This window comes from Petromyzon marinus, unplaced genomic scaffold (assembly GCF_048934315.1).
Source record: "Petromyzon marinus isolate PM22_M1 ecotype Great Lakes invasive population unplaced genomic scaffold, UKy_Petmar_22M1.pri1.0 PM_G_Scaffold_11, whole genome shotgun sequence".
Lineage (NCBI taxonomy): Eukaryota > Metazoa > Chordata > Hyperoartia > Petromyzontiformes > Petromyzontidae > Petromyzon > Petromyzon marinus.
In genome coordinates, this window is record NW_027422662.1 from 4,632,659 (window position 1) to 4,704,747 (window position 72,089).

Below are 72,089 nucleotides of genomic sequence, written 5' to 3' on the forward strand. Positions count from 1 at the left end.
GGTCGATCCAACAGGCAAACGGTAGTGAATGGAACCCAGTGTTAAAATAGCAACGTAATAAACATTTCCTATGAGCATTGAACCAGGTCTTGTCGTTTTCAATATCAGTTAAGCATTTCTCCATACTCTACCTAATGACCGATTAATTATTGCCAAACCTTTCGTGTGTTAAACCACAGAACTGGCCAATCACGTCAACAAGTGGCTAGGGACTGCACGTATCACCTGTGCACTGACCCTTGTCATCGCTGCCAATACACGATCACTGACCCTTGTCATCGCTACCAATACACGATCTTAGCGTGTGCATTTTTTAAGCTACACGTGCTTTTGTCTGAAATGTCATGGCACGTGTAGCATGATTCCAATGGGCAGCAGCAGAGATGAATGACCATTGCAGGTAAGTGACAAGTCTACGTGCATACAAATACATCTGTAGTGTTCTTCACTGAGGCACCCACTTGACTTGGAAGCAACACGTTTACTTCACAGCCCCGACAGGGCTAATTACACCAACGTACACATGCTCACTAGACCCCAACAGGGTAACTACATAACCGGGTCAGCCAGTAACGTCCTGACTGACCCACGATGCCGAGCGGAGACCGAAGATGACTTCGCGAACAAATCTCTGAAGGTAGCCGGTGGGTTTGCAGAGTATTTCCGTCTTGGAAAAATCTATTCGGTGTGCCAATAGATTGTTCTATGGCAAGGATTGCGTCAAATGCAATCTTTGCAAAGAAGAGGGGTGGGTTTGCAGAGTATTTCCATCTTGGAAAAATCTATTTGGTGTGCCCATAGATTGTTCTATGGCAAGGATTGCGTCAAATGCAATCTTTGCAAAGAAGAGGGGCACTTCCGAAGGGATTGCCCCAAACCGACGACAGCAAGGGTCGGAGAACAGAGTGGGGATGAGGGAGGCAGCAAGAGCCTCCGTTGCAACGAGGCCCCCAACAGCCCACACCGGACCCGACAGGCATTGCATTCTCCCACACCTGAGGTCGTGGGCCCCAACATCGCCGCCTCGCGTGGCAAATCACAAGAGGAAAAATACAGACGGACCCAGATCGCGAGGGTCAAATTCAGAGGAGGAACACCTCCTAGACCTGTCTACAGGAAGGTGATGGGCTCAGTGAACGAACCTCCAACCAGAATTCACAACCTTTAGAATGTGAGGGCCATCCGGCCAGTATTTGTTTGCTCCGCTAGCCTAGACCAGCGGCTCTGCTCCCGTGGCCTCACGGCGGGAAGGGGAGTAGAGTCAAGGGCGTTAACGCGTGGGGGAAAACGCGGAATGGTAAAGGGGAAGACAGGAAAAAATGGGAATTAGGAAAAGGATGGAAAAAGAACGGAACAGTAGAAGCCAAGGGTCGGGAGAGGTTAGGATATTGACGCAGAGGCTGCATCGATAGTGGAGGGATTCAGAGTCGGGGTGGCCACACAGAAGAAGGCATGAGATTCCCGGGAGCCTTGACCTGATTTAGATTTCGAGATGTTACAGCGAATCTTTTGCATATATATCGTATAAATGATACCTTCAGTGAGTCTTACACAAATCAGTGCGTTGCATTGTGAGTGTAATATATTTTTTGTAATCGATGCTTCGTTACCACGATCCGGTTTTTATTTTAATGCATCGACATTGCGAGAGCTGATGAGGTAATTACTGACCATATAACCTCGTATTTTCACTCTGTCTATGCTGGTATCTGCAATCCAAAGGTTGAACACGAAATTCAACACTCTTCTAAAATTCGTGGTCCGCCAGGAAGTGTCTAACTGTGTTGTTGGCCTAACTGGATGTGCTTCACAATGTTTTTTCAGGTTTGTTGAATTCTCGTCTCTCATCCTTTTGTCGTATTTACCTCCGTGATTTGTTCTTGACATCTGATGAAGATTGCTTGCGTTGTGATCGAAACGTCGTGATTGTTTTGTGTTTTAATATAATTTTATTGTATTTCTACATACGTGACTTTACCGAAAAAACCAATGAGTAATTTTATGCAGTCACGAAAGCTTTAATACTTTATTATCACACTTCTACGGGGAAGTTACCGTTGTAATTATGTGTAAGATGTGCCCTTTTTTGAGCTGCCATTTTGTATTTACAAGAGGTGGTAATTTTTTGAGCTGCCGTTTTGTGTTTACAAGAGATGGTCCTTTTTTGAGCTGCCGTTTTGTATGTGTAAGATGTGCGTGTTTGAGCTGCCGCTCTCGCTCTGGCCCCTCCCCCCCTCCAACCGCATTTCCTATTTAAGCTTCTGTTCATCCCTCCGCCCCCCACCCTCTCTCTCTGCCTCCCTGTCCGTCTTTCCTCCCTCCTTACCTCTTGGTGGACTTGTATATATATTTCTACTGACCGTGTACCTCGTATTTTTCATTCTATCTATGCTGGTGCGTGCAATCCAAAGGTTGAACACGAAATTTAACACTTCTGAAATTCGTGGTCCGCCAGGAAGTGTCTAACTGTGTTGTTGGCCTGACTGGATGTGCTTCACATAATGTTTTTTCAGGTTTGTTGAATTCTCGTCTCTCATCTTTTTGTTGTATTTACCTCCGTGATTTGTTCTTGACACCTGATGAAGATCGCTTGCGTTGTGATCGAAACGTCGTGATTGTTTTTTGTTTTAAGATAATTTTATTGTATTTCTACATACGTGACTTTACCGAAAAAAACAATACGTATTTTTATGCAGTCACGAAAGCTTTAATACTTTATTATCACACTTCAACGGGGAAGTTACCATTGTAATTATGTGTAAGATGTGCCCTTTTTTGAGCTGCCGTTTTGTATTTACAAGAGGTGGTCCTTTTTTGAGCTGCCATTTTGTATGTGTAAGATGTGCGTGTTTGAGCTGCCGCTCTCGCTCTGGCCCCTCCCCCCCTCCAGCCGTATTTCCTATTTAAGCTTCTTTTCATCCCTCCGCCCCCCCCCCCCTCTCTCTCTGCCTCCCTGTCCGTCTTTCCTCCCTCCTTACCTCTTGGTGGATTTGTATATGTATTTCTACTGACCGTGTACCTCGTATTTTTCATTCTATCTATGCTGGTATGTGCAATCCAAAGGTTTAACACGAAATTTAACACTTCTGAAATTCGTGGTCCGCCAGGAAGTGTCTAACTGTGTTGTTTGCCTGACTGGATGTGCTTCACATAATGTTTTTTCAGGTTTGTTGAATTCCCGTCTCTCATCTTTTTGTTGTATTTACCTCCGTGATTTGTTCTTGACACCTGATGAAGATCGCTTGCGTTGTGATCGAAACGTCGTGATTGTTTTTTGTTTTAACATAATTTTATTGTATTTCTACATACGTGACTTTACCGAAAAAACCAATGAGTAATTTTATGCAGTCACGAAAGCTTTAATACTTTATTATCAGAATCAGAATCAGAAAGGGTTTTATTCGCCATGTAAGTTCACACCGACACGGAATTTACTTTGGCAGGATGGTGCATACATTCAACATATAGGAATCTAAAATCTTAAATAAGTTTTAAACAAGTCTTACTATAATAAGGGTTAAAAGTCTAACACCAAGGGGCTGAAGTATATAAAATTAAATAAATATCGAATATAAAATAGCTTTAAGATATAATTTAAAAATAAAAAATACAAATAGGGTAACATAGTTAATATCGGCAAGGTGTCGTTATGTAGATCAAATGTTAAAAACAGTGTTAGCCCTTGGCCTTGTTCAGCTTCCCACCTATAGTCAGACTCATCCCCACCAGAGATCAGCCCAATGAGGGTGGTGTCATCCGCAAACTTCAATAGTTTGACGGACAGATGATTGGAGGTGCAGCTGTTGGTATACAGGGAGAAGAGCAGAGGGGAAAGGACGCAGCCCTGAGGAGTTCCGGTGCTGATGGACCTGGAGTCAGAGACTTGTGTTCCCAGCTTAACGCACTGCTTCCTGTCAGACAGGAAGTCTGTGATCCATTTACAGGTGGTGTATGGCACGTTCAGCTGGAAGAGCTTGTCCTGAAGCAGGGCAGGGATGATGGTGTTGAAGGCGAGCTGAAGTCCACAAACAGGATCCTGGCGTAGGATGCTGGGGCGTCCAGATGCTCTAGGGTGAAGTGGAGGGCCATGTTAACTGCATCGTCCACAGACCTGTTGGCTCTGTAGGCAAACTGAAGGGGGTCCAGGAGAGGGTCTGTGATGGCTTTGAGGTGTGCCAGGACCAGGCGCTCAAAAGACTTCATTACCACAGATGTAAGGGCGACCGGTCTGTAATAATTTAGTCCTGTTGGCCTTAGCTTTTTGGGCACAGGGATGATGGTGGAGGACTTGAGACAGGCTGGTACATGGCATGTCTCCAGGGAGGTGTTAAAGATGTTGGTGAACACCGGAGACAGCTGGTCAGCGCAGTGCCTGATGGTGGCTGGAGAGACAGAGTCCGGCCCGGCTGCTTTGCGTGGATTCTGCCTCTTGAAAAGTCTATTAACTTCTCCCTCCTGAAAGGAGATAGTCGTCTCTGTAGTATTGGTGGGGGATGGGGCCTCTTGGGTTGGAAGGGGTGGTTCAGGACAGTCCAATTGTCTTTCAAATCTACAGTAGAACTCGTTCAGGTCGTTGGCTAGGCGGGAGTCGTTAGTGGTGTGGGGGGCTCTGGGTTTGTAGTTGGTGATCTGCCTGAGCCCTCTTCAGACAGAAGCAGCGTCGTTTGTAGAGAACTGGTGTTTTAGTCTCTCTGAGTACAGTATCACACTTCTACGGGGAAGTTACCGTTGTAATTACGTGTAAGATGTGCCCTTTTTTGAGCTGCCGTTTTATATTTACAAGAGGTGGTCATTTTTTGAGTTGCCGTTTTGTATTTACAAGAGGTGGTCCTTTTTTGAGCTGCCGTTTTGTATGTGTAAGATGTTCGTGTTTGAGCTGCCACTCTCGCTCTGGCCCCTCCCCCCTTCCAACCGTATTTCCTATTTAAGCTTCTGTTCATCCCTCCGCCCCACCCCCCTCTCTCTCTGCCTCCCTGTCCATCTTTCCTCCCTCCTTACCTCTTGGTGGACTTGTATATGTATTTCTACTGACCGTGTACCTCGTATTTTTCATTCTATCTATGCTGGTATGTGCAATCCAAAGGTTGAACACGAAATTTAACACTTCTGAAATTCGTGGTCCGCCAGGAAGTGTCTAACTGTTTTGTTGGCCTGACTGGATATGCTTCACGTAATGTTTTTTCAGGTTTGTTGAATTCTCGTCTCTCATCTTTTTGTTGTATTAACCTCCGTGATTTGTTCTTGACACCTGATGAAGATCGCTTGCGTTGTGATCGAAACGTCGTGATTGTTTTTTTGTTTTAACATAATTTTATTGTATTTCTACCTACGTGACTTTACCGAAAAAAACAATGAGTAATTTTATGCAATCACGAAAGCTTAAATACTTTATTATCACACTACTATGGGAAAGTTACCGTTGCAATTATGTGTAAGATGTGCCCTTTTTTGAGCTGCCGTTTTGTATTTGCAAGAGGTGGTCATTTTTTGAGCTGCTGTTTTGTATTTTCAAGAGGTGGTCCTTTTTTGAGCTGCCGTTTTGTATGTGTAAGATGTGCGTGTTTGAGCTGCCGCTCTCGCTCTGGCCCCTCCCCCCTCCAACCGTATTTCCTATTTAAGCTTCTGTTCATCCCTCCGCCCCCCCCACCCTCTCTCTCTGCCTGCCTGTCCGTCTTTCCTCCCTCCTTACCTCTTGGTGGACTTGTATATATATTTCTACTGACCGTGTACCTCGTATTTTTCATTCTATCTATGCTGGTGCGTGCAATCCAAAGGTTTAACACGAAATTTAACACTATTCTGAAATTTGTGGTCCGCCAGGAAGTGTTTAACTGTGTTGTTGGCCTGACTCGATGTGCTTCACATAATGTTTTTTCAGGTTTGTTGAATTCTTGTCTCTCATCTTTTTGTTGTATTTACCTCCGTTATTTGTTCTTGACACCTGATGAAGATCGCTTGCGTTGTGATGGAAATGTCGTGATTGTTTTTTGTTTTAACATAATTTTATTGTATTTCTACATACGTGACTTTACCGAAAAAAACAATGATTAAGAATGCACCTGCTGTCGCGTTTCCGGAACTTCCTTCATCCATCGCCCCGGTGCCACACTGCCATGAGCTCCCCGTACCCACTCCTCCGGAGAGACAGCAGCCGTCTTTAGAAGAGAGCAGCAAGTCAGAAATCGAGGAAGACTTTGTAGATCCAGATAACAATTTCAGAGGTAGAGCTGAGGAGAGAAACCCATACTACCCCAACCAAAAAGACCTCAATGACTTGATCCGAGATCTTGGTCTCACCAAGTCCAATGCTGAGCTTTTGACGTCTAGGCTGAAGCAGTAGAACTTGTTGGATGAAAGTGTGCAAGTCGCAGATCAGAGGAAGCGTCACCAACCTTTTTGCAGCTTCTTCACCCGTCAAAATGGGCTCCGCTTCTGCCACAATGTGACCAGTCTTTTCGAGGCAATCGGAATCGCCTGTAACCGTCTCTTCCCCTGGCTCATTCGGTGTACCTCAAAGAGGATTACAAAAGCATCAAGACCTTGCTGGACACCTTGAAGTATGATGAGTACGGCTGGGAGGTCATCAGAGACTTAAAAATGGTGGCATTCCTGATGGGTCTCCAAGGCGGTTTTACCAAGTTTCCCTGCTATCTTTGTCTTTGGGATAGCAGGGACACCAAGGCGCACTACCACAGGGGGGACTGGCCACAGCGGAACGAGTTCTCTGTGGGGAGAAACAACGTCAAGTGGGAGCCACTGGTGGACCCCCAGAAGGTGCTGATGCCACCACTGCACATCAAATTGGGCCTTATTAAACAATTTGTCAGAGCTGTAGATAAGGAGTCGGCAGCCTTCAAGTACCTTCAAGACTTCTTCCCTAAGCTGTATGAGGCAAAGTTCAAAGCCCGTGTCTTCTTTGGACCACCGATAAAGAAAATCCTGGAGTGCAATGAATTCCCCAAGAAGCTCGCCAGTAAGGAGAAAGCGGCTTGGAACAGCTTTGTTGCAGTGGTTCGTGGCTTCCTGGGCAATCACAAGGTCAAAAACTATGTGGAGCTGTTTGAGACTCTGGTGAAGAACTACGACACAATGGGCTGTAGGACATCCCTCAAAGTTCATATCCTTGATGCTCATCTTGATAAATTCAAGGAGAACGTGGGAGTGTACTCGGAGGAGCAAGGCGAGCGCTTCCACCAGGATATACTGAACTTTGAACGCCGCTACCAAGGGCAGTATAACAAAAACATGATGGGAGACTACATTTAGGGGCTGATTCATGAAATTTATTTACAGTATAATTGTAAGTCTCGAAAAACGACTCGGTTCTATATCATGTTTGTATCACTTTAGTATAAATACATGTTACTTTTAATTCATATGTTGTTGTTTTTTTACTTTATGTGAACGAAAAGACACAAATTCGCCCGTTTTCTCATTGAAAATAGGTAAATTTCCAAATATCACTGTCCTGGTCACAAAAGCTTGTGGGGAATAATAGCAATTTTCTAGACTTTTTAGGCATAAGCAATTACAAAATAACACTTACTACCCAGGAACAAAATTTGTGTTACATCGTGTCATTGGAGCTGTAACAATTCACCACCCCCAAGTCCCCTCTGCTTCCCAGCGATTTCATGAATTATTGTGATGCAGTGTCACCCAATGTACATATTTTCATTGATAGCTTGAGTGTGTGTATTAATTTAAAAACTTTTTAGTAGTTTCGTTGCTGTGTCATGTTTATGGTTTATGTAATCCACAGCAAAATGTAAATTAGAATTCTGTCCAGAGTTTCTGTAATGAAATGTGTCTGCACCCAACAGAAGCTCACGTTTAAACAACTATTTAATACATATATGGATAACATAGACAGTCATAGTAACTACTGTGTAGGTTTTCATGGTTGTGCTGTATAACAATTAATAAGGTTAAATCTTGACTTAAAGCTTTCGTGACTTCAGGAATTCACACTCTTTGGGTCTTTCGGTAAAGTCACGTAGATAGAAAATAATAATAAATCACGACGTTTCGATTGCAACACAAGCAATCGTCTTCAGGTGAAAAAATACAGCAGGAGAACTGCTGAGGTGATATTTCTCCTGCCTCAGCAGTTCTCCTGCTGTATTTTTTCACCTGGAGACGATTGCTTTGCGTTGCGATCGAAACGTCGTGATTTTTTTTTCTATCTACGTGACTTCACCGAAAGATCCAAAGAGTAATGAATATGGTTGTTACATTAACCTAGCTGGCCAATCAACTAGAAACCAACTAGTAAATTCGACAACCAACTCCTCAATTAGGTCCACGTGCACGACTGTGCCATTGGCGTCTTGGCATCCACTCCAGGACCTGGATCAGGATGCGCTTTCACGCGAGATCCGAGTTCCTGTTGACAGCCCGATGGTGCTGGGTATCACCTCCAGCGAAACGCCGTCGTGAGACCGCTCTCCAACACCAACAGCGGTTGTGGTGCTGCTGAAGCAGCGATACATCTGGCTAACGTTTGAGTGACGTGATGCTTGTTATTCAGTGCCTGTGTTCGATTTTGCAACGCATTTTTACTCGACCTAACCCAGACGAAACCAATTTAGAATAATAACGTTGGTCGTGAAAGCCCTACGTATAAAATTACGAGGCAAATATTTTAAAGCCCACGGGCGAAATAATCATAATTGTTTTCTTTTGAACGGTTTCGTTTCCAGGCATTGAAGTTTGTCTTAATAAAATGTATCTTTGCATCCATTATTTTTTCTAGTTCACAAAAATGGCAATGATAATAGCTACTGCCAACTATTTCTCACAGTTCTTATGAAATTCATTGTTTGACTTTCGTCTGCATAATTGGGTGTTTTATGGTTTGCAATGCCACTCCACTCTACTCGTGTCTCATCTATCAGATAATAGAGGCAACATGTCAAAAGCTTTCATCCTCAAAGTGATTCATCTGTGAGACATTTAAAAAGCCACTTTTGTTGCCTCTTGCCAATCCACACGAGATGGCACATGGTGTAGCAATTTAATAATATTTCTGCACCTATTTTACATATGTCATTTAGTAATTGCCAATTGCTCCTGGATTCCTGGAACAGCCTTGAAAATTCAGCAAAGTGCTGTTGCCGGATCACATATTGACGCACAAGTCTCGAGTTAATGTACAAAGCACCCTCTTATCACGGATGCTTGTTTGACATTGCCTGCCAGAGCCTGGTTTAAATAACTCCTTGCTGATGCTGAGATGGGGTAATTGTTTGTTGTTGCCTCCTTGTTTGCTTGGTGCAGTGTTGACAGTGATCGGTGCTACTTTTCTGAACATTATAATTTCTTATTGAGCACATCATGCTTTCCTTTTTCCGAGCAGGTCAAAGTGTAGCCCAACTCAAACGAGCATGGATCTGTGATCATCTACTTCAGTGTTCTTCACAAATTATCAGAGGGGGGGGGGGGGGGGAGGGGTAGGGTGGGCACTTTCGCCGATAAGATATCATCAGTGTTAGTGCCACCACCCATTTGAAAACATTGGGTTTGTGGCAGCAGCACGTGGATGATGGGGGTGTTTTCACAAGTTGTGTATTTTCGGGGGCCGCACGTCAGGGGCCCCACTAAAGGCCACCAGCGGGCCCCGCCAGTTGATTCTAACCCAGGATCTGAGCCACTCGGTCACCTGCAAAAAATGCAACGGTCTTGATGGAATGCATTTAATTACGTGAAAATGTCGAATATCTGCAAGATAAAAGGAGAGTAGTTGGAACCATGACAACCTTAGTCTGCCTCTTTCGCACAATAAAACATTAACTCGCTGAATATGCAACATAATAATTTTACAATCGTAATGCTCATGGACATAAAATACAGTGAATTGAAAGCACTTACTTTTTATATTTCAATTAGTAAAAAATGTAACTTCCACTCTCATTCACATCCTTACATGCAAATCCAGAATTTAATGCAGCTTTAGCAAGCGTGTTCATAATGTATGTCAGCTGTTAGAAAATTGGAAAGAAAATAATTTACATTCCAATGATTTTTGGTCTTATGGAAGAATATAAAAGACGTAGAAATAAGAACGGTAATGATAACTACATTTTCAGTTTTTCAGTTATTTATTTTGGTAGAGCCCTGTGAGCCATTCGGCTCTTGAATCGGGTGCAACTGCAACAAACAAAAAAACAAAAACATGAACAAGAAAACATCTTAAAGTGACTATGTGACTGTGCAAACAGAAAATCCAGGGAAAAACACAGCTAAAATGTTCCTGAAAAAGCACCGTACACCAAACGCTGTGTGCAAAAATCCCAGTGGGATGCAAGTCAAACAACAACAACCACAAGACAACTTAGATTAAGGCTATGAGTCTAACTCCGTATTATTAAATATATCCCCAAACACAAATGCGGACACATCACTTTAACTCCGTTTAGGAATGGTGGATAATAAAGCGATATGTAATTTCGCAGCCAACGCATTATTCTAAGCGTTGGGTTCTCACATTGTCCAGTCAATGCACAATCAAACGGATTCCAGAAAGGCGTAAAATTTACCCCCGGGGCAGCGCTTTAAGAACGTGATGATGAGAGCATGAGTCACTGCTGGTTAAATGCGTCTGCCGAGTAAATGTATTTGCAGCTCCCCCGCCAATGCCTTTCGCGAATCTCCACAACTGTCAGGACATTTGCCATTCACACATAATGCATCTGTCTCACGAAACACATAGCCAGCCATGTAGGTATAGAACAACGTTCCGTGTGTTTTTAGCACGCCGCTATGTTTACGAAAGCATGGCTGTGCATCAGGCCCTCGTTAAACAGTGCGGTCTGCACACAATTTAGGTGCCTATCAGATAGGTGAATTTACAAATAAGAAACATTCTTAATGGTAAAGGTTCAAGCTTCAGCCCTGCAATTGCGGTTCACGCCAGGGGGCTCTTCTTCTGCTCGAAGAGCCCCTCCTGTCGGGCATTTTGGTCTCCTCTTGGAAGAGGTGGGAGGACCGACACTTTACCCCACTCCATGTAACCCGTCGATTGATTGATTGTGGTGTACCGTGCATGCTGCTGGCTGGACAGAGTTGGCGAAATGTAAGACATTACAATTGTTTCAGCTGCCCGATGTAGGAGATTAGAACCTTGCGACGTCTTTGTTGCACGTTCAGTGTGACAACCATTACACCACAGCAGTCAAATAATATACTCTTAAAAATATATATTAAGAAGGGCATACATTCATTCATCACTATCAGCAGCCGTGTTCTATCCACTGCTGGATGAATGCCTCCACACGAAGCCGTAATCCACGTGGGGTGCGATTGTCTCAGACTCTGCTCTCACGTGGTGTCTGGCATACACTTTTTTTAAAGCATATAGCAGCATGCACGTCCTTTCGACGTAACCATTCATCCGTAACTATCTCTCCCTCCAGCCAGCTGGCAAAACTTTGTCTAAATATGCACGCATAATAGAGGTTTTCTTTGGGTTAGATCGCGTAAATGTATAAACGTGTCGTTTACTCTACCACTTCTGGATATTCTGCTCGGACGGGGTCTAAATGGGAAAATAATGCACAGTTTTTACTGAAAGAAAACGCATGCTGATGCCTATCTGAATGCAGAGTCACACCCTCACCCTGCACAGAAATCTGCTCTTATCAAGATGCTCATTCATCGAGCTAAGAAAGTGTCAGAAGGTGACAGTCTGAGAAGTGAAATTCCACACGTCAGAGAAGCGCTGCAAATGAAGGGTTACAATGATGCACAAATCAAGAGGGCATTGAATACCAAAACCAAATCAAATAACACGAGCATTGAAACTGCCCAAGTAATTAAAACGATCAAAAAAAGGTACATTGCGGGAGTAACTGACAAACTAGCCAGATGTTTGAAAAAACAAACATCCAACCACTTCGCCACCCCCACGCCCGCCTCGTTCCTGCAACGCCAATGACCCAGCCACCGACTCGCACGACCATCAGCCCCGCACACACAATCATCATCCACTCAGCCTGCACTCAGCGGGCGCCGCTGAGCAGTATCACCGGTCACCCACTCGCCGACTCACGTGTCCACCTGCTCACCCACCAACCCTTCCTCGCACCCACCCACCCATCCACCAACCCTTCCACCCACCCACCCTCCCACCCACTCACCCACCCACCCACTCACCCACCTACCAACCCTCCCACCCACCCTCCCACGCATCCACCCACCCTCCCACCCACCAATCCGCCCACCAACCCTCCCACCCATCCACCCATCCACCTACCCTCGCACCCACCCTCTCATCCACTCGTTCATCCACCCATACAATTACCCATATAATCACTCACCCATACAATCAATCACTCACCCATACAATCAATCACTCACCCATACAATCACACTCACCCATACAATCACTCACTCACCCATACAATCACTCACTCACCCATACAATCGCTCACCCATACAATCGCTCACCCATACAATCACTCACCCATTCACTCACCCATGCACCCATTGATTCATCCACTCACCGAAGCTGCCTAGCCCTCACTCAGCGACACTCCGACCTATCCACCCACCCAACCACTCGTACTCCCTGATTCTCACTCACTCACCCAATACGCTCACTCACCCACTCAGCCACGCACTCAACCACTTACCCGTTCACCAACTCACCTGCCTACTTGCCGTCCACTAATCCACCTACCCACAGACCTGCTTTAACCCACTGACCCACTAACTCACCCATCCACTCACTCAACCACCGAACACTCGCCCACTAATCCACGTATCCACTCACTCATCTATATACCCACCCCTCATCTACCCATCCGCTCGCCAATGCACACCCACTCACCCATTCACTCACCCACTTACTTGCCCCATCTACCACTCATCAACCCATTCACTCACCCACCCCCTCACCCAAACTCACACTCACCTACCCGTCCACTCATCTAATCTCCAACGAATGTACCCACCCGTTCACCCACCCAGCTCACCCAAATGCAAAGATCCCCCGTAGAGCCTGAACAGACTTTTGGGACAAGTGCAGTCAGTGAGCAACTGTGAAGGCCGGCACGCCACACGAAGGGATGGGTGTCTAACACCACGCCCGGCCGCCTTTGTCTCCCTAACGTGGCGATGTTTACCCACCGTGCCGGGCCTTCGTTTTCAGGCTGAGTCGACCTAGGGGTAGACCCCGAAATTGGCTTCGGATAATGGTCACTCGTGTGTTGGTGGCCGTGATCGGAGTCGCTGGGATCGTGAAATGAAATGCACGCACACGACCACTCACTTGCATCGCAAAACTCACTCGGCCGTGTTCACCCAACACACAGACTCGCAGACGAATGCAAAGCAACTCCAGCGTGCCTGCACGGACTGTTGGGGCAAGGGCTGTTAGCGAGCACCTATTAAGGCCGGCGTGGAACACGAGGGGTTGGTTTGGCCTGGCCAGCACCACGCGTGGATGCGTTTGTCTCCGCCGGTATATTTTAATAAACCTGAGCAGGTACTTATTCAAGGCTGAGTTGACCTAGGCGAGACCCACGATCGTTCAGAAATCACTCTCCATTGATGGTAGGCGTGGTCGGGAATCGAACTCGAATGGCCCAGGTTTATAGCGCAATGCGGTGCCGTCACCACGGTGCTTGTGCCAGGATAGGTGCACTCCGTCATCGTACACACACCAACACACAAACACTCGCACACACACACACACACCATCATACACTCACACACCATCACACACTCACACACCAACACACAAACACTTGCACACACAAACACACACACCATCGTACACTCACACACCAACACACTCACACGAATACTCGCACACACACACCAACACACACCATCACGCATACACACACAACCGCCATTCGCCACTAAGTGGCGGTGACGTCACCACGACGCTTGTGCCAGGCCATGTGCACCTTGAGGCAACGTGAAGTGTCGAGCGCCCGCTGGCAGGTCACGGGGCAGACCCAGGTGCCACGGGTCGACTGAGATGACTGGCTGATGCACCACCTGTGCCCCCTACTGTGCCAACCTGCTGTGCTATAGCCACCCGGTGCTCCGCGCGTTGTCGTGAGTGTCGCTCCTCTGCCCTACGTTGTTGAATGGAGGGCGACTGCCTCCAACTGCCCAGTAGCGTCCTTCACGAACCTGCTCCATAGAGGCCGATCTTAACACGGCTGGTACCAGTCATCGGCAAGTCCACTCAGCTCCACGTCCTTCTGTACCACATCACTCCACCTCTTCTCTAGCCCGTGCCAGTGTAGCCCCCTCGATCCGGCCGAACAAAAGCTGTTTCGGCATGCGGTGGCTGGGTATGCGGGCTACATGACCCAGCCAACGCAGCCTTGCCTGCCGGAGGAGCTCACTGATGGGACCTTGCCCTGATCTTTCTAAGATTTGTGAGCTCCTCACACAATCCAGCCTGGTTAAACCCAGGATGGATCGTAGGCAGGCTAGCCTAAATGTTTCTAACTGGCGAAGATGTTCCATTAGGGGGGTCCACGTTTCGCAAGCATAGAGAAGGGAGGGAATGACCATGGCTGAGAAGACCTGAAGCTTAGTGCGGAGCGACAGACCAAGTAGCTTCCACACAGCGTTACGCAACCGATGAAAAGATATTGCCGCTCGACTGATTCGGAGTGAGACCTGTGCTGTTAAACTGGAGCCGGTCATAAGCACACTGCGCAGGTATGGGAAACTCTCCACTCTCTCCACAACCGCCCCATCACCGATTGGGAGTTGTGGGGGTGGAGTGTACGATGGTAGAAAATACCCAGGCAGGTGCTTAGTTTTGGTGGGGCTGATGGTAAGGCCCCATCTCTTAGTGGGACGCTCCAGTCTCAGCAGTAGCGTCTCCAACTCCTCCTCTGAATGAGCAGCTATTACCAAATCATCGGCATGCATAACGTGGTTGAGCAATAGGGAGCCATCCCTTTACCACACCCGGGCATCGATCAGCCTCCCATTATATCTGTACCAAATGGAGATTCCCCCCATATAGCTATTGAAGGCTTCACGAACTACGTGGTCAAAATAGATGCTAAATAATGTGGGAGCCAGAAGACATCCCTGTCGCACCCCAAGGTGTACAGGGAATGGCTCTGACTCCCGGCCACGTAGTTTTACCCGGGCCCGCTCACCATCATGAAGGTCCTTAATGATCGAGAGCAGATGGTCAGGGACTCCAAAAGCACGAAGAACCCAGAGCCCAGGCCTACTGATGGTATCATAGGCCTTGACCAGGTCAATAAAGCAGAGATGTAGGTTTTGCTGGAATTCCCTACACCTCTGCTGTAGCAGACGGACAGAAAATATGGCATCTGTGCAGGACCACCCTTTCCTGAAACCGCATTGGGGCTCCGCAAGCCTCTCCTCAGCGTGCCTGGCAAGGCGATGTTGAATAATCTTTGCCAGGACCTTTCCCGGCACACTGAGGAGTGAGATGCCCCTGTAGTTGTTACAGTCTGTGCGGTCCTCCTTCTTAAAGAGGGGGACCACCAGGGCATCCTTCCAATCCTGCGGAACCCGTTCAGTGGTCCAGACTGTTGTTATGACGTCATATAGGGCAGTTTGTGCACAAACGCCACCCTCCCTCAGCATTTCGCTTGGGAGATCATCTCTACCCGCTGCCTTTCCTGGTCTCAGACTCCGGAACGCCTTCAGTACTTCCTCAACAGATGGCATTTCAGCCAGCCACTCACAGGGGGTGACTTAGAAATAGGTTTTACCCTTTTAACTGGCACAAAAACTGACACCTTTATTCAAGGCATCGTGTTTGCAATAACCACAACACAAGCAGTCAAAATGTAAACAAAAGAGACAACTCTGATAATAATATGCACTGTCCTTGAATTTGATTGGTCCACACCCGGGACGTCTTTTCTTAGAGCCTAGTCTCCACTGGTGTTGGACCAGAAGACGCCAAAAGGCATACAACTCAAAAACAGCGCACTATCAGAGTATTGAGGGCTCGGTTGAGCATTTACATTATGAGACCTCTTTCGCCAGTAACAAGATATAGAAGTAGGTTTTACCCTTTTAACTGGCACAAAAACTGACACCTTTATTCAAGGCATCGTGTGTGCAATAACCACAACACAAGCAGTCAAAATGCAAACAAAAGAGATGCTGTTTAATGGCACTCCGCTCCAGTGCAACGGGGGGGGGGGGTCGATGGTGCTCGCAGCGAATCCGAGGAAAGAACTGATGAGGGAACGCATCGAGTTAATTTTACAGCGGACAGAGAGGAGTGCGAGCATCCAACGCACCGTTATCAGCGGCAAATTTAAAGATTTCGGGTTTAGTAACATCTACCAGAGCCGATGTGTTTCGAAGAAAAAACATTGAACAAAAAAAAGATAACAGCCCCTTACTCGGCGGGCAATCGGTTTTTTGTTGCCGCACCGCACAGCAAAATGCTAATTGTCTTGCAACACAAACAAAACGAGGAGGGGCTTTAATTTAATGGCACCAGGGCACTGCCGTGGCGGGTAACGTTTGCCCGAGCCGAGCCACGAGTCCCCTCCGATGCTAACCGACAGCGGATACGTTGGAGGCGTGCGATCCTCGCCTGGCGAGGTGCATCAAACAACATCCGTCAGCCTTGAGTTGAGTGATCTGCACGCGGACACGCTCCCGCAATGAGCGAGCGAGGGGCTCCGTCGGGCAAACGAGGACGCAGCATCTCCTCCTCCTCCTCGCTGCTGGCGTCGCCGGCTGCTCCACTCTACGGACGCTGCAGCGGTGAAGGAGACAGACGGCGGTGGCAAAAAACACACAACACAAACACAGCAGAGAGACAGCTTTAACCACAACACAAACACCGCTAGAGAGACAGCTTTAACTATAACACCGCAAGAGAGACAGCTTTAACCACGACACAAACCCTACCACCCACCATGATCATCATCATGCTGCTGCTGCTGCTGGTTTAGTGACGACCTAAACGCGACATTACAGGTTAACGCCGTCACCGTGACGACGGTCTGGCGACGACGTAACCGGCATCGTCACGGGTCGACGCCATTACCGTGACGATGGCGTCACCAGGCAGGGCGTCCTCCTCCCCGACGACGGCGCTCTTCTCGGCGAACAGCGCATCGTCGACGTCGGTGACGTCCACGGTCACCACGGTGATGGCGCTCGGCGAGGTCGCCGCTCCTCCGGCGTCGTCGCCGTCGCCGCCGTCGCCGTCGCCGGCGGCGGCGGCCCACACCGTCAGGTAGTGGTGGCGGCGCTTGTCGTAGTCCAGGGCCCTCGCCACGACGCTTATGACGCCTGGGGCAACACGGCACACACAGCACGCACGCACACAGCACACACACACAGCACGCACGCACACAGCACACACACACACAGCACACACACAGCACACACACAGCACGCACTCACACAGCACGCACACAGCACGAACGCAGCATGCACACAGCACACACACAGCACACAGCACACACACAGAATGCACCTCTGCGTGAGTCTATGGGTCTCTGTGCGAGACAGAGACCCAAGAGGGCCGCCGTCTGTGCCCCGTGCCGTGTCTCTCACCGAGCCTCCGGTCGATCCCGAACGCCCCGAGCTCGTTGCCGCTGGCGATGCCGTAGCTCGGCGCGCCCACCCCGCCGAAGGTGGCCGCCACGGTGACGACCGTGGTGCCCGGAGCCGCGTCCTCCGGCACGGTGACGCGGTAAGCCGGCCGCCGGAACGCCGGGGCGGCGACGTCATCGTCGTCACGGAGGGACACGGAAATCGCCGCGGTGGCGGAAGGCGCCGAGCCCCCCCCCCCGGCGCGGGCGAGCACCGTGAGGTTGTAGAGGGCACGGCGCTCCAGCGGACGCTTGACGATGATGAGGCCCGAACGGACGTCGATGGCGAAGCGGTAGCCGGCCGAGTCCAGCAGAGAGTGAGTCACCCCGCGGCGGCGGCCTAAAACACACGACAACAACAACAACCGCCATTCGCCACTAAGTGGCGGTGGCGTCACCACGGCGCTTGTGCCAGGCAATGTGCACCTTGAGGCAGTCAAGTGAAGTGTCGAACGCCCGCTGGCAGGAGGTCACGGGGCAGACCCAGGTGCCACGGGTCGACTGACTGAGATGACTGAGATAACTGGCTGAAGCACCACCTGTACCGCCTACTGTGCCAACCTGCTGTGCTTTAGCCACCTGGCGCTCCGCTCGTTGTTGTGAGCGTCGCTTCTCCGCCCTCCGTTGTTGTTGGAGGGCGACTGCCTCCAACTGCCCAGTAGCGTCCTTCACGAGCCTCCTCCACAGAGGCCGATCTCGAGACCGCTGGTACCGGTCATCGGCAAGTCCACTCAGCTCCACGTCCTCCTGTACCACGTCACTCCATCTCTTCTCTAGCCCGTGCCGCGCCCGTTTAGCCCCCTCGATCCGGCCAAACAAAAGCTGTTTCGGCATGCGGTGGCTGGGCATGCAAGCCACATGACCCAGCCAACGCAGCCTTGCCTGCTGGAGGAGCTCACCGATGGGAATGTGTCCAGATCGCCAAAGTCAAAGATCCCACGTGTAGCCTCAGACTTTTGGGGCAAGTGCTGTCAGCGAGTAGCACCTATAAAGGCCGGCACTGTGGCACACGAGTGGGTGGTTGGCCAGCACCACGCCCGGCCGCCTTTGCCTCCCTACTGGTGATGTTTACACACCGCACCAGGTACTCATTTGAGGCTGAGTCGACCTAGGGGAGGCCCGGGACCGGTTTAGATAATCGTCACTGGTGTTGGCCGTGAGCGGGAATCGAACCCCGGTCGCCGGGTTCGTAGCGCAGCGTAGCGCTAACCGCTACACCACCGCTCCCCATAATGTACACACTCACATGTGTACGTGTACGTCATCGTCGTCATTGTCATCATCATCTCCGTCGTCATCGTCAACTTCGTCACCGTACCCAGGTCGGAGTCGACGGCGCGCACGCTCGTCACCGCCGTCCCCACGCCGGCGTGGCGCCAACGCAGGGCGACGGCACGGGGGGGCAACCCCGCGAGGAAGCGCGGGGCCGAGTCGTCCACGTCCTCCACCCTCACGAGGACCTCCGCCCGGCAGGAGCGGCCGCCCCCGTCGGTCGCGGCCACGGTGAGCGCGTGAACCGCGGCGGCCTCGCGGTCCAGCGGCGCCAGCGTGAAGAGCTTCCCTACGCGGGGCCACGCCGACGAGAGATGTTAACTACCTCGCATGGTACGCAGGAGGTCGTGGGTTCAATCCCGACCCCGACGATGCCTGCTGCTGTATATTTGGAGTTTACGCCTCTCCCAACATCTCATAGCCACTGTGGTGATGATAACTACCTCGCCTGGTACGCAGGAGATCGTGGGTTCCATCCCGACCCCCACCCTGGCTGCTGCTGTAAATATGGAGTTTGCGTCTCTCTCATCATCATCATCACCACAGTGGCTATGAGATGTTAACTACCACGCCTGGTACGCAGGAGCTCGTGGGTTCGATCCCGACCCTAACGACTATGAGAGTGAGAGGAGTGTGAGAGGAGCGTGACTATGCGAGTGACAGGAGGAGTGTTACCGCTGACGGGGTGCAAGCGGAAGAGCGTCGCTCCGGCGTCGTGCAGCGAGTATTTGACGGTGCCGTTAGGGCCGAGGTCGGAGTCACGGGCGGAAACGCTCAGCATGAAGACTCCTGGTGCGACGTCCTCCAGCACGGTGACGTTGTACCACAGCTGGGGGGGCACCGTGGGGCACAGCGGTAGTATGGTAGTAGTGGTGGAAGTGGTGGTAGTCGTGGTAGTAGTGGTGGTGGTATTAGTGTTTGTACTGGTAGTGGTGTTGGTATTAGTGGTAGTAGTGGTGTTAGTATTAGTGGTATAGTGGTGTTGGTATTAGTGGTATAGTAGTGTTGGTGTTGTATTAGTGGTGACGTCACCACCACTTAGTGGCTAATGGCGGTTGTCGTTGTTGTAGTGTGTGGGTCTGTGCGGCGAGTCTACGGACACCGGTACCTTGTCACACACGGGGTCGTTGTCATTGACGTCCAGCACGATGACGACCACGACGACCGTTCTCGCGTAGGTGCCGTCTGTGGCCATCACCCGCAAGTTGTGGTACTCTTTCTCCTCGCGGTCGAGCGGCCGCTCCAGGCGCAGCGTCCGCTCGCCCCCCATGTTGACGGGGCCGAGGGAGAAGTGGCCCAGCGGGTCGCCGCCTGCGGTGGGTAGGACGCGGTCGTTCATCGCCGTCGTGATGGAGAGGGAGTTTTAATTTCTCTCTCACGACGACGATTGCTTGTGTTGCGATCGAAATGTCGCGATATTTTATCATAAATTTTTCATTTACCGAAAGACCCAAAGAATGTGACCGAGAGTTTGACGACGAGAGTCGGTTTAACGCGAGGGGGGTCTCCGCGGCCAACTGCAAATGTAGCGGTGGGTTCACTCTCCAACGCAACGCGTGTCGTGCTGTACCGGTACACTACACTATACACTACTAACTACTATACACTACCCGCCAGGTGGTATGTAAGCCACCGGTGTTCCGGCGTGGCGTCCGCGTCGTCCGCCCGGATGACGGCCAACGCCAGGCCGGGCTCCGCGTCCTCCGGCACGCGGACGTAGACCACAGAGTCCGAGAACCGCGGGGGGCGATTGTTGGCGTAGCCCGTGGCGAAGATCACCTCGGCGGGGGGCGCCCTCCCTGGGGTCCCTGCCTCTGAGTTTTCGGGGATCTCCACCGCGTACTTGGGCCACTCGAAGGCGGGCAGCAAGTCGACCGCCACCGTGGCTACGCTGACGAACGCGCCGTCCGTGACCGAGACCCGGAGGCGGTAGCGGGCGGGCGGCCGCCATCGCAGGTAGGTCTCAGCAAGGTAAGGTAAAAGGTAAAAACAACGAGCCTACCTTTACCCTACCTTTTACCTTACCACAATACAATCACTCTACCCTACATTTTACCCTTACCCCATACAAATTACCCAATTACAGGGTAGTAATTACTGGGGTACTACACATGAAAAAGGTTTAAAACAGGTAAATGCTAGGTAGAGCGCTTTTATCATATAGAATATTCTCGATTATTCCAATTTTACACGCTTTCTTTTAACTCACTCTGTTGTTGCCGTTGTTGTAGCGTCAAATCTTGTAACTCAATTTTAACCCACTTCCCAATGTGGTTTCGACTGCAAACTTGGTATACTTATGTCATACTGATGACAATACTATATACTATCATTAAAAATAAAATAAAATATTTTTAAACATTATTTTTTATATGTTATGTTTCGGCTTGGGTCTAATTGCCCACTGTCAACTGATGTTGGCTGTAATTGGGCACGGCCCCTTACGTTGTGGCAAGCTTCGGGGCCACTTCCTGGAGTCGTGGAGTTCTTACATTACTCGTACGGTACATTTCATAACAGCGTGTTTAAAAAAAAAAAACGTATTAAATGAAGGCCACGGACTGCGCCACAGAGCTTTTAGCAGTAAACAAGGCACCGTATTTACCGGGTAATACTTCGCGCTATCTTTACCCTACCGGGTAATTCTTCCGAGCTACCTTTACCCTACACTTTACCTTACCCCTTGGCATGTCGACACCTTTACCCTTACACCTTTACCCTTTTACCCGGTAAAAAAGGTAAATTACCTTACCTTGCCGAGGCCTAATCGCAGTCTGTCGCCGATGACGAAGATGACGCCGGTCTCGACGTCGATCGCGAAGCTGGTCTCGATGTCGCGATATGCTTCGCGATTGTCGTCCCTGGAAGGGGAGACAATGGCGTATCGGAGCCGGTGGGCGTCTGACGCGTCGGCGTCAAACGCCCTAGGCGCGGCCACGAAGTGCCCGGGCAAGGCCAGCCGGCTCACGGACGCCTCGTACAGCGGCCGCTCGAACACCGGGGCGTTGTCGTTCTCGTCCTCGACGGCGACGGTCACCGGAACGTAGGCGGCGAGGGGAGGAGAGCCGCCGTCCGTCGCCCGCACCGAGAAACGACGAAGCCGGCTTCGCTCGTGATCCAGGGGCGCCTTGGTCACGACCAGCCCGCCGTCCGGGTCCACGTAGAATCCCTCGCCGCCCTTCTCCCCGTCGTCCACGATCTCGTAGCGGAGCGCCCCGTTGGAGCCCAAGTCGGCGTCGGCAGCTTTCGCCTGGACGACGGAGGTCCCCGGGGGCGCGAATTCGGACAGCGTGGCGGCGTAAGCGCCCTGCGCGAAGAGCGGCCGGTTGTCGTTGACGTCCCCGACGACGACGTCCAGGCTCGCGTCGGCGTGCAGGCCCGTCGCCGGGGATGCGGCCCGCACCGTGAGGCGGTGGTTGGCCCGCGTCTCGCGGTCCAGAGGGCCGACGACGCTCACGACGCCCGTGCCGAAGTCGACGGAGAACTGCTCGAAGGGGTCGCCGTCGACGATGGAGAAAACGAGCGGCAGGCCCCCCGGAGCCATCGCGCGGACGTGAGCGATCGGCGCGGGCGGCGCGACGTCTTCGGGCACCCACGCGATGTGGGAGAGGCTCTCGAATGCCGCCGCGTCCTCGTCGAGCACCGTGACCGTGGCGTCGACCGCGGACGACAGCGGAGGAACCCCGCAGTCCGTCGCCACCACGGTCACGACGAAGTCCTTGCCCGACGCGTCCGGGACGAAGCTCCTCCTTAGCGAGATGTTGCCGCCGGAGTGATCGACGACGAAGCGGTCATTGTGGTCGTCCCTCAAGGAGTACCTCACCCTGGCGTTCTCGCCGACGTCCCGGTCGAGGGCCGCCACGGTCAGCACGGCGCTCCCTGGAGCTGCCGCCGCCCTGACGACGGCGCGGTACGGCAGGCCGACGAACGCCGGGGCGTTGTCGTTGACGTCTTCGACGTCCACCTCGACCACGGTGTGAGCGACGCTCGGGCGCGCCCGGGAGCCGCCCCTCACCTCCACCGGCAGCTCGTAGCGATCGCACTCCTCCCGGTCGAACGCGACGCCGGCCGTCTCCAGGACGCCCGCCGTCGGCCTCATCCGGAACGCGCCGCTCGGGTTGAGCAAGCCGAAGACGAGCGGCTCGTTGAGATCTCCCCCCGTCGCGACGACCACGGCGACCGCGACGATCGCCGTGCTGTTCTCGGGGATGCGCGCCGAGATCTTTGGCGGAACCCGCAGCCTGCCGCCGACCGCCCGCACGGAGACCTTCACCCGCGCGGCGCTCGAGAACCTCCCGTCGGACACCTCGACCCGCAGGTCGTAGCCGGCGGCGAGGAGGGAGGCGTTCCGTACCGCGACGTCCCCGGTGCGCGCGTCCACGGCGAACGCACCGCCGACGTTTCCCGAGGCGACGCGGTAGGTCAGCGCGGCGCCGACGTCCGGGTCGGAGGCCGCCAGTGTCAGCAGGTGGACGCCGGCGCGGGTCGGCACGATCAGCGTCGTCTCGTACGCGGCCGCCGAGAACGCCGGCGGGCAGTCGTTGGCGTCCAGCACGGCGACGGTCACCTCGGCCGGCGTCTTGGCGGACATCCTCGGGCTGCCGCCGTCCGACGCGGTCACCCAGAAGCGGAACTCGGCCGTCGTCTCGCGGTCGAGGGCCCCGGCCGTCCTGACGGCCCCCGTGCGCGGGTCGACGGAGAAGTACTTTCTGGCTTTGCGCTCCACGATCCGATAGGCGACCGTCGCACGCCCCCCGCCGTCGTCTGCGTCGGTGGCTCGGACGACGAGCAGGACGCCGTCGGGGTCCAGCACCGGGGTTCCCGCCGCCGCCTCCTCGCCGACGGCCCCGCGGTAGCGCGGGCGATCGAAGACGGGCGCGTTGTCGTTCTCGTCGAGCACGCGGATCGACACCGACGCGTCCGCCGAGAGGCCCGCCATGTCCGTGGCCCGCACCGTCAGCCGGTACGACGGCGTCCGCTCGCGGTCCAGCGGCCGTTTGGTCGCGACGACCCCGGACGTCGGGTGGATGTCGAAGGCGCCTTCGGAATCGCCCTCCCGTATTTCGTAGGTGACTGTCGACTGGCCGGAGGCGCTCACCGCGAGCACGATGCTCCCGGGCACGGCCCCTTCGGCGACCTCCGCCGAGCCGTCGACGCCGACGGGGGTGAATTTGGGGGGAACACCGTCCGCGTTGACGACGATGCGGACGGTGGCGACCGTGGAGCGGCGAGGGCGCCCGTGGTCCTCCGCCCTCACCATCAGCTCGTAGCTCTCCACCGCGGAACCGTTCAGCTTCCGCGCAACAGAGACGACGCCCAGCGTGTGGTGGACGGTGAAGGAATTCCCCACGTTTCCTGTCGGGGGAATTCGGAGGGCGTCTTGAATCGTCGTCGTCGGACGAACGCGAGTTCGCGTCGTCAAAACCGAAAGGAGCTGTCGAGGACAAACAACGCGGGGGAAGCCTCGGCGGCCCGTCGGCTGCCAGGCCCCCCCCCCCGACTCGCTCAGGGAGAGAGACGCGACAGAGCGTCGCCACGAAGAAACCACGACGCTGGAAATGTGCCCCGGTGCAGAAACTCCCCCCGGGTGGGTGGGAGTGGCGGCGGTGGGATGGGAGTGGCGGCGGGAGAGGGAGTGGTGGTGGAGCGGTCACCGGATTTGATGCTGTATCTGACGTTGCCGTTGGGGCCGTCGTCGCGGTCGAACGCATTGACGCGTATCACGGTGGAGCCCACGGCCGCCGACTCCACCACGTAGGCCTCGTAGGGGTCGACGGCGAAGACGGGCGTGTGGTCATTGTCATCGATGACGCTCACCAACACCGTGGTGTACGCTCGCCTCACGGGGATCCTGACGTCCTGCACCTGCTCACGCGGGAGAGAGTGAGTGAGAGAGTAAGGTCCTTAGAAACATCCTCCTAAGGTTCAGCCTCCATTTCTCCGGCGCTGCGGTGCCGTCAAACTGCGCCACCGCCGCCCGACACGGCCAATCGGCAAGGTTTGGTGTCACCTTAACGAAACGTGGCGATCGGTGACACGGTTTGTTTACGTGACAAACTACACTACACGCTACTATACAGTACACTATGGTCACCACGCAAGACGATGGTCATGGCGTCGTCGTTATCGTCGTCGTCACAATCATCGTCGGCACCTTCGATCAGCAGTCGGCTACGTACGGTGCGCACACAGACACACCCGGCGTGGCGCCCCCTCACCATGACGGTGAGTACGTGGCTCTGCTTGGCCTCTCGGTCCAGCTCCTCGGCAGCTGTAACCTCGCCGGTGACAGGGTTAATGCGGAACAGACGCATGCTCTCGGCGGCGTTATTGCCGCCTAAGCCGACGAGCGAGAAGAATAACCGGCCGGCGTCGCCGGCGTCGGCGTCAGTCGCCTCCAGCCGGAGGCTGACGACGGCGCCAGGAGAGTCCTTGGCGACGGTCGCATTGTAGAAGCCGCGGGAGAAACGGGGCCGGTTATCGTTCACGTCCAGCACCGTCACCTCCACCTAGCGGGGGGTGGGGGGGTGAGGGTAGCGGGGGTGAGTACAGCGGTGATGTGGGTGGCGGTGAGGAGGAAGTGGTGAGAGGTGACGATGCCCCCGGCGTGTCTCAAGTGGCCACCGCGGCCGTCCCCTGCCTCGTGACGTCACCACGTCGCCCGCAGAGACGGACACACACAGTCGCACAGAGACAGACAGACACACAGACAGACACACACAGTCACACAGAGACAGACACACACACAGACGTACACACACACAGTCACACAGAGACAGACAACAACAACCGCCATTCACCAATCCGGCCGAACAAAAGCTGTTTCGGCATGCGGTGGCTGGGCATGCGGGCTACATAACCCAGCCATCGCAGCCTTGCCTGCCGAAGGAGCTCACCGATGGGACCTTGCAAGGATTTGTGAGCTTCTCACACAATCCAGTCTGGTTAAACCCAGGATGGATTGTAGGCAGGCCAGCCTAAATGTTTCTAACCGGCAAAGATGTTCCATTAGGGGGGTCCACGTTTCGCAATCGTAGAGAAGGAAGGGAATGACCGTGGCCGAGAAGACCTGAAGCTTAGTGCGGAGCGACAGACCAGGTAGCTTCCACACAGCGTTACGCAACCGATGAAAAGATATTGCCGCTCGACTGATTCGGAGTGAGACCTCTGCTGTTAAACGGGAGCCGGTCATAAGTACACTGCCCAGGTATGGGAAACTCTCCACGCGCTCCACAACTGCCCCATCACCGATTGGGAGCCGTGGGGGTGGAGTGTCCGATGGTACAAAATACCCAGGCAGGTGCTTAGTTTTGGTGGGGCTGATGGTAAGACCCCACCTCTTAGTGGCACGCTCCAGTCTCAGCAGCAGCGTCTCCAACTCCTCCTCTGAATGAGCAGCTATTACCAAATCATCAGCATACATAACGTGGTTGAGCAATAGGGAGCCATCCCTTGACCGCACCCGGGCATCGATCAGCCTCCCATTATATCTGTACCATATGGAGATTCCCCCGGTACAGCTATTGAAGGCTTCACGAAGTACGTGGTCAAAATAGATGTTAAATAATGTGGGAGCCAGAGGACATCCCTGTCGCACCCCAAGGTGTAAAGGTCATTAATGATTGGATGCAGAGGGTCAGGTACTCCAAAAGCACGAAGAACAACCCAGAGCCCAGGCCTACTGATGGTATCATAGGACTTGACCAGGTCAATAAAGCAGAAATGTAGGTCTTGTTGGAATTCCCTACACCTCTGCTGTAGCAGACGGACAGAAAATATGGCATCTGTGCAGGACCGCCCTTTCCTGAAACTGCATTGGGGCTCCGCAAGCATCTCCTCAGCGTGCCTGGCAAGGCGATGCTGAATAATCCTTGCCAGGACCTTTCCCGGCACACTGAGGAGTGAGATGCCCCTGTAGTTGTTACAGTCTGTGCGGTCCCCCTTCTTAAAAAGGGGGACAACCAGGGCATCCTTCCAATCCTGCGGAACCCGTCCAGTGGTCCAGACTGTTGTTATGATGTCATATAGGGCAGTCTGTGCACAAACGCCACCCTCCCTCAGCATTTCGCTTGGGAGATCATCTCTGCCCGCTGCCTTTCCTGGTATCAGACTCCGGTTCGCCTTTAGTACTTCCTCAACAGATGGCACCTCAGCCAGCCACTCACAGGGGGTGACTTCTTCCAATATTTGAGGCACCGCAGCCTCAGCAGGGTTATCCTCACTTTGTGCCACGATGTTTTTCTGGCTGAGGGATTTTCCCTCCCCCAGGAACTCACAGAAATGCTCAGCAAATCTGCAAACCTGTTCCTGGGGGTCGGAGATTGGATCACCGTTTTTTCCCCTAATGATGGTGTGGCGCTGCTGGTTACTTTTTTGATGGAGTTAAATAGAGATTTGTGATCACGGGCCACTGAGGCAGACTCCATCTCCTCAGCAACCCGCGACCACCATCCATCCTTGCCTCCGAGCGAAGGCTGCGTGGGATTCTGTAGCCGATGACAGTGGGCCTGTCGCTTTTTCTCAACCATCCTGAACACCTCCTCTGTCAGCCAGGGTCTCTGGGGAGGTCTGGACCGCGTACCCAAAGCAGCCATTGCAGCTGCATGAGTCACAGTCCTAAACCTCGCCCATTTACCCTCGACATCAGGAGTCGTCGGGGATGATGCCAATCCCAGCCGCAAGCGATGATGAAATTCTCGCTTGCAACTTTTATCAGATAACTGAGACCAGGCCACTTTAGGTTGGAATGGAGTCCTAGGTGTACACCCACCACCGGAGTGGAAGAATGGCAGGCGCATCTTACAGATGACTAGTCGATGGTCAGAGGGCAGATCAGCTCCACGGTAGGTCCTGGCATCAAGGACATGGGCTCGCATCCGCTGGTCCGTTACTATGTAGTCCAGCAGATGTTCTTGCTTGGACCCGGCATGCATCCATGATGTTGTGTGGATGCGCCGATGCCGGAACAGCGTGTTGGTAATTACAAGCCCATGGGCTGCACAAAAATCCAGCAGCCTCCTACCGTTGTTATTGAGCTGATCTGGCCCATGCCTTCCAATCACTCCAGACCAGGTGCCAGCATCATGACCAACTCGGGCATTGAAGTCACCCAACATGATGACTCTATCCTGAGGGGCCACTTTAGCCAGCACCTGTGACAGGAGGTCATAGAAGGCATCTGACTCATCGGCTTTGCTTGCATCCCTCCACGGATGTTAATCTTCGGTGGGGGCATAAGTAACCACGACCACCATTCCTCGCCTCCGGTTGATGGGAAGGTGAGCCCAAAGTAACCTGGGGCTTACAGCTTCCCACACCTCACCGCCACGCTCCCACGCCCCCTTCATTCTTTTGTTCAAAAGAAGACCCACACCTTGTTGTTTGGCAGTCTGCCGCCCCGAGTAGAGGACTGTCCACCCCTCATGGTGGCAGGAGCCAGAACCGGTCCACCGGACCTCCTGAATGCCACATAGATCCAGGCGGTACCGGTCCAGCTCCCGACAGAGGAGTGGCAGCCTCTCCTCCGCAGTGAGCGTTCGAACATTCCACGTGGCCATCCGTAGTGGTTTTCATTGTTTCTGGAGGAGCCCCGAGGGTAGATATTCAATCTCCTGGCTCCGCCAATTGGGGTTTGGCCAGGAGACGTCATAGACGCCTGGCCCCTCGGGGCCTCCGGCACAAGCTTATTAGTTATATACTTAATTTGCGGTTTAGTGGTAATAAATTGAAGGTGGAGGGGTTACCAGCCCCTCGCACCCGTCCAGAGCCCCCGTTTAGCCCCTGTGGTGGACACAGATGCCATGAGGGGAGGAGCCAATCGAAATTGGACCTCCCCCCACGGCACTGCCCACGACAGAGTTGCCCGTCCGGCACCGCGAGGAGGTAGGGGGTTGTTTTGCCGGAGACAGACACACACAGACAGACACACACAGTCACACAGAGACAGACACACACAGACGGACACACAAAGACAGACACACACAGATAGACACACAGTCACAGAGACAGACACACACACAGTCACATAGAGACAGACACACACAGACAGACACACACAGTCACACAGAGACAGACACACACAGACAGACACACACAGTCACACAGAGACAGACACACACAGATAGACACACACAGTCACACAGAGACAGACACACACAGACAGACAGACAAAGTCACACAGAGAGACACACACACAGACACACACAGTCACACAGAGACAGACACACACAGACACACACAATCGCACAGAGACAGACACACACAGACGGACACACACAGTCACACAGAGACAGACACACACACAGACACGCGTGCCCGCCCACCAGGGTGGTTACAGCGTTGGACCCATCGGTGAGCCTGATGGTGAGCTCGTAGGAGGTGCGCTGCTCGGCATCCAGCGGCTGGGCCAACTCCACAACACCGCCATGTTGGGTCACATAGAAGCGGTCCTCCACGTTACCGCCTGTCAACACGCGGTGCCCCTACCGTCATCATCATCATGTCTCTGTTAACCCATCATCATGTCACCGTTAACCCATCAACATGTCACCGTTAACCCCATCAACATGATATCACCGTTAACCCCATCATCATGATGTCACCGTTAACCCCATCATCATGATGTCACCGTTAACCCATCAACATGATGTCACCGTTAACCCCATCATCATGTCACCGTTAACCCATCATGTCACCATTAACCCATCATCATGATGTCACCGTTAACCCATCATCATGTCACCGTTAACACATCATCATGATGTCACCGTTAACCATTCAACATGTCACCGTTAACACATCATGATGTGGGTTGGGATGGGTTGGGTTGTGTTGGGGTGGGGGGAGGTGGGTGGTGGCACCACGTGACCTGTGATGCTGAACCAGAGGAGGCTCCCCGCCGTGCTCTGCGTGGGCAGGGCGATCACCACGGAGCCCACGGCGGCCGTCTCCGCCACGGTGACCGCATGATACCTCTGGGCGAAGGCCGGGGGTGTCTCCGGCGGCAGAGGAGTGGCGACCCAATCCACACGCAATTTGGTAGACACCTTTCTTGCGTCCAAATCCATGTTCATGGCGGTGAGCTGCGGGGCCGGCAACAGAGATTGGAGAGTTACGTTTCGTGGTCGAATCATCGCGGTGATAAGAGGTCGGGGTGATATCATCACGCGTGTCTGCGTGTGGAGGAGGGAGGAAGCGGGATGCGGGGGAAACAGGGTGGAGGATGGAGTATGTCCCTGACCTCCATGGTGTCGGATGTCCCCGCACGGTGCAAGTTTCTCCGGGTGAAGAGGATTCCGATTCCTTGATAGCCGTCCATGCGATATTTTACTTGTGGCGATATGTCGTACGCTATCCTGGCGTTGTCGCCCGAGTCGGCGTCGGTGGCATAGAAACGTGCGATTTCTACCTCCGTTTCGTCATCCGCCACCACCACGTAGACGTGCTGGAGGTCCCTGGGGAAGCGTGGGGTGTGGTCGTTTCTGTCCAAGACGTTCACCGACACCACCACCCTCGTTTCACGCGGGGGCACGCCGGTGTCCACGATGGACACCTGGCACCGGTGGGACGGACGCACGCACAGACACACATGCACAACAACAACTGCCATTCAGCCACTAAGTGGCGGTGACACCACCACGATGCTTGTGCCAGGCTATGTGCACGTTGAGGCCACGTGAAGTTTCGAACGCCTGCTGACACGAGGTTACGGGACAAACCCAGCAGGTGCCATGGGTCAACTGACTGGCTGATGCACAACATGTGCCCACTTGCTGTGCTTTAGCCACCCTGCACTCCGCTCGTTGTTGAGCATCGCTCCTCCGCCCTCCATTGTTGAAGGGCGACTGCCTCCAACTGCCCAGTTGCGTCCTTCACGAGCCTCCTCCACAGAGGCCGATCTTGACACCTCTGGTACCAAGTCCACGCAGCTCCACACCCTCCTATACCACATCACTCTATCTCTTCTCCAACCCACAACTACCCTAAAAAGACACACACACATCGACTTGCACACTCATATGACGCACACGCATATGGACTCGCACACACATTACTTTCATATTTACTAACTTTTAAAATAATAGTTTTCTATCTGCGTGACTTAAGTGAAAGAAGCAAGGGGGGAAATGCAGGCATCTGCCATGAGTAATTCAGAGTGAGGGCGATGGTGTCCCAACATTTTTGTGTAAACATTTTGCGCGAGCGAAAAATTAATAAATTGGTAAATAAATGAAAGTCAACAAAAAAATCAAATTATCCTACCTGTAACTATGAGCTGATGTGCACCAATTAAGCATAATTGAAATGTTGCCGCTCAACCCCCGTACTGAGGGGGCAAGTGTAAATATGTTAGAATGAAGAAGACGTAATAATAGCATTCAGTGCAGGGATATGAGGTGGCTGCTGGTTCCTCCAGAGTACAGGAAACGCGATGATTCCCCTCAAAGTAGTTGTTTTGTGAGCAGGACAGTGATATTTAGAAAAGTAGCTATTTTGAAAGAGAAAACTTCTGCATAAGTGTCATTCCCTCGCGCATAAAGACGTGGTCGCAATAATAGCTATTTATATAAATAAGCGCACAACTTTACCTATCTGTGATGAACGCTGTACTTTCCGTCGTTTTCATGCAGGGGCCACTGCAAACCTACGCTTCGGTGTCGATTCCCAGAGTCGACTTAGCCCCCACCGACACGACTTTGCCATTTGTTTGGCGACGAACGACATTTTCCCATTATCCCCACATACGCTATCTTATATATAAAAGTCTTCGCGTGCGCGCGCTTGCGGGGGATTTGGCTCTCAAACGGTGGGGTTCAAGTCCGAAAAAAATTGCCGGGTGGCACGCCCCAAGCCCCCTGCTTGGTATAGGCTATTACGTTTTCCCAGCCGTCAACTTAAAATTAGTTTAATTAGCGATTTAGTGCCATTCTCATTTTATTTACGTACTGCACGAGCTCGACCGTACCAACTGACGCCAATTGCATGCACTGCTGTAGGGAAAGCGCACTATGCACTGCTGTAGTAATAGCACGGACCACCAGTCACTATGCACTGCTGTAGTAAAAGCAGGTACCAAAGTCCGTATGCACTCCAGTAGCTAAAGCAGGTACCACTACTGTATGCACTGTTGTAATCATACCAGCTACCACGACAATATGCATGCACTGCTGCAGGGAAAGCAGGTACCACCACGATATGCACTGCTGTAATCATACCAGGTACCAGCACATTCAGTATGCACTGCTGTTGTTAAACCATGTACCACCACAGTATGCACTGCTGTTATCATAGCAGTTACCACCACAGTTAGTATGCACTGCTTTTGTAAAAGCCGCTACCACCACTGTCAGTATGCACTGCCTTTGTGATAGCAGGTTCTGCCACAGTCACTAGGCACTGCTGCAGTGATACCACAAACCACCACAGTCGGTTTGCACTGCTGTAGTTCAAGCAGGTACCACCACAGTCCGTGTGCACTGCTGTAGTTCAAGCAGGTACCACCACAGGCCGTGTGCACTGCTTGAGTGAAATCAGGTACCACCACAGTCGGTATGCACTGCTGTAGTCATAGTGCATACCGTCGTGGTGTGTGCGTAAGTCCATGTATGTGTGTGCGTAAGTCAATGTGTGTGTGTGGTGTGTGTGTGTAAAAAAACTACTCTTTTTTAATTAAGTTACTTCTTTCACAGTAATAATGCCTGCGTCTAATTCCATGTGTGTGTGTGGGTCGATGTGCATGTCTGCGGCCATGTGTGTGTGTGAGTCAATGTGTGTGTGTGTGCGTCGCTCCTTGTCAGTCAGTGTAAGTAAATTTCTTTCTATGTGTGTGTTTTTTGGTCCATGTGTGCGTGTGAGTCTATGTGTGTGTGTCTGTACGTACATGTGTGTGTGTGTGTGCGTACGTCCATGTGTGTGCGTACATCCATGTGTGTGTCTCAGTCCATGTTTGTGTGCCTCTATGTGCGTGTGTCAGTCCATGTATGTTTGTGTGGGAGTCATGTTGTGCCGGAGGCCCCGGGGGGCCAGGCGTCTATGACGTCTCCTGGCCAAACCCCAATTGGCGGAGCCAGGAGATTGAATACCTACCCTCGGGGCTACTCCAGAAACAACGAAAAGCCACTACGGGTGGCCACGTGGAATGTTCGAACGCTCACTGCAGAGGAGAGGCTGCCACTCCTCTGTCGGGAGCTGGACCGGTACCGCCTGGATCTATGCGGCATTCAGGAGGTCCGGTGGACCGGCTCTGGCTCCTGCCACCAGGAGGGGTGGACAGTCCTCTACTCGGGGCAGCAGACTGCCAAACAACAGGGTGTGGGTCTTCTTTTGAACAAAAGAATGAAGGGGGTGTGGGAGCGTGGCGGTGAGGTGTGGGAAGCTGTAAGCCCCAGGCTACTTTGGGCTCGCCTTCCCATCAACCGGAGGCGAGGAATGGTGGTCGTGGTTACTTATGCCCCCACCGAAGATGAACATCCGTGGAGGGATGCAGGCAAAGCCGATGAGTCAGATGCCTTATATGACCTCCTGTCACAGGTGCTGGCTAAAGTGGCACCTCGGGATAGAGTCATCATGTTGGGTGACTTCAATGCCCGAGTTGGTCATGATACTGGCACCTGGTCTGGAGTGATTGGAGGGCATGGGCCAGATCAGCTCAATAACAACGGTAGGAGGCTGCTAGATTTTTGTGCAGCCCATGGGCTTGTAATTACCAACACGCTGTTCCGGCATCGGCGCATCCACACAACATCATGGATGCATGCCGGGTCCAAGCAAGAACATCTGCTGGACTACATAGTGACGGACCAGCGAATGCGAGCCCATGTCCTTGACACCAGGACCTACCGTGGAGCTGATCTGCCCTCTGACCATCGACTAGTCATCTGTAAGATGCGCCAGCCATTCTTCCACTCTGGTGGTGGGTGTACACCTAGGACCCCATTCCAACATAAAGTGGCCTGGTCTCAGTTATCTGATGAAAGTTGCAAGCGAGAATTTCATCATCGCTTGCGGCTGGGATTGGCATCGTCCCCGACTCCTCCTGATGTCGAGGGTAAATGGGCGAGGTTTAGGACTGTGACTCATGCAGCTGCAATGGCTGCTTTGGGTACGCGGTCCAGACCTCCCCAGAGACCCTGGCTGACAGAGGAGGTGTTTAGGATGGTTGAGAAAAAGCGACAGGCCCACTGTCATCGGCTACAGAATCCCACGTCAGAGAATGAGGAGGCTTACCGCAGCCTTCGCTCGGAGGTTCGGAGAGCCGTGAGGCGCTGCAAGGATGGGTGGTGGTCGCGGGTTGCTGAGGAGATGGAGTCTGCCTCAGTGGCCCGTGATCACAAATCTCTATTTAACTCCATCAAAAAAGTAACCTGCAGCGCCACACCTATTACCATCATTAGGGGAAAAAACGGTGATCCAATCTCCGACCCCCAGGAACAGGTTCGCAGATTTGCTGAGCATTTCTGTGAGGTCCTGGGGGAGGGAAAATCCCTCAGCCAGGAAAACATCATGGCACAAAGTGAGGATGACCCTGCTGAGGCTGCGTTGCCTCAAATATTGGAAGAAGTCACCCCCTGTGAGTGGTTGGCTGAGGTGCCATCTGCTGAGGAAGTAGTGAAGGCGATCCGGAGTCTGACACCAGGAAAGGCAGCGGGCAGAGATGATCTCCCAAGCGAAATGCTGAGGGAGGGTGGCGTTTGTGCACAGACTGCCCTATATGACATCATAACAACAGTCTGGACCACTGGACGGGTTCCGCAGGATTGGAAGGATGCCCTGGTGGTCCCCCTTTTTAAGAATGGGGACCGCACAGACTGTAACAACTACAGGGGCATCTCACTCCTCAGTGTGCCGGGAAAGGTCCTGGCAAGGATTATTCAGCATCGCCTTGCCAGGCACGCTGAGGAGAGGCTTGCGGAGCCGCAATGCGGTTTCAGGAAAGGGCGGTCCTGCACAGATGCCATATTTTCTGTCCGTCTGCTACAGCAGAGGTGTAGGGAATTCCAACAAGACCTACATCTCTGCTTTATTGACCTGGTCAAGGCCTATGATACCATCAGTAGGCCTGGGCTCTGGGTCGTTCTTCGTGCGTTTGGAGTACCTGACCCTCTGCTCACGATCATTAAGGACCTTCATGATGGTGAGCGGGCCCGGGTAAAACTACGTGGCCGGGAGTCAGAGCCATCCCCTGTACACCTTGGGGTGCGACAGGGATGTCCTCTGGCTCCCACATTATTTAACATCTATTTTGACCATGTAGTTCGTGAAGCCTTCAATATCTGTACCCGGGGAATCTCCATATGGTACAGATATAATGGGAGGCTAATCGATCCCCGGGTGCGGTCAAGGGATGGCTCCGTATTGCTCAACCACGTTATGTATGCTGATGATTTGGTAATAGCTGCTCAGTCAGAGGAGGAGTTGGAGACGCTGCTGCTGAGACTGGAGCGTGCCACTAAGAGGTGGGGCCTTACCATCAGCCCCACCAAAACTAAGCACCTGCCTGGGTATTTTGTACCATCGGACACTCCACCCCCACAACTCCCAATCGGTGATGGGGCAGTTGTGGAGAGAGTGGAGAGTTTCCCATACCTGGGCAGTGTGCTTATGACTGGCTCCAGTTTAACAGCAGAGGTCTCACTCCGAATCAGTCGAGCGGCAATATCTTTTCATCGGTTGCGTAACGCTGTGTGGAAGCTATCTGGTCTGTCGCTCCGCACTAAGCTTCAGGTCTTCTCGGCCACGGTCATTCCCTCCCTTCTCTATGCTTGCGAAACGTGGACCCCCCTAATGGAACATCTTCGCCGGTTAGAAACATTTAGGCTGGCCTGCCTACGATCCATCCTGGGTTTAACCAGACTGGATTGTGTGAGGAGCTCACAAATCCTTGAAAGATCTGGGCAGGGTCCCATCGGTGAGCTCCTCCGGCAGGCAAGGCTGCGATGGCTGGGTCATGTAGCCCGCATGCCCAGCCACCGCATGCCGAAACAGCTTTTGTTTGGCCGGATTGAGGGGGCTAAGCGGGCGCGGCACGGGCTAGAGAAGAGATGGAGTGATGTGGTACAGGAGGACGTGGAGCTGAGTGGACTTGCTGATGACTGGTACCAGCGGTGTCAAGATCGGCCTCTGTGGAGGAGGCTCGTAAAGGATGCTACTGGGCAGTTGGAGGCAGTCGCCCTCCAACAACAACGGAGGGCGGAGGAGCGACGCTCAGAACAACGAGCGGAGCGCCTGATGGCTAAAGCACAGCAGGTTGGCACAGTAGGGGGCACAGGTGGTGCATCAGCCAGTCATCTCAGTCAGTCGACCCGTGGAACCTGGGTCTGCCCCGTGACCTCCTGCCAGCGGGCGTTCGACACTTCACGTGGCCTCAGGGTGCACATAGCCTGGCACAAGCGTCGTGGTGACGTCACCGCCACTTAGTGGCGAATGGCGGTTGTTGTTGTTGTGTCAGTCGATGTGTGTATGGCAATGTGTCTATGTGTGGCAGTCCATGTGTGTGTGCGTCGATATGTATGTGTGTGTAAGTTCATGTCTGTGTGTGTGAGTCTATGTATGTGTGAGTCGATGTGTGGCTGTCAGTCGATGTGTGTGCGTGGGTCCATGTGTGTAAGTCCCTGTGTGTGTGTCTGTAAGTCCATATGTGTGTAAGTCAATGTGTCTGTAAGTCTATGTATGTGTGTGTCTCACTCGATGTGTGTGTGTAAGTCAATGTGTGTGTGTGTGACTTGATATGTGTGTGTCAGTCCATGTGCATGTGTTCGTCGCTGTGTGTGCGTGGCTCCATGTTAGTCAGTGTTAGTCCATTTCGTTGCGTGCCTGTAGGTCCATGTGTGCATGTTAGTCCATATGTGTGCTTTATTCACTTGCTCAGGGCCTATGATACCATCATTAGGCCTGGGCTCTGGGTTGCTCCTCGTCCTTTTCGAGTCCCTGACCCTCTGCTCACGATCCTTAAGGACCTTCATGATAGTGAGCGGTCCCACATCAAACTACGTGACCGTGAATCAGAGCCACTCACTGTACATCTTGGGGTGCGACAGGGATGTCCACTGCCTCCCACATTCTTTTACATATATTTGGACCACATATTTCGTTAAGCCTTCAATGCCTCTACCGGAAGAATTCACATCTGGTACAGATACAATGGGAGGCTCATCGATGCCCGGGTGCGGTCAATCGATGGCTCCCTATTGGCCAAACACGTTATGTATGCTGATGGTCTGGTAATTAATGCTCACTCAGAAGAGGAGTTGGACGCGCTGCTGCTCAGCCTGGAGCTTGCCACTAAGAGGTGGGGCCTTGCCATCAGCCCCACCAAAACTAAGCACCTGCCTGGGTATTTTGTACCATCGGACAATCCACCCCCATAACTCACAATTGGTGATGGGCCAGTTGTAGAGAGTGCAGAGTTTCCCATACCTGCCCAGTGTACTCATGACTGGCTCCGGTTTAACACCAGAGGTCTCACTCTGAATCAGTTGAGCGGCATTATCTTTTCATCGGCTGTGTGCCACTGCGTTGAAGCTACCTGGTCTCTCGCTCCGCACGAAGCTCCACATCGTCTCGCCCACGGTCATTCCCTCCCTTCTCTACACTTGCGAAACTTGGACCCCCCTAATGCAACATTTTCGCCGGTTACAAACATTTAGGCTGGCCTGCCTACGATCCTTCCTGGGTTTAACCAGGCTGGATTGTGTGATGAGCTCACAAATACTTGAAAGATCTGGACAAAGTCCCATTGGTGACCTCCTACGCCAGGCAAGGCTGCATTGGCTGGGCCATGTAGCCTGCATGGCCAGGCAAGGCTGCGTTGGCTGGGCCATGTAGCCTGCATGCCCAGCCACCGCATGCCTAAACACCTTTTGTTCCGCCGGATCGAAGGTCTCTAAACGGGTGCTAGAGAAGAGATGGAGTGATATGCTACAGGATGATGTGCAGCTGAGTGGACTTGTCGATGACTGGTACCAGCGGTGTCAAGATCGGTATCTGTGGAGGAGCCTCGTGAAAGACACTACAGGCCAGTTGGAGGCAGTTGGCCTCCAACAACAACGGAGGGCGGAGGAGCGACGCTCACAAGAACGAGCGGTGCACCGTGTGGCTAAAGCACAGCAAGTTAGCAGGGTACAGGGCACAGGTGGTGCATCTGCCAGTCATCTCAGTCGACCTGTGCCATCTGGGTCTGCCCCGTGACTTCCTGCCAGCAGGTGTTCGACACTTCACGTGGCCTCAAGGTGCACATAGCCTGCCACAAGCGTTGTGGTGACGTCACTGCCACTTAGTGGCGAATAGCAGCTGTTCTTGTGCAGTCTATGTATGTATGTGTGAGTCGATGTGTGTAACTCTGTGTGTTTGAGTCGATTTGTGTGTGTAACTACATGTCTCTCAAGTCAATGTCTGTGTGTGTGAGTCCATGTGTTTGCGTGCATGTAAGTCAGTGGGTTTCTATGTGTATGGGTCCATGTCTGTTTGTAAGTCCATGTGTGTGTCTGCCTTTTTCGCCCGGGCAACGCCGGGTACTAACCGCTAGTCTAACTTATAAAAGGCATTTTTTGTCTGTCTGTTTCTCTGTCTGTCTGTCTGTGTACGCTCACTTGCGGGGGATTTGGCTCTCGGACCGTGGGATTGACGTCGAAAAAAATTTGCCGGGCGGCACGCCCCGGGCTCCGCGGTGGGAATAGGCCATTTCGTTTTCCCATCCGTCACCTTAAAAGTGGTTAAAATCGCGTTTTGGTGCGATCTATCTTAATTTAGTAATTTACTTTTGCCGACCGGCTCGCGACAAAGCGCGCCGTTGCGTATGCGTGAAACGCTGACGCGAGTTGCCCCTAACAACGGGCGCGCACGCCGTCGCTGCAGGGTGGACGCCATTTCTCATTCACGTTCTAAATGCAAACAAAATTTACACGCAACGCCGAGGTAAATTCATCAAAGTGTCATGTCCACTTCTCTCCCCCCACCCCCCCCCCCATGTGTGCAATTACTATTATAGGGTCGGAAGATGCTAAAATTATCGCGCCTTTACACGATTATTCTAGCACGGGGGGGGGGGCAATCTAGGCGAGGCCGGGGGCTCTGCATGGTACTAGGCCTCAACACGCCACTCTTGTCAGGTGAGGACTTTGTGCTATAGAGTCGATATACCCAGCGTTGCCCGGGGCAAAAATATATTTTAAAACTTCTGAAAACTTAAAGACATAACATACCAATGAAAATATATAACTCAGTAATTTTAAATATAACCTGAGCGCACAAAGAATCGATTCTTTAAATCGCGCAAAGGAATCGAAGATTGTAGATTTCTTTAGAATCGCATATTCTCGTTTAATATACAGTAAGGTGTTTGCATGTCGGCAAGTATGCTAAACAATTCGAACAGACACACATTCACAAATTTCCCTTTCATATATAACATAAAGTCAGCATGTACTACTGTAGTGAAAGCTGTCATCATAGCAGGAACCACCATAGTCGGTATGCACTGCTGTAGTCATAGCAGGATACCACCAGTCAGTATGCACTGCTGTAATGAAAGCAGGAGCCACCATAGTATGCACTGCTGTAATCATAGCAGGTCCAACCACAGCCAGTATGCACTCCTGTAGTGATAGTAGAAACTGCTATCCAGTTGGTAGATACTGCTATATAGAGTTAGTAGATACTACCAGTAAGTATATACCACTACAGTCAGTAATACTGCTACAGTCAGTAAATACTACGACACAGTCAGTAGATACTACTATAAAGTTAGTTGTTACTACTATAAGGTCGGTAGATACTACTGTAGGCCCAGTAGATACTACTACAGTCAGTAGTTACTACAGTCACTAAATACTACTAAACATTCAGTAGCTACTACTGGCTCAGTAGATACTACTATACAGTCAGTAGATACAACTACAGAGGCAAGAGATACTACTTACTATATTGTATTAAGGGTGTGTAGGTATATATACCTACGCAGGGATAAAGATATTTTTTGAGGGGGTGGGTCGACAATTTTCAGAAACCTTTTAGATCAACTATGTACCCCACACTTCCTATGACTTTTTGGACTTGTGCAAGCCTCTTATAATTTTGTTGGTGGAGAAATGGACAAACGGCCCACCGGGCTTTCAAAATACCTTAGTATCTGTGTATGTATATGTAAGGTTTTTAAGAGAAGTTTTGAAATATTTTTTTTTTCAACCCGGGCAACGCCGGGTACTTCCTGCTCGTAGGTTAGATAAAATACTGTAGGAGCCAGAGGACATCCCTGTCGCAGAAACGGCTCCGACTCCCGGCCACGAAGTTTTACCTAGGCCCGCTCACCATCATGAAGGGTCAGGGACTCCCCATCACAACCACCACCACCCTCACGGTGACTCTCTCACCTCCAGCTCGTACTCCGCCTGCGTCTCTCTGTCCAGCGACTTGTCGGGGGTGTTAGATATGATGCCTGTGACGAGTTGGTTCACCGGAGGTCAACCACAACCATATGCCGGCCGGCACATGCACGCACGCGGTGGGGGGGGGGGGGTGGGGGGAGTTCGTTATCGTGATGTCGGACTCTGTTGAGTCACATCGCGTCAAATGGAAATGCGTCGATAGTAAATGTTGCTGTATGTTAGTGCTGTACTAGTAATGAATTGGCACGTTCTGTGGTGCATAGAAGTGTCGTGTAGTGTCCACCATACACTACAATTGTAAATGTTGTGAATTTGCTCTCCTCCCCCACCACCGCCCGCACCTGACGTTTTGTTTACGGTGAACATTCCCCGTGGGTCGCCACTAACGATGTTGAACGTGAGGCCCTTGCCCTGGGGCACGCTGTCCTTGTCTGGGTCCCAGGCTTTCACTTGGAATATAACGGAATGAGAGTTCTCCATAGCGTCGGCCTGGTACCACGTCTGCGACACCCACGGGGGGTTGTCGTTCACGTCCTTGGGTGGGGGGGAAAACCACACACGGTACTCTCATCGTGCCGTTTTCAAATGCAGCGGTGCATACGCACGTGTGAGTGCGCGCGAGTTTCTGTACCTGCACCTCCACGTAGATGTGCAGTGTGGAGAAGCGTTGGAAGACTCCGCGATCCGTAGCGCGCACCTCGAGCCAGTAGCTTCTCACCGTCTCGCAATCCAGCGGCCGCATCGTGACGATCACCCCTGCCGTCGCGAAACGCCATGAACGACACGCAGCAGAGACGGGCGCCAGCGTGAGCCGTCAGCGGGCGTCATGAACCATGAGGAGCAGGGAGAAGGAGGGTAGTAGTGGTGGTTGTAGTGGGTGCGGTCTACCGGTCTCCAGATGAATGCTGAAGACCCCCAGGTCGGATCCGCCCACGAGGGAATACCGCACCTCCCCGTCCAGACCCTCATCGTGGTCCGTGGCCGTGGCGGTGAAGATGACAGTCCCCACGGGGATGTCCTCCGGCACGTGTTTGCTGTCCATGGAATACGCGAACCGCGGGGCGTGGTTGTTCTCGTCAACGTCCGTCACTTCCACCGTCGCCCGGCAGACGGTCGACGGTGGCCCCCTGGGGTCACCGTCGTGCGTGGCCACAGTTAGGTCGTAGCGGCGTCGTCTCTCGAAGTCGAGCGGCCGTGCCAGCTGCAGGGCCCCGCTCGTCTCGTGCACCGTGAACGTGCCGTCCCCCTCGTCCACGATAACCAGCGTGTAGTGCACCTCCCCGGCCGGCCCCACGTCGGGGTCTCGAGCGTCCAGCCAGCCGAGGACGGCCCCCACTGGGACGTCTTCGGGCACGCGGAGGCGGAGGGGGTCCGGCGCGCACGTGGGCGTGTGGTCGTCCACATCATCCACCGTCACGATCACCGCGGCGACGGAGGAGAGGCGGCTCTCTTCCGGCACCAGGTCCGACGCCTCCACCAGCAGCGCGTGCTCGGCGCACCGCTCGCGGTCCAGCGGCGCCGCCACCTCCACGGCGCCCGTCTCGGCGTCCACGCGGAAGAGGTCGGTGTCGGACAGCAGGCGGTAGCGCACGGAGCCCGCATCGCCCTCGTCGCCGTCGGCGGCCTCCAGCCGGAGCACCTCGTGGCCCGGACGCACTCTCTCCGGCACCCGGACCGCGTAGGCGCGCCGCGAGAACTCCGGCCGGTTGTCGTTGACGTCCAAGACGACGACCCGGAGGGTGGCGCTCGCGGAACGCCGCGGCGTCCCCAGGTCGTGGACGACGACGTTCACGGAGTAGGAGGCGGCTGCCTCGCGGTCAAGCGGCACCAGGACCTTCACGATGCCAGTCTCTGTGTCCACGGTGAAGCCGCTCGCCCCGTCGTCCGTCAGGGCGTATAGCAGCTTCCCCTCGAAGCCATCGTCCGGATCCTCGGCTTCCATTCGGATGACCTCGGCCCCAACGGGCAGGTCCTCGCGGACTTCCACGGCGGCTGCCGGGACGGCGAACGCCGGCGCGTGCCGATTGACGGTACTGGCGGCGACAGGGCGCGGGCGGTCTCGCCGTTGGTCCGCCCGGTGGAGCATCTCGCCCATCCTCTTGGCGATCTCCGTCGCCACGCACTGCAATGACGGCCTCCAACCGGGACGGGCGTCCTGGACCGAGATGTTCAGGAACGTCTCTGCCGAGAGCTCCCCGTCGGTGGCCGTGATGCCGAGGTGAAAGGCCCCCGCCGGCCCGACGGCGACGTCGGCGAGGGAACGCGCAAGCGTCACGACGCCGAGGGCGTCGTCGAGCGCGAAGAAGCCGCCCTCGTTCCCGGACGCGATGCCATAGAGCACCGGCCGGAGGTCGTCGGCGTCGATGGCCAACACGGTCAAAATCTGCTCGCCAGGCCGGAGGTCCCGGGGGATCTCACCCACGCAGTTCCTCACAAAGACGGGCTCATTGTCGTTCACGTTGGCGACGCGGACAGTCGCGATCACCTCCGCCTCCCGGCGGAACGGAGTCCCCCAGTCCGAGGCTCGCACGTGCAGCCAGTAGACCCCCGCCGTCTCCTCATGGTCCAGCGGCCCAGTCGTGACGACGATGCCCGTGAAAGGGTCGACGGCGAATGGGCCGGGCTCGGTGTCCGCCAGGCCGTACGTCACGTGGCCGTCGTACCCCTCGTCCTTGTCCGTGGCATACACGGCGAGCACGAACGTGCCCGCCGGGACGTCCTCGCTCAACAAGGCGGAGTAGTTGGGCCGCTCGAAGACCGGGGCGTGCTCGTTGTAGTCCACGACGTCAATCGTGACGTTGGCGATGCTCGAGCCGACGTCGGTACCGACGTTGAATGCGAGGCGGCGTCTGTCGACCGCCGCCAGAGACTCGCGGACGGAGACGACCCCGGTGGCGGGGTTCACGGCGAAGAAGTCGCCGTCGGCACCGCCTCGGACGACGTACCGGCAGCTCCGCGAGCCGCAAGAGGCTCTGACCGCGAGCACGACGGCGCGGGGCGGAAACCGCCGCTCGACGGCGCCCGTGTAGACGCTCCGCTCGAACGCGCCGGCGGCGCCGCCCTCCCGGACCGTGACCCTGACGGGCCGCGAGTGCTTGGGCAACCTCCCCCCGTCACGCGCTTGCACGGTGAGGTTCACCCCAAAGGGGAAGTCCGCCCAGTCCAGCCGCCCCGAGAGCCTCACCGCGTAGGTCGAGCCGGGGTCGGTTCCGTCCGTCGGGGCGACGGAGAACGCCCGGAGGGGGTCGCCGGCGATGATCTCCACGGCGCTGATCTCCCCCGCGGGGCCGCCGTCGTTGTCCTCCACTGCGAGCTCGGCGTACGAGGCGGCGGGGTCGGCAAATGACGCCCGCGGCCCGTGGGTCGCGACGACGGCAATGCGCGGGGGGTCTTGGTTCGCCCAGACCACGTTCACCGTGATGCGCGCCGAGCTGGACAAGCCACCGCTGTCGACGGCCAGCACCTTCAATATGTACATCCCCCAATCATCGCGCTTCAGCCTCTTGACGAGCATCACAGCGCCGCTCGTCGGATGCACGGCGAACATGTGATGTGCCAGGGCGTAACGGAAGCGCCCGTTGGGGCCCTCGTCAGCGTCCGTGGCGGTGACGCGAACGACGACGGTGCCCGCCGGCGCGTCGTCGGCGACGAGGAGGCCGACGGTGCTCGCCGGCGCGTTGAAGTCGCTCGTGCCGTACGATGACATCGAGAACAGCGGGCTGAATTCGTTGCGGTCCATCACCCGGACCAAGACCGTGATGAACGCCAGACAAAGGCGGCTCCAGGTGACCGCCCTTATCCTCAGTACGTAGCCGCGGCGCTCCTCGCGGTTCAACGACACATTCCCCGTGCGGATGCGCAAGATTAAAGTGTCACCCAAGTGCAACCCCTCTGCCGTGAACCCGGCCCCCTCATCCCCGGATACGATGGAGTACGTGGGTATGAAGCCCGAGCGGCCGATGTAGAACCCCATCCTGCTGTGGCTCTCCACGTACGTCCTGGGCGCAGAGTTCTCGTAGACGGTGGCACTGTAGAAATATCTGGCTAAGCACAAGGGCGGCTCCGGCTGGCCGCCGCACGGCGGCAGCAGCAGCAGCGGGAGGAGCGCCGACGCCATCTTGTCGAGCGTCATGGTCTGCACTCGAGAGGCAATGACGACAATGACGACACCGAGCAGCGGTCGGAAAGGCGGGTGCCGCGAAAGTCTCCGGGTTCATTCGGTGCTCCTAACGGGGTATCGGTCCTCCTTCTCCTGTAACATGTCAGATCAAGACCAACCATAAACTAAACAATTTTTATGTTTGCCAGGCAAGGCGCCCCCCACCGAGGTACCGGGTAGCGCTTTTTCAGTAGCGAACTGGCCGTCGTAAACGATAGCTCAGCAAAGTGGCTCATCATCGTCGTCACGTGGCCAAATACCAGGCGCAGTAGTTAACATCTCCTAGCACCGTGATGATGATGAGAGATGCAAACTCCAAATCTACAGCAGCAGGCGTCTTCAGGGTTGGGATCGAACCCACGACCTCCTGCGTACCAGGCGAGAGAGGTGACATCTCCCGACCACCTTTTCCAGAGACCCATCCCCAACGTGGACATTTGCGGCGGCCAAATTACTCCTCAACGTTCGCTCGTTCGCAGTGGCGGAGCCAGTGGGGGGTGGGGTGGCACTGTTGTGTATATAGGCCTTTTTCCATTTTTTTATATTAATGATTTTGCCAATATTTTTTTTCATATAATCACTCGCGGGGTCGCTGGGAGCACAAACAAACAGAATCCCCCCTCCCCCTTTCGAGCAGCTGTCTTATCACTCTCGCAAAGATAATGACACCCTCCCACCAACGGAAACGGTCAGTCATGAAGTCAAATTAAAAAAACACACGCCCCCCCCCCCCCCCCCCCCGACGAAGGATAACAAACAGGCGTTTCGTTTTGGTTAATTTTTTCATGCTTCTGCTAACAAATGGTAAAAATTCCAAAACTTAGCGACCAAAGATGAAGCTAACATTATCGATCCTCACACTCACTCCACTTAAAAACCAAGCCACAATCTACATCAGTGGATCATTACTCATTTGTGAATTCAATACTAATGTTATTTTCACCTTTAATAATTTTCTACACCTGACCGAAGCATCAAGAATAATTCTAGCAGTCAGGGTTATTCCTAAGCCAAAACGAATCCTCTATCCTCGGGATATCAGATACTAACAAGAAATTTTGGCATAAAAAGAGAGACACGGGCCATACATCACAATCGCAGCTACCAGCGGCAGAAGACGGCGACCATCAGCTCGACAAGAAGACACAGCAGCTCGGAAGAGGACAGCAAGCCAGCTCCGGGGCATGGCCTCGAGAGCAACAATGCGTGTGGTGCATCGCAGAGAAGAGGGGCGAGGTGATGCTCTGTGCTGAGTTCGGCATGGACCGACAGAGTATCGCTGAAAGTTATTCTCAGCGTCAAGCAATCAACCTCTAGAAAGGGCGGAGAGGGCCAAGCATCGGCCAAGCCAGCCTTGTAGAAAACCATCTGCATACGAAATCGGCACCGCCAGAGAGAGACGGAGCAAGAGTGAGTGCGCAGCAGCGCCACCAGCGCCACCAAGCAAGGGTGCCAGCTGCCAAGCGTTGTGCCAACTCGGCTCATCCAGCAGGGGAAAGAGCCTGACCAGCCGCCCGTGAGCAAGAGTGTCAGCGCCAGCGAGCGCGCCGTGGGTTCGACCCACACGCACACCGACCAGCACCAGCTGGGAACCAAGACAAGAGATAGGGAACCAGCCGTCGTTTGTATACCCTCCCCCACCCTCACAAACCCACGACGCTCCCGGCGTTTGCTCACACAATAATTTACCAAAGAGACAATCCAACGCACCCACACAATAAGAAGACTAATTATAAAAGTGCATGAACCATCAGCTGGCCGTGAAGGCATCGCGGCTCAGCGAGTGATAATACGTCGTTTATAAGTACATTAATTTTTTCTTCTTATTTTGTTTTATGTGAATTTACTTCTAATCGCATAAATTACCAATAGATTCATCGATACATGATGAATCACGCTCACAGAGATAACATCGTGTTAAACCCGTTTCTGTAGCATGTAATCTTGTCTACGAATTAATTAAAGCTTAGCCAAAAATAAGAATCTCCCGTAGGAGGGCACGCACCCCGCTGCACACCCTTATTCCAAGACATTTAGTTAATTATATAATCTTGCCGATGAATCTATTGATGTATACTTTTGCCTTTGGGGTATAATAATTTGCTTTTATTGCCTTTCGTATAAATATCGTTGCATGCCTGTTTTAAAGACTCTCCCTATCACCAACTAAGCTCGAGTTATACGGTGGAATTAATCATATGTGCGGTTGCCAAAGTCAAACAACGCAACCATTGATGGTTAAATGTACTGCTCACTGAGGGAAATTTCCCCGATGGTACCGGGGGTAATTCCAAGCATGAGAGTTCGCATATTAAAGTGTCATGTTTTTGTTTATAGTTAAAATTGCTTAACACAGAAGTGTTTGAGTGTTTCCTTCTTGAGTTCATGCCTAATAATCTTAATAATAAGAACTGTATCCTGCGGTGAGATTTGAATTTGGAGACCTGAGATAAACACTAATACATAATCAGTAAATGTTAAAGCAGGAATAATTGTAATATAATGATAGATAATACAAACTTAGACAACAAAGCCGAGCTTAATCTAGCATACTTACAGCACACCTGCATAACTTCATACAATTCACTGTATGATCCCGATTGATGATACGACCCTGAGCAACGAAGCGAAGCCTAATTATCATAACTGCCCACATTAGCACAATCACATAAAATAATACGATTCTCTAATTAGCATAATTTATGCACATATTTACATCAAATACTATAATTTTAGATAAATACGCATTTTTCAAAATTTCATTAAATTTTTATTATTTTCATCAAAATGTTCATACCCGGCATATACAACAGCACGTGCCCTCCCCAATGATTCGATCATTATTATTAGTAGTAAATCGACATTTTGCGACACCCACTGCCACTGTGTAGCATATTATTACGTGCCAGGGACTCTATGAGATGATAGGATATTAGTCCATAATTGGCAATAAGTAACGGCAAAGCAGTTATAAGTGACTTAGAATTGTGCGCAGTTGCGTACAGAGTACACTACACATTAGTATAGAGTGTAGTAGCAGTGGCAGTAGCGGTAGTAGTAGTGGTAGTCATGGTGATAGTAATAATGGTGGTAGTAATGGTAGTTAGTGGTGATAGTAGTGGTGGTAGTAATAGTGGTGGTAGTGGTGATCATAGTAGTGGTAGTAATAGTGGTGGTAGTAGTGGTGGTATTAGTGATAGTAGTGGTAGTAGTGATAGTAATAGTAGTGGTAGTGAGAGTGGTGGTAGTAGTAGTTAGTGGTGGTAGTAGTGGTAGTAATAGTAGTAATAGTGGTGGTAGTAGTGGTAGTAAGAGTGGTAGTTAGTGGTGGTAGTAATAGTGGTGGTGGTAGTAGTTAGTGGCGGTAGTAGTAGTGGTAATAGTGGTGGTAGTAGTGGTAGTAAGAGTGGTGGCAGTAGTAGTGGTAGTAGTAATAGTGGTGGTAGTAGTAGTAATAGTGGCGGTAGTAGTGGTAGTAATAGTGGCGGTAGTAGTGGTAGTAATAGTGGTGGCAGTAGTAGTGGTAGTTAGTGGTGGTAGTAGTAGTGATAGTGGTGGTAGTAGTAGTGATAGTGGTGGTAGTAGAGAGGGTAGAGGGAGAGAGCGAGGGAGATAAGACGCGGTTCAGTGATGGTGCAGAACAGACGTTTCGGCCTCAACCACCTCTACAGCAGCAATGCTGCTCAAAATACACATCGTTTATTGTTGGCGCCTGAGGGTACCGAAGTCGGTTTCACCACCTCAAGGATGAACTTGCAACCGAGTTCCCTGGAGAGATAACTGGTGAGGGGACCCCGACGCAGACTGGCTTCCTGGAGGTGCAGATTGTGGGAGGGAAACTTCTCCACTCCAAGGCCAACGGCGATGGGTTTGTAGACTCAGATGAGAAGCTACAAAAGATCTTCTTCAGTGGAGTGGAGAAAGCCCTCGAAAAGAAGTAGCCAGAATGTGTGGAAGCAGAAGCATGCTTTGCATATTCTTGGTTCTTTCGGTAAAGTCACCACGTAGAACGAAAACAATAAAATAATACAAATATAAAACAATACAATTCTCACGACGTTTCGACTGCAACACAAGCAATCATCATCAGGTGTGAAATTTTCTTGCTGTGGTTTTCACACATGATGATGATTGCTTGTGTTGCAGTCGAAACGTAGTGAGAATTTTATTGTTTATATTTTTATTATTTTATTGTTTGCCTTCTACTTTACCGAAAGAACCAAGAATATGAATCCCTGCAGTCACTAAAGCTTTAAATCAAAACATGCTTTGCTTCTTAACAGAGGTAAAGGCTTGTCTGTGTCACTGGTTCTAAAGAAATGTATTGATGTTAAAATAATGTATGATTCAAAGCTAGCACATTTATAGTAAGAAATCAGTCAGCATGTGTTAAATAGTCCACTGCTGTACACACAGCTTTTGTTAAACTGGCACAAGAGCAAATGTAACTTTTCAGTGAATATTTTTATATGAAAATAATATCTTACATTAGCACGTACAATTTGTTTTCTGGGAGTTTATATATATCCAAATTATTAATCATTACCAACAAATGTACTTGGTTTCCACGTCTCATTTGCTCTTTTTTTAAAGTTGTCTAAAATGCAAACACATCCTTTGTTCTGATTAACAGCTCCATAAATCTTTAAAAAAAATCTAGATTTTTGTTTTAACCACTGCCTGCTCTTGCTCTCCATTGCCTTAATCGTCGTAAAAATGGGTTTGTTTCATACTTTGCTGTCGTGATAACTTCCTCTTGTTTTGTGGCCCCCTTTGGTGACAGCTTTAACAGGACTCGTGGTCGTTTCACCGTGAGCCGGCGTCGGATGAAGGAGATGGCTCTCAGCGCCCTGCCACGATGAACAAACCACCAACGAGTTAAACTCTTGTCAATCGTCTCCTCTGCATACACATCTATCACTTTGTTGCCACTGGGGAGGAGACGCTGGTATTTTTTTAATTGATTTTAAATTTCACTTGGGGGTAGGTATGTTGTCAATTGTATCGTTTAATTCCCGCGCAGACTTTACTTCGAAATTGGTCTTCAATAAACCCGCGATCTTGATAGAATGCATTGAATCAGAAGACAGACTTTGTTGTGTTTACTGTTCTAAAGTATGTTTTTTTTGTAGTTTTCAATTGTTGGGCTTAACTGTTAACTGTTCCTTCGAAAAAGCAAATAACTGAAAACACGTGTTGCAGGGGTTTAACTTTGGCTAATCATTGTCCCAAACTAAGGAAGTTTTGTTGCAATGGCATGCATACATGTCCTAATTGGTATTGGCAGTAAACACAATGCATTCAGAGTCTTCAATACATATAAACATTCAGGAGTTTCAAAAACCATTCCGGACTGGGCCAGTCTGATATTTGACAACACGTTTTTTTTATTGAGCATACATTGCACTATTTATATCAACGTTGATTAGCCAAAACCAATTTCAAGTATGCTGCTGCAGTGGAGTCGTCGTGCAGTGCATTTCACGCAGCTGAAAATAATCCCACACACTTGGTTCCCCTGATTACAACGGAGCCATTGACATTAGCAGTGTCGCCTACTGTATTACAGTGAAGCTACACTGTACTCGGCAGGGATTTTGTCTTAACGCCTATGTACAGTGAGGGAAAAAAGTATTTGATCCCCTGCTGATTTTGTACGTTTGCCCACTGACAAAGAAATGATCAGTCAATCATTTTAATGGTAGGTTTATTTGAACAGTGAGAGACAGAATAACAACAAAACAATCCAGAATAACGCATGTAAAAAATGTTATAAATTGATTTGCATTTTAATGAGGGAAATAAGTATTTGACCCCCTCTCAATCAGAAAGATTTCTGGCTCCCAGGTGTCTTTTATACAGGTAACGAGCTGAGATTAGGGGCACACTCTTAAAGGGAATGCGTCCTCCTCGGTCTCAGAGTCCCTGGAGAAGCTCGCGGTCGTGACGAGAGCCATCACCAGGGAACGCGTCCGTCGTGAACGACGCCCTCGAGAAAATTCTGATGGACAAACCATTGGGCTGACGAGCTAAAGAAGTACTTGACAGACTTTCCCGCTGAATAATCCTACATGGAGAAGACTCAACCCTCAATCGTTGCCAGTCTACTGCCAAATTGCTCGTCACAATTTACTTTACAGTTACGAGCCGCGAGTAAAAAAAAATAGCATTTCGTGCAAGTCGTGTTTTTCGAATAACAAACCTTGCCAATGTATACAGGAGATTGTGACTTTCAGTTATTTTCATTTAAAGATGTATAAAAGGTTGCAGACCATCAAACACCGAATTCTAAAAAAAGAGAGAGAGGGAAAGAGAGAGAGAGGGAGAGAGAGGGAGGGAGAGAGGGAGAGAGAGAGGGAGAGAGAGAGGGAGAGAGGGAGAGAGAGAGGGAGGGAGAGAGAGAGAGAGAGATATGGGCAAAGTGCACACCAGGCTGTTGTGCCAACAATACATCTGGGGGAGCACCAGACTGAAGAACGCGGACATCACCGACATGGAAGCCCGAGTCCTCAATTTGGAGGGTCGCCTCGCCGAGGACAGCGACCCTGCTCTTCTCCAAGAATACGAGGAGAATAGGGAGCGTCTCAAAGGGCTACAGGAGGAGCAGACGAGGGGAGCATTTGTGCGATCCCGGGTGAAGCTCATCACGGACCTCGACACGGGATCCCCGCTTTTCTACTCCCTCGGGAGGCAGAATGGGAGACGCAAATCCATGGAGTGCCTCTTTGATGGTGACGGTGTCCTGGTGCACGAACTCCAGCAGAAGTCGACCATCATCAGAGACTTCTACGGCAGCCTGTTCTCCCCTGAAGAAACATCGGAACCGGCCCAGGCGGAGGCATGGAGTGGTCTACCCACCCTGGGGGAAGACGGGAAAGAGCTGCTAGAGCAAAAGCTCACCAGGACTGACCTTGACGCAGCTGTAAGAGGACTGGCCCCAAATAAATCCCCAGGGTTAGACGGCCTAGCAGGGGAATTTTACGCCGCTTTTTGGCCATCCCTGCGGGAGGACTACAGAGAGGTGCTGGAGGAAGCCTCAGTCACTGGGGTGATGCCTTAGTCTTGGAGGAGGGCGGTGCTCACTCTGCTTCCCAAGAACGGAGACCTGAGGCACCTACAAAACTGGCGTCCGGTCTCCCTCCTGAACACAGACTACAAAATATTGATGAAGGCTCTCTCCCTGCGACTGAAAGGGGTGATTGCACAAGTCGTACACGGGGAAAAGTCCTACACCATCCCCGGACGAACCATCCACGACGGCATCTTCCTGATCAGGGACTTCATCGCGGTGTCCCAGAGGTTGGGCATCCCAATCGCGTTTCTGGCTCTTGACCAGGAAAAGGCTTTTGACAGAGTGGACCACAAGTACCTGCTGGGAACCCTCAAGACCTTGGGTTTTGGGGATACCTTTGTCCGAACGATCCGCCTACTCTACACCAAGGCGGAGTGCATGATTAAGATCAACGGCGCCCTCACTGCCCCGGTCAAATTCGAGCGAGGAGTGAGACAGGGATGCCTATTGTCGGGCCAACTTTATGCCCTGGCATTAGAGCCTTTCCTGAATCTCATAAGGCGGAGACTCAGCTGCCTGGTGCTGAGGGAACCAAGCGTCAAGTTGGTCCTGACGGCATACGCCGATGACGTCCTCCTCATCCTGCGCTCCCTGGCTGATGTCGCCCTGCTGCATGAGTGCCTGGAGGTCTTTTCGAAAGCCTCCTCATCAAAAATGAACTGGCAAAAGTGCAGCGGCCTGCTGGTTGGAGCGTGGGACATGACCGAGTGTCCCGAGAAGGCAAAAGCCATCAATTGGAGCACAACATCGCTGCACCACCTGGGGGTGTTCCTCGGACCAGAGGAGGAACCACCGCAGAGGAACTGGGTCGAGCTGGAGGAGAAGGTGAAGGAGCGGCTGGCCACCTGGAGTCGCCTGTGCAAGTTCCTCACCTTCAGGACAAAGACGTTGGTGGTGAACCAGCTGGTGACGTCCATGCTATGGCACCGACTCTTCTCCCTGCACCCCCCCATGAGCCTCGTCAACGCACTTCAGAAGCGAGTCCTCGACTTCTTCTGGTCGGGTGGAGGACACCGGGTCGCGGCTGGGGTCCTGGCCCTGCCACTGGACGAGGGCGGTCACGGGCTGGTGTGCGTGCGGAGTCAGCTGGCCACCTTCCAACTGCAGGCAGCGCAAAAGTTCCTGCACGCCGCCCCTACACCGGCCAGGAGCGTCACGGCCTCCTTCCTCCTGAAACAGCTGGGGGGTCTGCAGTGCTCCAAGCAAGTATTCTACATAGACCTGCAGGGCCTCCCACTGGGACAGCTGCCACCCTTCTACAGAAGCGTCCTGCAGACATGGAGCTCCCTCGCCGTCAGGAGGCTGAACCAACCGCGATCGGCCGAGGATCTGGTCTTCGAACCGATCCTCAGGAACCCACAGACAAAGCTACCATCCACAACCACCACCCCTGGCATGGAGAGGCGCCTCGCCAACGCGCGGCTCACCAGGATGGGAGATCTGGTGGAGCCTGAAACACTGGGCCGGTGGCTCGGACCAGCAGACGTGGCCGCAAAGACAGGGCTGCAGTCGCTCCGGGTGGCTGCCCGGATCCTGGCCGAAGCCAAGGGGGCCTTCTCAGCGGCAGCGGGGAGAATGCCCCCCATCGGCGTTGGGGATGACGAGGCCCCTCTCGGTCCCCCTCCACCGGAGCTCTCAGTGGTGCCACTGCATCGCCAAACGAAGGCGGATCACAACCTGTGCCGGCTAGAAGACCTACCGGAGGTGGCCTTCGCAAATGTAAAGAGGAAGGTGCTCTACTCCTACATAGTCCGGTTCCACCAACAGGACACCCTGAGGAGCCACAAGGACCATGCCTGGAGGAAAGCCCTGCCCTGCGTCTCTCCGGAGAAGCCTCGCTGGAGGCAACTCTACTGCAGACGGACGCACAACCGCATTGGCGACCTCAGCTGGAGCATCGCCCACGGCACCGTCACCACCAACGTCTCCCTGGCGCGCTTCACCGACACGTCCCCGGAGTGCCGGTTCTGCGGTAAAATGGAGACGGTGGCGCACCAATACGTGGAGTGCAAGAGCCTGGACTCGCTGTTCAAGGTCCTGAGAAACATCCTCCTAAGGTTCAGCCTCCACTTCTCCGCGACGGTCCTCATCTTTGGATACCCGAAGGGCGACGGACCCCAACATCTTCAGGGGCTGGTCAACGTGCTCTTCGGCTACGCCAAGTTTGCCATATACAGGGCGAGGAAGGTGGCCCTGGAGGGGCAACGTCCGGCCAGCAGCCTGGGCATCTTCCGCGCTCTGGTCGGAGCCAGGGTGTGGCTGGAGTTCCGCCACGCGCGGCTGACCCACGCCGTGCCGGCCTTCAAGGAGCAGTGGGCGCTGGAGGAGGCCGTGTGCTCGGTGGCAGATGACGGAGAGCTCTGCATGCAGATCTAAGCTACCCGTCGGAGGCCGTTTGACTGTGGGAAGGGCTGCGTGCAGATGCAGAACTTGTCGTAGTTATAAAGAAAAAAGGGAGAGCGAGAGAGAGCCAAATGGAGTAGGAAGAGAGGGGGCAGAGAGAGAGGGGGGGCAGAGAGGGGGTAGAGAGAGAGGAGAGGCAGAGAGGGGGGTAGAGAGAGAGGAGGGGGCAGAGAGGGGGTAGAGAGGGAAGGGGAAAGAAAAAAAGAAAAAAATGTTTTGGGTCTTTCACTTAAAAGGGGGGGGTTACATAAAGCAAAGCATTAAAAAAACACAAAAAAAAACGAAATGATGAACGGAGCAAAGAGCCGACTACACTGAGCATCTTCTTGTTTCTTCTGATCGTAAAAAAAAGGGAGAGGGAGGGAGAGCGAGAGAGAGAGCGAGAGAGAGGGAGGGGGAAAGAAAAAAAAGATTTTTTTTGGGTCTTTCACTTAAAAGGGGGGGGGGTTACATAAAGCAAAGCATTAAAAAAACACAAAAAAACGAAATGATGAACGGAGCAAAGAGCCGACTACACCGAGCATCTCCTTGTTTCTTCTGATCGTAAAAGAGAGAGAGGGCGAGAGAGAGAGATTGGCTCCACTTTGTGCTGCTCTTGGCTGGCATCTAGCAGCTCACTACTGCGTGCCGCGTGTGTGTGGTGACCACCACGGGTAACGAGACACACACACTCCACGGGGATGACGATGCAATGGTGACGAGGACAGCTCCTCGTCGTGACACTCTACCTGCTGCGCAAAGAGCGGAGACCGAAGAGGCCGACGCCGAGGAGCCGCGGTCGGAGCCGGCGGAATCCTTCTCAGAGACGGCGAACAGACGCCATCGCTCCTGGGACTCGGCCTTCGTGGGCGTGGCCCTTTGGTCACGCCCCTCCTTAGGCCCCGCCCCTTGACTACGCCCCTTTCCAGGACCATCCATTGGCCACGCCCCCTTTTCAGGCTCCGCCCTTGGTCACGCCCCCGTTCCTAATTAATAACATTCAGTAGAGTCACGTAGGCATAAGAAATAATAAAATTACATAATAGCATACGACGTTTCGATTGCAACAAAAGCAATCATCAGGTACAGAAGAGCTAAATTTAAGAGAGAGAGGAAACACATAACTGCAGATATATACACAGAGGAGCACACTAAATCAAACAGGTTTTAGAAAAATTTGGAAACCATATAAAGCAACACAGACCGCGACCGTCTGTGTTACTTTATATGGTTTCCAAATGTCCTCTTGAAATCACGCGATACCCCCCCTCCCCCATTCTTTTGGCCAAGTGTAAGAAATACAATTTTAGACTTACAACTTTTTTTTGTTATTTCCTTTAAACCTTTATACGTGACTTTACCGAATGACCTAAAGGAACAGCTTTTATTATTTTAAATTTATTATTTTTAATTTCAAACTTATTTTGTATTTTCCTTCTACGTGACTTTACCGAAACAACCCAGAATTACGAATGTCGGCATTGACGAAAGTTTTAAGTCAAAAAATAATAATTATTATATTTGTGTGTGTGTGTCGCTTGGCAGGATGGTGGGATATGGCTGTAGCATGGAGCCCACGGAGACTTCATCCAGCAGTGGATTGACCACGTCGAGTGTGCATGATGATAACGTCATGTACACATGAAGTACGAATAGACACGCGTGTAGTTTTATATATGTGTGTGTGTGTACGGGGAGCGGTAGCGCAGTGGTTAGCGCATCTACGCTCCACGAACCCAGCAGCAGCTTCTACTAAGAGCAGTTCCATTACTGACCACGGCTGTCATCAGTGGCGAATGGTGTCGGAACCGGTTCTGTGAGTCCCATAGAGCGCCCCTTGGCCTTCAGTGCGGGTGGAGTAAAAAAAAAACTTTTTTTTTAATATCCGCAGTTGGGAAGACAAAGGCGGACGGGTGTGGGAGCTTCCATCGGTGCCTCTCTAACAGCCCTTGTGGCCCAACAGCGTCACACGCAGGTTTTTTTTTTAAATATCCATCTATATTGATAGAGAGAGAGATATCTGAGTGTCTGACAGAGAATATCAACAGAGTGTGAATCCATCTAAATACGAGTAGACAGAGAGAGATTAAATGAAATGGCTTTCATTTAATCTCTCTCTGTCTCTCTCACATCACTCTGTCAGTCCACCGCTGGATGATGATCAAGATGATGATCATCATCATCATCTTGGCCTGCAGTGTGGTGAGTGAGTGGCTGGGTGAATGGGTGAGGGAGCGTTGTCCTGACCTGAGTGGTGAGTGAGTGGGTGAGTGGATGAGTGAGTGTTGTTGTGACCTGCAGTGTGGTGAGTGGTTGGTGTGACCTGCAGTGTGGTGAGTGGGTGAGTGAGTGGGTGAGTGAGTGTTGCTGTGACCTACAGTGTGGTGAGTGGGTGGTGAGTGGGTAAGTGTTGTCGTGACCTGCAGTGTGGTGAGTGAGTAGTGAGTGAGTGTTGTGACCTGCAGTGTGGTGAGTGAGTGGTGAGTGGGTGAAGATTCACTGTTGTTTTGGTTTTAGGCTGTATATAAATGTTAAATGACATTTATTATTCATGTTAATGTGTGCTTCAGTCTGACATTGCATAGCGCATACATCAAGCAAACAAATACCCAGATCTCTTACTTGGCTTTTAATATACCACAGAGCCACATGCAGACTGCAGGCACCTATAAAGACCAGCATAGCACATCAATTGTGGTGTCATCTGCAGCATGGCCTCGCCACCTTTGTCTCCCCAGTGCTGATGTTCACACACGACATCAGTCGGATATTTAAGGCTGAGTTGACCTTGGGAAGGCCCAGGACAGGTATGTTGTTGTATACCGCTGTATGTTGTTCAGCAGTGGATTGACTAAAGGCTGTACATTATTATTTTTACAGCTCATGAATAATGGCTGCATGGACGATTCATGCCAGGAGTGATGGCACAGTGGCGGATTAGAGATGGATAAGAGATGGATAAGTAAGTAATAAAATGGCACGGCATTTTTTTCTCTCTCAAAGGAATCAATCTTTATGGACATTTTGAACTGGGTCATAGTTTTACTTCTGCGCGCCTCTCGCATCTCCGCAAGTGACATGCGCGTGGCAGGGGCAGAGTTGCTATTATTAATGCCCGGTGGATTACGTAATGTCTGCAGGCGCATGTGCTACACCGCACTCTGTAATAAAACACGTGTTTGCGACAGGCGCGCTGTAACGGGAGATAATGAATCCGCGGCGGAATGATCAAGCATGGATCAAGCTGTGACATTTTGAACACCTGTTTCTTTCTGCTCGAGCATGGATCAAGCAGTGTTCGAGATTTTGCATGGTAAAAAAAAATCGGTCGATTCCCCGTTTATTTGAAGATTGTTGGGTCGTTAAAATACGTCGATTCCCGTAGCGGTATTCCACATATGGGTAAATCCACGCCTGATTATTCCATACGTGGGCCTAAAATGCGACCGTAATTTATTATTCATTCTGTCGCGGATTAATTTTGTCCTGTTGGAGCGCATTCCCAGGCAGTGGCGTTGGCCGTGCTTGCTAATGAGTTCTCCTCCGGGGCATTGGAGGCGTGCGCATTGATGCGACAGCGAGCTGAAAGAGTCCAAATACACGGAACGGCTGTGGCACCGGAACACGAGATTGATTTTCTGTTAGTGGCAAGTGCGTGGGGGCTGCTGCCCCTCATCTTCTTCCTCCTCCTCTTCCCTCCTCGTTGCTGCCGTTCGCAGCTCCGAGCTCGCTGCCTCCGCGCAAACTCTTGGCTGGCTCTCGGCCACCTCGGGTTATTCGCACACACACGCTCCCCGCGTGCATTTCCCCTACACGTACCCAGGTATACGCCGCTGCCCACACTCGGCCATGCGCGGTTACCCACCACGTGCCCACGCTAAAAATAGCGCGGCGGCTGCCCGCGCGTCGCTCCCTTCGTCCGCTACGACTCGCGCTATAAATAGCCGTGTAAAGATGCGCGACCGCGGCTCCGCACGAGCACCACCAGTCGTGCCACCGACCACAATGCCCACCACCACCACGATAGCCACAACTACCACTGCCACAACCGCAACAACCGTTGCATGATTATGCACGCGCGTACCCGGGTACCTCACGGCGCAGCTCTACACACACGCGGTAACCACCGCCAGCAGCAGCATCACGCACTTGAATTGCATAATCTTGTTTTATTTTACCGTCGATTATTTATTCTCCACGAATAAACAGACTAGACTGTTTCGATTTAAAGCTTTCGTGACTGCAAGGATTCATCTTCTTTGGTTCTTTCGGTAAAGTCACGTAGAATGAGAATAAAATAATAAATTGATAAAATAAAATAACACAATAATATTCTGACGACGTTTCGGCCACAACACAAGCGGCCTTCATCAGGTGAAGGGACGAGACTGTCTGGTAGGACAGCGCTGGAGTGAAAAAAGCCACGCTCAGATCATGACCTTTAAGCTGTGTCAGAAGAAACAAAGCGCCTTGACAAAGGAATTAGCATATAATTTAGCATTGAAATGGCCGAGTGATTAGCTTGTGACTGGTCACAGAAATGGCTATGTTAAAGTTAAAGCTTACACATCCGCAGAGGCACCCCTTGACAAAGGAATTAGCATAGAATTTAGCATTGAAATAGCTAAGTTAAAGCATACACATCCGCAGAGGCACCCCTTGACAAAGGAATTAGCATAGAATTTAGCATTGAAATAGCTAAGTTAAAGCATACACATCCGCAGAGGCACCCCTTGACAAAGGAATTAGCATAGAATTTAGCATTGAAATAGCTGAGTGATTAGCTTGTAACTGGTCACAGAAATAGCTATGTTAAAGTCAGAGCATACACATTCACCGAGGCACCTAGTACAAATCAAACAGGAGAATTTAGCATTGAAATAACTAGGCGAATTTAGCATTGAAATAACTGAGTGATTAGCTAGTGACTGGTCACAGAAATGGCTATGTTGAAGTCAAGGCCTATACATCTGAGCTATTCACAGTAACTGGGTATACAATACAATGTATAATGAATACTACATAGTGAACCAATAAAAAACTAAAATATAAATTACCTTAATGTTATCAATAAACTCTATATTCTCCAATCAGCTAAGCTACCAACAATAAGTCGTTATATATCACAATGCTATATGGTGAAAAAAAAAATGGGTGGATTCTTACCCTCAACTTTAGCAACACGGATAGCTACGGGCCCCGTTCAGACGGACGAGTTCATCCAAGGTCGAAACAGAGGAGGGGGAGAGAGACAGCTGCGAGGCGCTATTATACTCCATGTTGTAAACCATACCATTAACCGTGGTGTGAGAGGTATTAAGAGTCAATGCTGGCGAAAGAGCTGCGGTCTGAAGGTCATCGTGAAATACAATTAATTAAGAACGGAAATGGTTTAAAACATCTTTCCAATGGTTACTAAGCCAGAATCCATCTTCTCGGTTGAAATTGTCTCTGTGCTTGTATATGTGAATGGCCTCATGAACGAATCTCTCATGGTAGCCGGTTAGTTTGCAAAGAACCTCCGTCTTGGAGAAGTCAATGTCATGTGAGCCCACTGAATTATAACAGTGATCTGCCACGGCAGAGGAGTTCGTCCTACCGTGTTTCAAGTCTGCTTTATGTTCGCAGATGCGGTCCGAGATATGTCGTTTGGTTTCTCCAATGTAGCTACTACCACCGAGGCACTTTAGTTTGTAAACGCCCGGGTACTGTATGTCTGGAACAGCATCTTTTACAGATGGAACTAGATCACGGATTTTATGTATTGTGTTGAATCGGACCTGGATCTTGTGTTTATTCAGGATTTTGGAGATCTTTTTAGTGACCCCTGCAATGTAGGGTAAGGTGATGGTTTTGAGTGGCTCCACAAGAGAATCCTTCTTCATGACTGGAGTGATGGCTTTGCGAATTGTGTAGTCGGAGTAACCATTAGCCCTGAGAGCCTGGTGTACGTGATTGAGTTCACTGGTAATGTGTTCCTGGTTGGAAATGCATTGGGCTCTATGGTATAGAGTCTTGATGAGGGAGTTCTTCTGGGATGGATGGTGGTGGGAATCCGGTTTCAAGTAAGCATCTGTATGGGTGGCTTTCCTGTAGACAGAGTGGCTCATTGAACCATCATGTCTCCTTTTACTTAAGACATCCAAAAAGGGTAGTTTGCCATCTTTTTCGACCTCCATGGTAAATCTGATGGCTGGGTGTATGGAATTGATGTGGTCGCGGAATTGGTCTAGAGCAGGCTGGCCATGTGGCCAGCTGACAAAGGTGTCATCCACGTACCTCTTCCATAAGGTCGGGCGTAGAGTGGCAGTCTGGATGGCGTCAGTTTCAAATTTTTCCATGAATACGTTGGCTACAACCCGAGATAAGGGGAGCCCATTGGGGTGCCCTCAGTTTGTTTGTAGAAAGTTCCATTCCAGGTGAAGTATGTGTGTTATGAATGTGTATGCTCTGACTTTAACATAGCTATCTCTGTGACCAGTTACAAGCTAATCACTCAGCTATTTCAATGCTAAATTCTATGCTAATTCCTTTGTCAAGGGGTGCCTCTGCGGATGTGTATGCTTTAACTTAGCTATTTCAATGTTAAATTCTATGCTAATTCCTTTGTCAAGGGGTGCCTCTGCGGATGTGTATGCTTTAACTTTAACATAGCCATTTCTGTGACCAATCACAAGCTAATCACTCGGCCATTTCAATGCTAAATTATATGCTAATTCCTTTGTAAAGGTGCTTTGTTTCTTCTGACACAGCTTAAAGGTCGTGATCTGAGCGTGGCCTTTTTTCACTCTAGCGCTGTCCTACCAGACAGTCTCGTCCCTTCACCTGATGAAGGCTGCTTGTGTTGTTGCCGAAACGTCGTGAGAATATTATTGTGTTATTTTATTTATCAATTTATTATTTTATTCTCATTCTACGTGACTTTACCGAAATAACCAAAGAAGACTAGACTGTGCATGTCAGTGCGGACCAGCAGGACAGGTCTAACCTATCTCTCTACTGCCCGATGCTTAATCGACCTGTCCGCTCTCTCTATTTTCTCTCCGAATTTCGCCACCTTTAGTCTTACCCCTCTCCCTCGTACTTGCGGTCCGACCTCGCGGCGATGGAGGTCGCGGCAAGATGATGCTGCAAACGGAATCTGGCTGCTCTCTGCCCCGTCTCATGGACGTGCGAGTAACAGTGAGGTGACGGCTCCTCGATCCCTCCCTCCTGTTGATCTTCAAAGCCCTCGCGCCGCCAATCTGCGGTGCATCACGGGTAGAACCATTAATCCGCGGTGCATCATGGGTAGAGACGCTAACCCGCGGTGCATTATGGGTAGAGACGCTAACCCGTGGTGCATAATGGGTAGAGACGCTAACCCACGGTGCATCATGGGTAGAGATGCTAACCCGCGGTGCACCATGGGTAGAGAAGCTTAAACCCGCGTTGCCCCACTCCCCACCTGCCTGCTGGTCCGCGTGTGTCCTGGGCATCTCCTCACTGCGGTTCTCAGCGAGTTCGCCGTGGTCATTTAAGTTAAGCCACGGCGCCCAAGTGTCATTTGGCCTGGGGGGGGGGGGGGGTGCCTGCCAATTCCCTGGCCCTGAGAAACCGTGGAGCACCCCCACGAGGGGGCCTCTCGGGTAAAAACTCAGGGCAGGTGCCCGCCCCCTCCCCACGAGGCCGTACGTGAGTGTGTGTGTTTATGTGGGGGGGGGGGGAAGTGCTGTGACGGGAGCCGGGTGGCTTCTCGGTCGCAGCAGCACAGCGACTGCCCCGGTTTCGACGGAGCGGCTTCGCTGTTGTGGCACCACACAGGTGCACTAATGCACGGTACCGTTATTTTATCATTAGCCCAGTGAGTACCGTTATTTTATAATTAGCCCAGTCAGTAGCGTTATTTTATCATTAGCCCAGTGAGTACCGTTATTTTATCATTAGCCCAGTGAGTACCGTTATTTTATCATTAGCACAGTGAGTACTGTTATTTTATCATTAACCCAGTCAGTACCGTTATTTTATCATTAGCCCAGTGAGTACCGTTATTTTATCATTAGCCCAGTGAGTACCGTTATTTTATCATTAGGCCGGTGAGTACCGTTATTTTATCATTAGCCCAGTCAGTACCGTTATTTTATCATTAGCCCAGCGAGTACCGTTATTTTATCATTAGCCCAGCGAGTACTGTTATTTTATCATTAGCCCAGTGAGTACCGTTATTTTATCATTAGCCCAGTGAGTACCGTTATTTTATCATTAGCCCAGTGAGTATGGTTATTTTATCATTAGCCCAGTGAGTACCGTTATTTTATCATTAGCCGAGTGAGTACCGTTATTTTATCATTAGCCCAGTGAGTACCGTTATTTTATCATTAGCCCAGTGAGTACCATTATTTCATCATTAGCCCAGTGAGTACCGTTATTTTATCATTAGCCCAGTGAGTACCGTTATTTTATCATTAGCCCAGTGAGTACCGTTATTTTATCATTAGCCCAGTGAGTACTGTTATTTTATCATTAGTCCAGTCAGTACCGTTATTTTATCATTAGCCCAGTGAGTACCGTTATTTTATCATTAGCCCAGCGAGTACCGTTATTTTGTCATTGGCCCAGCGAGTACCGTTATTTTATCATTAGCCCAGCGAGTACCGTTATTTTATCCTTAGCCCAACGAGTACCGTTATTTTATCCTTAGCCCAGCGAGTACCGTTATTTCATCATTAGCCCGGCGAGTACTGTTATTTTATCATTAGCCCAGTGAGTACCGTTATTTTATCATTAGCCCAGTGAGTAGCGTTATTTTATCATTAGCACAGTGAGTACCGTTATTTTATCATTAACCCAGTCAGTACCGTTATGTTATCATTAGCCCAGTGAGTACCGTTATTTTATCATTAGCCCAGTGAGTTCCGTTATTTTATCATTAGCCCAGTGAGTACCATTATTTTATCATTAGGCCGGTGAGTACCGTTATTTTATCCTTAGCCCAGTGAGTACCGTTATTTTATCATTAGCCCAGTGAGTACCGTTATTTTATCATTAGCCCAGTGAGTACCGTTATTTTATCATTAGCCCAGTGAGTACCGTTATTTTATCATTAGCCCAGTGAGTATGGTTATTTTATCATTAGCCCAGTGAGTACCGTTATTTTATCATTAGCCCAGTGAGTACCGTTATTTTATCATTAGCCCAGTGAGTATGGTTATTTTATCATTAGCCCAGTGAGTACCGTTATTTTATCATTAGCCCAGTGAGTACCATTATTTTATCATTAGCCCAGTGAATAACGTTATTTTATCATTAGCCCAGTGAGTATGGTTATTTTATCATTAGCCCAGTGAGTACCGTTATTTTATCATTAGCCCAGCGAGTACCGTTATTTTATCATTAGCCCAGCGAGTACCGTTATTTTATCATTAGCCCAGCGAGCACCGTTATTTTATCCTTAGCCCAACGAGTACCGTTATTTTATCCTTAGCCCAGCGAGTACCGTTATTTCATCATTAGCCCGGCGAGTACTGTTATTTTATCATTAGCCCAGTGAGTACCGTTATTTTATCATTAGCCCAGTGAGTAGCGTTATTTTATCATTAGCACAGTGAGTACCGTTATTTTATCATTAACCCAGTCAGTACCGTTATGTTATCATTAGCCCAGTGAGTACCGTTATTTTATCATTAGCCCAGTGAGTACCGTTATTTTATCATTAGCCCAGTGAGTACCGTTATTCTATCATTAGGCCGGTGAGTACCGTTATTTTATCCTTAGCCCAGTGAGTACCGTTATTTTATCATTAGCCCAGTGAGTACCGTTATTTTATCATTAGCCCAGTGAGTACGGTTATTTAATCATTAGCCCAGTGACTACCGTTATTTTATCATTAGCCCAGTGAGTATGGTTATTTTATCATTAGCCCAGTGAGTACCGTTATTTTATCATTAGCCCAGTGAGTACCGTTATTTTATCATTAGCCCAGTGAGTATGGTTATTTTATCATTAGCCCAGTGAGTACCGTTATTTTATCATTAGCCCAGTGAGTACCATTATTTTATCATTAGCCCAGTGAATAACGTTATTTTATCATTAGCCCAGTGAGTATGGTTATTTTATCATTAGCCCAGTGAGTACCGTTATTTTATCATTAGCCCAGCGAGTACCGTTATTTTATCATTAGCCCAGTGAGTACCGTTATTTTATCATTAGCCCAGCGAGTACCGTTATTTTATCCTTAGCCCAACGAGTACCGTTATTTTATCCTTAGCCCAGCGAGTACCGTTATTTCATCATTAGCCCGGAGAAAACTGTTATTTTATCATTAGCCCAGTGAGTACCGTTATTTTATCATTAGCCCAGTGAGTAGCGTTATTTTATCATTAGCACAGTGAGTACCGTTATTTTATCATTAACCCAGTCAGTACCGTTATATTATCATTAGCCCAGTGAGTACCATTATTTTATCATTAGCCCAGTGAGTACCGTTATTTTATCATTAGCCCAGTGAGTACCGTTATTCTATCATTAGGCCGGTGAGTACCGTTATTTTATCCTTAGCCCAGTGAGTACCGTTATTTTATCATTAGCCCAGTGAGTACCGTTATTTTATCATTAGCCCAGTGAGTACCGTTATTTAATCATTAGCCCAGTGAGTACCGTTATTTTATCATTAGCCCAGTGAGTATGGTTATTTTATCATTAGCCCAGTGAGTACCGTTATTTTATCATTAGCCCAGTGAGTACCGTCATTTTATCATTAGCCCAGTGAGTATGGTTATTTTATCATTAGCCCAGTGAGTACCGTTATTTTATCATTAGCCCAGTGAGTACCATTATTTTATCATTAGCCCAGTGAATACCGTTATTTTATCATTAGCCAAGTGAGTACCATTATTTTATCATTAGCCCAGTGAGTACCGTTATTTTACCATTAGCCCAGTGAGTACCGTTATTTTATCATTAGCCCAGTGAGTACCGTTATTTTATCATTAGCCCAGTGAGGATTGTTATTTTATCATTAGTCCAGTCAGTACCGTTATTTTATCATTAGCCCAGTGAGTACCATTATTTTATCATTAGCCCAGCGAGTATCGTTTTTTTATCATTAGCCCAGCGAGTACCGTTATTTTATCATTAGCCCAGCGAGTACCGTTATTTTATCCTTAGCCCAGCGAGTACCGTTATTTTATCATTAGCCCGGCGAGTACTGTTATTTTATCATTAGCCCAGTGAGTACCGTTATTTTATCATTAGCCCAGTGAGTACCATTATTTCATCATTAGCCCAGTGAGTACCGTTATTTTATCATTAGCCCAGTGAGTACCGTTATTTTATCATTAGCCCAGTGAGTACCGTTATTTTATCATTAGCCCAGTGAGTACCGTTATTTTATCATTAGCCCAGTGAGTACTGTTATTTTATCATTAGTCCAGTCAGTACCGTTATTTTATCATTAGCCCAATGAGTACCGTTATTTTATCATTAGCCCAGCGAGTACCATTATTTTATCATTAGCCCAGCGAGTACCGTTATTTTATCATTAGCCCAGCGAGTTCTGTTATTTTATCCTTAGCCCAGCGAGTACCGTTATTTTATCCTTAGCCCAGCGAGTACCGTTATTTCATCATTAGCCCGGCGAGTACTGTTATTTTATCATTAGCCCAGTGAGTACCGTTATTTTATCATTAGCCCAGTGAGTAGCGTTATTTTATCATTAGCACAGTTAGTACCGTTATTTTATCATTAACCCAGTCAGTACCGTTATGTTATCATTAGCCCAGTGAGTACCGTTATTTTATCATTAGCCCAGTGAGTACCGTTATTTTATCATTAGCCCAGTGAGTACCGTTATTTTATCATTAGGCCGGTGAGTACCGTTATTTTATCCTTAGCCCGGTGAGTACCGTTATTTTATCATTAGCCCAGTGAGTACCGTTATTTTATCATTAGCCCAGTGAGTACCGTTATTTTATCATTAGCCCAGTGAGTACCGTTATTTTATCATTAGCCCAGTGAATATGGTTATTTTATCATTAGCCCAGTGAGTACCGTTATTTTATCATTAGCCCAGTGAGTACCGTTATTTTATCATTAGCCCAGTGAGTACCGTTATTTTATCATTAGCCCAGTGAGTACCATTATTTTATCATTAGCCCAGTGAATACCGTTATTTTATCATTAGCCCAGTGAGTACCATTATTTTATCATTAGCCCAGTGAGTACCGTCATTCTATCATTAGCCCAGTGAGTACCGTTATTTTATCATTAGCCCAGTGAGTACCGTTATTTTATCATTAGCCCAGTGAGTACCGTTATTTTATCATTAGCCCAGTGAGTACCGTTATTTTATCATTAGCCCAGTGAGTACCGTTATTTTATCATTAGCCCAGCGAGTACAGTTACTTTATCATTAGCCCAGCGAGTTCCGTTATTTTATCATGAGCCCAGCGAGTACCGTTATTTTATCCTTAGCCCAGCGAGTACCGTTATTTTATCATCAGCCCAGTGAGTACCGTTATTTTATCATTAGCACAGTGAGTACCGTTATTTTATCATTAACCCAGTCAGTACCGTTATGTTATCATTAGCCCAGTGAGTACCGTTATTTTATCATTAGCCCAGTGAGTACCGTTATTTTATCATTAGCCCAGTGAGTACCGTTATTTTATCATTAGGCCGGTGAGTACCGTTATTTTATTTTTAGCCCGGTGAGTACCGTTATTTTATCATTAGCCCAATGAGTACCGTTATTTTGTCATTAGCCCAGTGAGTACCGTTATTTTATCATTAGCCCAGTGAGTACCGTTATTTTATCATTAGCCCAGTGAGTATGGTTTTTTTTATCATTAGCCCAGTGAGTACCGTTATTTTATCATTAGCCCAGTGAGTACCGTTATTTTATCATTAGCCCAGTGAGTACCGTTATTTTATCATTAGGCCAGTGAGTACCGTTGTTTTATCATTAGCCCAGTGAGTACCGTTATTTCATCATTAGCCCGGTCAGTACCGTTATTTTATCTTTAGCCCAGTGAGTACCGTTATTTTATCGTTAGCCCAGCGAGTACTGTTATTTAATCATTAGCCCAGTGAGTACCGTTATTTTATCATTAGCCCAGTGAGTACCGTTATTTTATCATTAGCCCAGTCAGTACCGTTATTTAATCATTAGCCCAGTGAGTACCGTTATTCTATCATTAGCCTGGTCAGTACCGTTATTTTATCATTAGGCCAGTGAGTACCGTTGTTTTATCATTAGCCCGGTCAGTACCGTTATTTTATCATTAGGCCAGTGAGTACCGTTGTTTTATCATTAGCCCAGTGAGTACCGTTATTTCATCATTAGCCCGGTCAGTACCGTTATTTTATCTTTAGCCCAATGAGTACCGTTATTTTATCATTAGCCCAGCGAGTACTGTTATTTAATCATTAGCCCAGTGAGTACCGTTATTTTATCATTAGCCCAGTGAGTACCGTTATTTTATCATTAGCCCAGTGAGTACCGTTATTTTATCATTAGCCCAGTGAGTACCGTTATTTTATCATTAGCCCAGTGAGTACCGTTATTTTATCATTAGGCCAGTGAGTACCGTTGTTTTATCATTAGCCCAGTGAGTACCGTTATTTCATCATTAGCCCGGTCAGTACCGTTATTTTATCTTTAGCCCAGTGAGTACCGTTATTTTATCATTAGCCCAGCGAGTACTGTTATTTAATCATTAGCCCAGTGAGTACCGTTATTTTTTCTTTAGCCCAGTGAGTACCGTTATTTTATCATTAGCCCAGTCAGTACCGTTATTTAATCATTAGCCCAGTGAGTACCGTTATTTTATCATTAGCCCGGTCAGTACCGTTATTTTATCATTAGGCCAGTGAGTACCGTTGTTTTATCATTAGCCCGGTCAGTACCGTTATTTTATCATTAGGCCAGTGAGTACCGTTGTTTTATCATTAGCCCAGTGAGTACCGTTATTTCATCATTAGCCCGGTCAGTACCGTTATTTTATCTTTAGCCCAGTGAGTACCGTTATTTTATCATTAGCCCAGCGAGTACTGTTATTTAATCATTAGCCCAGTGAGTACCGTTATTTTATCATTAGCCCAGTGAGTACCGTTATTTTATCATTAGCCCAGTGAGTACCGTTATTTTGTCATTAGCCCAGTGAGTATCGTTATTTTATCATTAGCCCGGTCAGTACCCTTATTTTATCATTAGGCCAGTGAGTACCGTTGTTTTATCATTAGCCCAGTGAGTACCGTTATTTCATCATTAGCCCGGTCAGTACCGTTATTTTTTCTTTAGCCCAGTGAGTACCGTTATTTTATCATTAGCCCAGCGAGTACTGTTATTTAATCATTAGCCCAGTGAGTACCGTTATTTTTTCTTTAGCCCAGTGAGTACCGTTATTTTATCATTAGCCCAGTCAGTACCTTTATTTAATCATTAGCCCAGTGAGTACCGTTATTTTATCATTAGCCCAGCGAGTACCGTTATTTTATCATTAGCCCAGCGAGTACCATTATTTTATCATTAGCCCAGCGAGTACCGTTATTTTATCATTAGCCCAGCGAGTACCGTTATTTTATCATTAGCCCAGTGAGTACCGTTATTTTATCATTAGCCCAGCGAGTACCGTTATTTTATCCTTAGCCCAACGAGTACCGTTATTTTATCCTTAGCCCAGCGAGTACCGTTATTTCATCATTAGCCCGGAGAAAACTGTTATTTTATCATTAGCCCAGTGAGTACCGTTATTTTATCATTAGCCCAGTGAGTAGCGTTATTTTATCATTAGCACAGTGAGTACCGTTATTTTATCATTAACCCAGTCAGTACCGTTATATTATCATTAGCCCAGTGAGTACCATTATTTTATCATTAGCCCAGTGAGTACCGTTATTTTATCATTAGCCCAGTGAGTACCGTTATTCTATCATTAGGCCGGTGAGTACCGTTATTTTATCCTTAGCCCAGTGAGTACCGTTATTTTATCATTAGCCCAGTGAGTACCGTTATTTTATCATTAGCCCAGTGAGTACCGTTATTTAATCATTAGCCCAGTGAGTACCGTTATTTTATCATTAGCCCAGTGAGTATGGTTATTTTATCATTAGCCCAGTGAGTACCGTTATTTTATCATTAGCCCAGTGAGTACCGTCATTTTATCATTAGCCCAGTGAGTATGGTTATTTTATCATTAGCCCAGTGAGTACCGTTATTTTATCATTAGCCCAGTGAGTACCATTATTTTATCATTAGCCCAGTGAATACCGTTATTTTATCATTAGCCAAGTGAGTACCATTATTTTATCATTAGCCCAGTGAGTACCGTTATTTTACCATTAGCCCAGTGAGTACCGTTATTTTATCATTAGCCCAGTGAGTACCGTTATTTTATCATTAGCCCAGTGAGGATTGTTATTTTATCATTAGTCCAGTCAGTACCGTTATTTTATCATTAGCCCAGTGAGTACCATTATTTTATCATTAGCCCAGCGAGTATCGTTTTTTTATCATTAGCCCAGCGAGTACCGTTATTTTATCATTAGCCCAGCGAGTACCGTTATTTTATCCTTAGCCCAGCGAGTACCGTTATTTTATCATTAGCCCGGCGAGTACTGTTATTTTATCATTAGCCCAGTGAGTACCGTTATTTTATCATTAGCCCAGTGAGTACCATTATTTCATCATTAGCCCAGTGAGTACCGTTATTTTATCATTAGCCCAGTGAGTACCGTTATTTTATCATTAGCCCAGTGAGTACCGTTATTTTATCATTAGCCCAGTGAGTACCGTTATTTTATCATTAGCCCAGTGAGTACTGTTATTTTATCATTAGTCCAGTCAGTACCGTTATTTTATCATTAGCCCAATGAGTACCGTTATTTTATCATTAGCCCAGCGAGTACCATTATTTTATCATTAGCCCAGCGAGTACCGTTATTTTATCATTAGCCCAGCGAGTTCTGTTATTTTATCCTTAGCCCAGCGAGTACCGTTATTTTATCCTTAGCCCAGCGAGTACCGTTATTTCATCATTAGCCCGGCGAGTACTGTTATTTTATCATTAGCCCAGTGAGTACCGTTATTTTATCATTAGCCCAGTGAGTAGCGTTATTTTATCATTAGCACAGTTAGTACCGTTATTTTATCATTAACCCAGTCAGTACCGTTATGTTATCATTAGCCCAGTGAGTACCGTTATTTTATCATTAGCCCAGTGAGTACCGTTATTTTATCATTAGCCCAGTGAGTACCGTTATTTTATCATTAGGCCGGTGAGTACCGTTATTTTATCCTTAGCCCGGTGAGTACCGTTATTTTATCATTAGCCCAGTGAGTACCGTTATTTTATCATTAGCCCAGTGAGTACCGTTATTTTATCATTAGCCCAGTGAGTACCGTTATTTTATCATTAGCCCAGTGAATATGGTTATTTTATCATTAGCCCAGTGAGTACCGTTATTTTATCATTAGCCCAGTGAGTACCGTTATTTTATCATTAGCCCAGTGAGTACCGTTATTTTATCATTAGCCCAGTGAGTACCATTATTTTATCATTAGCCCAGTGAATACCGTTATTTTATCATTAGCCCAGTGAGTACCATTATTTTATCATTAGCCCAGTGAGTACCGTCATTCTATCATTAGCCCAGTGAGTACCGTTATTTTATCATTAGCCCAGTGAGTACCGTTATTTTATCATTAGCCCAGTGAGTACCGTTATTTTATCATTAGCCCAGTGAGTACCGTTATTTTATCATTAGCCCAGTGAGTACCGTTATTTTATCATTAGCCCAGCGAGTACAGTTACTTTATCATTAGCCCAGCGAGTTCCGTTATTTTATCATGAGCCCAGCGAGTACCGTTATTTTATCCTTAGCCCAGCGAGTACCGTTATTTTATCATCAGCCCAGTGAGTACCGTTATTTTATCATTAGCACAGTGAGTACCGTTATTTTATCATTAACCCAGTCAGTACCGTTATGTTATCATTAGCCCAGTGAGTACCGTTATTTTATCATTAGCCCAGTGAGTACCGTTATTTTATCATTAGCCCAGTGAGTACCGTTATTTTATCATTAGGCCGGTGAGTACCGTTATTTTATTTTTAGCCCGGTGAGTACCGTTATTTTATCATTAGCCCAATGAGTACCGTTATTTTGTCATTAGCCCAGTGAGTACCGTTATTTTATCATTAGCCCAGTGAGTACCGTTATTTTATCATTAGCCCAGTGAGTATGGTTTTTTTTATCATTAGCCCAGTGAGTACCGTTATTTTATCATTAGCCCAGTGAGTACCGTTATTTTATCATTAGCCCAGTGAGTACCGTTATTTTATCATTAGGCCAGTGAGTACCGTTGTTTTATCATTAGCCCAGTGAGTACCGTTATTTCATCATTAGCCCGGTCAGTACCGTTATTTTATCTTTAGCCCAGTGAGTACCGTTATTTTATCGTTAGCCCAGCGAGTACTGTTATTTAATCATTAGCCCAGTGAGTACCGTTATTTTATCATTAGCCCAGTGAGTACCGTTATTTTATCATTAGCCCAGTCAGTACCGTTATTTAATCATTAGCCCAGTGAGTACCGTTATTCTATCATTAGCCTGGTCAGTACCGTTATTTTATCATTAGGCCAGTGAGTACCGTTGTTTTATCATTAGCCCGGTCAGTACCGTTATTTTATCATTAGGCCAGTGAGTACCGTTGTTTTATCATTAGCCCAGTGAGTACCGTTATTTCATCATTAGCCCGGTCAGTACCGTTATTTTATCTTTAGCCCAATGAGTACCGTTATTTTATCATTAGCCCAGCGAGTACTGTTATTTAATCATTAGCCCAGTGAGTACCGTTATTTTATCATTAGCCCAGTGAGTACCGTTATTTTATCATTAGCCCAGTGAGTACCGTTATTTTATCATTAGCCCAGTGAGTACCGTTATTTTATCATTAGCCCAGTGAGTACCGTTATTTTATCATTAGGCCAGTGAGTACCGTTGTTTTATCATTAGCCCAGTGAGTACCGTTATTTCATCATTAGCCCGGTCAGTACCGTTATTTTATCTTTAGCCCAGTGAGTACCGTTATTTTATCATTAGCCCAGCGAGTACTGTTATTTAATCATTAGCCCAGTGAGTACCGTTATTTTTTCTTTAGCCCAGTGAGTACCGTTATTTTATCATTAGCCCAGTCAGTACCGTTATTTAATCATTAGCCCAGTGAGTACCGTTATTTTATCATTAGCCCGGTCAGTACCGTTATTTTA

The 72,089-nt window shown here is 50.1% G+C and overlaps 2 protein-coding genes across 2 annotated transcripts; one reads left to right on the plus strand and one right to left on the minus strand.

Moving 5' to 3' along the window:
• Window positions 1-16,108: 16,108 nt before the first annotated feature.
• LOC142908944 (protocadherin Fat 1-like) lies at window positions 16,109-44,321 on the minus strand. The gene is made up of 17 exons (XM_076059626.1): window positions 41,120-44,321; window positions 40,863-40,987; window positions 40,573-40,765; window positions 40,217-40,281; window positions 30,091-30,402; window positions 29,719-29,932; window positions 29,174-29,313; window positions 25,070-25,360; window positions 24,506-24,716; window positions 21,604-24,206; window positions 20,462-20,813; window positions 19,960-20,162; window positions 19,527-19,680; window positions 18,898-19,140; window positions 17,542-17,919; window positions 17,027-17,274; window positions 16,109-16,732 (listed from the first exon to the last, which is right to left on the minus strand). Exons 1-17 carry the CDS (start codon window positions 44,202-44,204, stop codon window positions 16,724-16,726), a joined length of 8,826 nt encoding a protein of 2,941 aa, XP_075915741.1. The 5' UTR covers window positions 44,205-44,321; the 3' UTR covers window positions 16,109-16,723.
• A 3,745-nt stretch (window positions 44,322-48,066) lies between these two features.
• On the plus strand, window positions 48,067-48,335 carry LOC142909009 (selenoprotein W-like). Its single transcript, XM_076059682.1, is given in 2 exon segments — window positions 48,067-48,096; window positions 48,098-48,335. Coding segments are annotated over 2 exon segments (264 nt in total). The 3' UTR covers window positions 48,332-48,335.
• Window positions 48,336-72,089: the final 23,754 nt, after the last annotated feature.

What these genes read in the sequence shown, in the direction of transcription:
- LOC142908944 (XM_076059626.1), bottom strand. Translation starts at nt 44,204, where the DNA reads ATGGGGTTCTACATCGGCCGCTCGGGCTTCATACCCACGTACTCCATC. An exon ending in ACATCTACGTGGAGGTGCAG is followed by an intron (nt 40,766 to 40,862) that starts GTACAGAAACTC and finishes CCCCCACCCAAG; the next exon opens with GACGTGAACGACAACCCCCC. An exon ending in CACCGTAAACAAAACGTCAG is followed by an intron (nt 40,282 to 40,572) that starts GTGCGGGCGGTG and finishes AACTCGTCACAG; the next exon opens with GCATCATATCTAACACCCCC.